Genomic DNA, 60,948 nt, shown 5'->3' on the forward strand with positions numbered 1-60,948 from the left:
TCGTGCCAGTCCCTTCTTCCTTTGATGACGCTAGCTTTGAGACTTCGTCAGCCCCCATATTCTGACTTCTTGGGATTTGTATGAACTCCACTGTATCGAATTCCTGAGCTAGCTGTCTTGCCAACTTGAGGTATTTCTGCATTCTTTCTTCTTTTGCCTCGTATTCTCCCCTGATCTGTCCAATCACTAGCTTTGAATCACTTTGGATCAACAAATTCTTGGCATCAAGTGCTTTCCCAAGCCTCAGTCCCGTCAGTATTCCTTCGTATTCAGCTTCGTTGTTGGTGGCTGGGAACCTTAGTTGGACCCCATATTTCAGCACTTCTCCGTCTGGGGTGGTTATGATGACCCCCACTCCCCCCTTCTTTTGGGCTGACGAACCATCAGTCTGTATTATTAGTTTATCTGCTTCGTCTGTAATCATGTCTTCGTCAGGGGACGTGAATTCGACGATGAAGTCCGCCAGAGCTTGTGCCTTGATCGCTGTTCTGGGATGGTACTCGATGTCAAATTGACTAAGTTCAATTGCCCACTGGACCATTCTCCCTACTGCTTCTGGCTGGTTCATTGACTTCTTGATTGGTTGGTCCGTCATTACGAGAATAGGATTTGACTGGAAATATTGCCTGAGCTTGCGCGAGGCCACTATCAGTGCAAACGCAATCTTTTCGATCCTTGGGTATCTGGATTCAGCCCCTTGGAGAGCTTGGCTGATGTAGTAAACCGGGAGTTGCTTCTTGCCCTCTTCTCTAATCAAAGTTGCACTTACTGCCGAGGCTGACACCGCCAGGTATAGGTATAGGTTTTCTCCTTCTTTGGACGGGCTTAGGAGAGGAGGACTGCTCAGGTATTGCTTCAGCTCTTGGAACGCCGCTTCGCACTCGTCGGTCCAAGCAAAAGCCTGCTTTAGTGTCTTAAAAAAGGGCAGACATTTGTCTGTGGCCCTAGAGACGAACCTGTTTAAAGCTGCTATTCTTCCTGTGAGTTTTTGAACATCCTTGACGGTTTTGGGTGAGGCCATGTCAATGATAGCTCGTACTTTCTTTGGATTCGCTTCTATTCCTCTTTGGGACACCATGAATCTCAAGAACTTCCCCGAAGCTACCCCAAAGGCACACTTGCTTGGATTCAACTTCATCTGGTGTTTTTTGAGGGTTGCAAAAGTTTCCTCTAAGTCGTCCAGATGTTTGAGCTCTTCCTTGCTCTTGACGAGCATATCGTCCACGTACACCTCCATGTTCCTGCCAATCTGCTGGCTGAACATTTTGTTTACCATTCTCTGATACGTAGCTCCAGCATTTTTCAGCCCAAAAGGCATCACCTTGTAACAGTAGAGTCCTTAACTTGTGATGAAGTCTGTCCTCTCCTAGTCTTCTTCAGCCATCTTTATCTGGTTGTACCCTGAGAAGGCGTCCATGAACGTCAGTAACTTGTGTCCAGCGGTGGAGTCCACGAGTTGGTCTATCCTTGGTAGAGGGAAGCTGTCATTTGGGCATGCTTTGTTCAGATTGGTGAAGTCTACATACATTCTCCACTTTCCGTTTGCTTTCTTTACCAGGACAACGTTGGCAAGCCATTCAGGATAATATACTTCTCGGATGAATCCAGCCGTCAAGAGTTTGGTTACTTCCTCTGCAACTTCCTGATCTCGCTCTGGGGCGAAGGTTCTTCGTCGTTGCTGAACGGGCTTCTTGCTGGGATCCACATTCAGCCTATGTTGGATAACTTCTGGAGATATGCCTGGCATGTCCTCGTGACTCCATGCAAAGACATCTAGATTCTCTTTAAGGAACTTTATGAGTCTTGTTCTCATCTCGGGGCTTAGCGTCGTCCCTATCTTGGTCGTTTTACCTGCATTTCCTTCTACCAATTCCACTGTTTCCAAGGTCTCCATCCCGTCTTCCTCTTTTTCTTCAATCGTCCACGTGTGGTTTTCCTTTCCTGCCAGTACGGCCTGATAGCATTCCCTTGCCAGGACTTGATCACCTTTAACTTCACCCACGCCGTTGTTTGTTGGGAACTTCACCTTTAAACAGTAGGTTGACGTTGCCGCCTTCCACTTGTTGAGGGTGGGTCTCCCAATGATGACATTGTAGGATGAGGGACAATCTACCACCAGGAAGTCTACTTGTTTGGTTAATTGCAATGGGTAGGTCCCTGCCGTCACTGTCAGTGTCACTATACCCCTGGGGTAGACCCTGTCTCCACTGAAACTAACGAGTGGAGAGTCAAAAGGGCGAAGCCTTTTTGGATCTAATCTCAGCTGCTGGAAGGCCGGGAAGTAGATGATATCCGCTGAGCTCCCGTTATCAACAAGGATCCTTTTGGTATTGAACCCTTCTATATTCAGCACTATGACCAGGGGATCGTTGTGGGGCTGCTTTACTCCCCTGGCGTCTCCTTCAGTGAAGGACATGTCTTGGTATGTTCGTCGGTGCTTGGACGGAGGCATGGTGTGGACGCTGTTCACCTGTCTATGGTATGCCTTTTTTAGTGATCTGAATGAACCTCCTGAGAATGGTCTTCCTGTGATCGTGTTTATCTCCCCGATCACCTTACGTGGAGGCTGTGACGGATGGTCGTCATCCCGAGTGAAGGATTCACGCTAGGTCCTGTTGTCGTCTCTGAACTTGCTATATTCCCCTTTCTTTACATAGTTCTGCAACTTCCCTTTCCGTATTAATTCCTCTATTTGCTCCTTCAGGTCTCTGCACTCTTCTGTGTTGTGGCCGTGGTCTCTATGGAACCGGCAGTACTTGCTCTTGTCACGTAAGTTGGGGGATGAGTGTAATGGCCTGGGCCATTTGAGGTAGTGCTCGTCCTTGATCTGCGTGAAAATCTTGTCAACAGGCATAACCAAGGGAGTAAATTTTACCGTCCGAGGATTTTTATCGTCATTCCTCCTATTCCCGTCATTGTTCCGACGTTCTGGTCTGTCTCGCTTTTGCCCCCTACGGTCATCTTCCCTCTTGACCTTGTCTCCTGGCCTCTCGGTATCTTTTATGGCAACCAGGGCATCTTCCACGTTCATGTACTTTTGTGCCTTCAGGAGCATCTCCGCCATCGTCTTCGGAGGGTTCTTTGCAAGAGAGGCCACGAGGTCTCTGGATCTCAACCCTGCTTTGAAGGTCGTCAGCTGTACCTTGTCATCAACTTCGTCTACTTCCAGAGTTTCCCTGGTGAATCGCTTGACATATGACCTCAGAGTCTCCTTCTCTCCCTGTCTTATGGTGAGTAAGTAATCTACTGGCCTCCTTGGGCGCTGTCCCCCTATGAAGTGGCGTAGGAAGGCACTGCTCAGCTGATCGAAATTGTCTATGGACGAGTTTGGCAACTTAGTAAACCATTCTCTTGCAGCTCCTTTGAGAGTTGTCGGGAAGGAGCGACACAATATCTCGTCAGGTGGTTGCTGAAGACCCAGAGTCGTCTTAAAGGTATTAAGATGATCCTGGGGGTCCTTGAGTCCGTCGAATGGCTCTAACTGAGGCAGGCGAAACTTCGACGGCACAGGGCATTCAAGTACCACAGCAGTGAATGGCGAATCCGTAACTCTTATCATTTTGTCTACGCTTCGGTCCGTCTTCTCTTTGATAGCGCTCCTTAGTTCATCCATCTCTTTCCTCATTTCTCGAAGAAGATCTGAGTTCTGTTCGTCCGGAGTTGCTGGTCTTCGGGGGGTTTCCCTCCGTTGACTATCCCCTTCTTCCTCCATGTTACCCTTGGACCGGTTCTCTTCCTGTTGAGCTTGTTGAACCTGCTGGAGCCGCAACTTCATTTCCTGGTTCTGTTTGGTGAGTTCTTCAATGGTGGCTGCGAGGGCCTGGACTTGCTGGGCCAAGGCTGTTGAGTCTGAGTTGGATTCCATTTGAATGCAGAGGGTTGATGGGAACTACGTTTTCAGATATGAATCTGGAAATAGCGTCCCCACAGACGGCGCCAGACTGATGATGCACAAGATCGTCAGCAAGAATGAGCAGATGGAACCCTTTGTAGTGCGAGAGAGTATGCTTAATGATGGTCACCGGTGTGGTGCCTGCCACAACGTCTCCGATGCCAAAGTTAGAAAGATAAATAGAAATTAAGAATCAGAATATGCTCTCAAGATGTCAGTATGTGTATATATCGTACCTTTTGTTGACTCTGTGAGAGCTTTATACCTGCGGCCTTGGGGGCTAGCCGTTGGGGTGGTTAATGCTTTCTCAAGTAACGCCCTTGGTCCAGTAATGAGACTTTTAAGAGGTTCCCAATGGTCTGCTGGGTTGATTTCGTAACCGCTCAGGTCATTGATTGGCTGCATTGAATGACTCCCTGCCTTCGTCAGTGATGATAGCTTTCTTCGTTGTTCCAAAGGACTTCGTCAAGGATGCTTCCTTCGTCATTAGTGTTATCTTCGTCTCTGATGTAGCATCGTCATTCCCATCAATATTCTAACTTCAAAATTCATATCATGTTCAGATTTCCCATCCAATAAGAGAAAAATAACCAATTTTTGTTTTGTTAATCTTATACATATTCATCTTTTATCAACAAGTTTATGTTGAAAATTGGTTATCCGCATATTTGGCAGTTAAAGTTTGAATATTTTAAGATATTCTATAATTAATTGTGTATAATGGCTCCAATTTGCACATTGAGCCCATCTTGGTTTTTATGGCTACCTTGAAATGGAAAGTGAAACTAATGTTATCAAAAAATTCCCGTAATCAACAATGACAAGCATACTGTATAAATCCTTTTGTTTTTGTTCATTGACACCTATAAAGTATAAACTTACTGTTAAAGCACAATCATTGTACAATCTAGATCACAAACGGCCGCACGTGGTACATGCCTAGAGAGGCTCAAGTCTCCCAAAAACCCAAATCAGAAAAAAAAAAAAAAAAAAAAAAAAAAAAAAAGTGATTAACTTTTTGTAAATTGATTAAATTTTTTTTACTTCAACTACAAAATTGGTTATAACATAATACTACAACTTTCTTTTAAAAAATTAACATTACTACATATTTTAAAAATCTAACTATTGAATTGCATGTTTTTTATACTTTTAATACAAATATCAAATTTTGTGACAATAAAATATTATTTACTATATGATTTATAAACTTACATTTTATTCATAATTTTAAATTACAAAAACTTGCAATTTAAATAATTTATTGATGATATAGCCATTGATTTTTAATTTTCTAGAAATTTTGCAAGTATGGAAGATATAAGAAGAAATTGTAAATCTAATGGTTGATTTGTCAAAATTCACCTTCAATAAAAAGATATTGAGTAAGGTTGTAGCCGTAAACTATAACCAATTTTGTAACTAAATTTTTTTCTTAAAATAATGTTTAATAAATATAAGCATATAGGTTTTCAGTGTATGCGAGATTTGAACTATGGATCTTTTATTCTACAACAAGAGAATTTAATTAAAACTTACAATAAGACCTCCATTTGGGTGTTTAATTAAAAGCTTTATTTAGTACCACCAATGCTAATGCTTTAAGAGAGCTTTTTAATGGACTATACAAACATGAGTAGAAAAGCAAGGAGAACGACGTGCTGAACAAAATCCCACCTCCAAAGTTAAATGACCAACAAATAATAGGACTGGATACCCCAATTACGCAAAAAGAGATAGTTAAGAACTTTGAAAGCACTAAACCCGATGATATTCCATCTTATTTTACCATAATTTTGAAGTGTGTAAAAGGCTCCATCATTAACATAGTGCAAGCATTTTCCACATGTTCTCCATGAATCCTCAAATCACCTCTTTATTTACCCATCCTTAAATTCCTATACCCTATCACATTTTAGACCTATCAATTTATGCAATGTTATCTATAAGTTAATTTTTTAAAAAATTAGTTAATGTACTTAAACCCGATGGATCAACTCATTTTCTAAATGCTTTTATTTAATGTAGGCTTATCACTAATAACTTAATTCTAGCCCATGAAATCTATCAAATTCTAAAAAAGAAAAAAAACACAGGAAAACGGAGTTTGGAACATTGAAACCTAATATGAATATAGTCTATGATAGGCTAAGCTAGGACTTCATTTCAGCTATAATCAAAGTTGTGAATTTCAGTCCTAAGTGGTAGGGTGGATAATGGAATGCGTATCCACAATTTCCTTTACTATCTTGGTAAATGGAAGCCACATCACAACTTAATTTCTTCCAATATCCCAATAGTGATATTTGTTAAAAATTTCTTTGCAAAAAAAAAAAAAAAAAACCCATTAATTTGAATTTTTTTTTAATAACTTTAGCCTTGATTGAATTGGTTTCTTTATAATAATACCAATTAACCATGAATTAGCTTCAATTGAATTGGTTGTCTTAATGCCAAAATCATGAAATATTGACCATGTTATTGGTAGGTTAAATGTCTTTTATGCAAAATACGGTCACATTTCTATGAAGATTTTTCACATGTAAAGTATTTTAAACATAAAATATAATTTTAAAAAAACTCATAAATTTTAACGATGTCGTTTATATTGAATACCTCAATTTAGCTTCAAATAGATTCCTTTCAAATCTTACTCAAATTCGTGATCTGCAAAAAGGGTCTAGTCTAGGGTCGACTCAATACATTTTGGGCTAAACACAAATGTAGAATATATTGTTACTTAATATTTTATAAGCGATATATGAATTAGGAAAAAGAATTCAACATCTTTATATAATTTAATACAAAACAATCGTTATCAAAATAAACAGGAAAAATTACTCTTTACTACCCTAAAACTATGCCCCAGATTACGCTTTGTACCCTAAACTATTTGAATGCAAAGTTTGCACCCTAAATTATGACTATTGTTACACTTTACACCCCGACATTAGTTTTACTATTAAGTTAGATGAAATATAAAGCATATGACTTGCATATGTGTAGTGCTTAAGTGGCACAAACTTAAAAGACCAAAGACCAAATTCAACACTTTACACCCTAATTCAACTCTTTTTTTTTTTTAATTTTTAATTATATATATATATATATATATATGAATAAAAAGGGGGGGGGGGGGCGGGGGCGACCATGTGTGACTCACCCCCTTGGGCGTGACCATAAGGGCACCCCCCGCTAGGGAATGTTGGATTAAATCATAGTTATTGTGATTGGGGTGCCACAAACCTCACCATAACACCCCAAGAGAGCTAGCAGTAAGGCGCAACGCATGAGTGCTCCCACCTCCCATCCCTAGTACTTGCTAGGGTTCGAACAAGGGATCATTGCGCATGCACGTAGGATCCTTGCCGCTAGGCCACCCCTCTTGGGGCAAAAATTCAACTCTCTTATGAGTATTAGCCCCTCTCCCCAAATCAAAATCTCTGCCACCCTAAATCCTCAAATCAAAATCATATTTGGTAGTTTTGAGTCTGTATACACTATAAGGTTGTTATAGTTGGTCATGGTCCTCAAGGTGGTAGTGTGAATGATACCAGGGAAGAGAATTGATAAGGCCAACAAAAGGGCGTAGGAAGCAGACTTGCTTTATAATACAAAAAAGGAAAAAAAATTAACACAATGAACCACACTAGTGGCAATCAATAAAAGAAATTAACATAGTTTTTGTTGGGTTAAGGAATTTGGGTGAGCCACGCTAGTAGTAGTGGCAATCAGATAAAGAAAGGAAAAAGAAGTATATAATCAATTAACATAGTGATGGAGCAATAGTGGTGCCAACTGCCAAGGGGTTGATATGTAGAGAGAGAGAGAGAGCTGGAAAAAGAAAATTTTGTTTTTAAATAATTGGAAAGAGGGGTTTTTGGTCTTATAAGTTTGTGTCATTTAAGCAATACACATGTGTAAGTCACATGTTTCATATTTTTGTCGTCTAATTTAACAGTAAAACTAACGTCAAGGTGGTCATAGTTTAGGGTGCAAACTATGTATTCGAATAATTTAAGATGCAAAATGTAATTTGGAATATTGTTTAGGATGATAAAGTGTAATTTCTTCAAATAAATATCATATATTACATGGCCACGGTCTATCTTAGCAATATTGGACTTCAGTTATTAAATAATAGATTTCAATAATAAATTTATCTCAAAAATTTTAAATTTTAATTATAATTTTTATAGAGAGATAAAGGAAGAGTAAATTTTTTGAAAGTTTAAAAATTTTACACTATTAAGCCCCCTCAAACATAATGAAACATATTAATAAAATGTTAAATATTGGAAAAAATATAATATTTTAAAAATAATTTTTATTTATTAAATATTTGGGCCTTGATTCAAGTTTTTACGATGATTGTAAAATAGATAGATAAGACATTCTATTGCCAATGAAAGATGTCTTTTTTCTTTTCTTTTTTTTCCCTTTCTTTCTAAGCGAGATGCCTTACTTTTTTATTATTATTTTGTGTAATACTATGAGACAAATAGATATAAAATGTTCTATTTTAGAGGTCTTCTTCCATTTACGGGGCCTAATATATCCACGCCTTCTCATGCTTCAAAGTTCTTAAGGCTATATGTTGCAAAATGGATGCTATTGTGAGTTCCTTTTGGTGGGAACATGAGCTAGGCACTAGAAAACTGCATTTTATAAACTGTGAGACCTTATGTAGATCAAGAAGAGAAGGGGGCTTGACTTGAAGAAATTTAGTCTTTTTAACCTTGCCATGCTTGCAAAACAGTATTGGAGAATTACCTAATAGCCTAATTCACTTTTAGCCACAACCTTCAAAGCTAAATACTTCCCCCCGCAAGATGATTCAGAAGTGCAAACCAAAACCTCACCATTCTTGGACATGGTGGAATATTATTAATAATAAATATCCTAGCCTTTTACATGGAAGATGCTTGATAGGGCAGGCTAGTAGAATTTATCTTAATCATCAATATTGGTTCACTCCGAAACAGGATAATCCCTGAGTAATAAGTTGAAGGATAAGTTAATGGATATCTTGAGAGATGGTTCAACTAGGGAATTGAAGAGTGGCTTACTTAGAAACCTAACTAAGAAGGAATATGTGGATAAGATTCTGTCTTCCCATATTCCTAAATCAAAAGTAGTAGCTGTGTGGCCTTATTCCAATACGAGTGATTACCGAGTAAAAAAAGGGTATCATCTACTTGTCAATCTCAGTGTAGAATTGAGGAAAATGTTAAAAAGTAAATCTGGAGTACCCTTGGAAAGTCTCACTACCCATTAAAATTCTGACATTCATTTGAAAGGTCTTTCAAGAGGGATTACCTCTGGGTTGGATTCTTAAAAGGAAAGGGATTAATACAAAGTAGGGGTGTCAAATGGGTGGATTTGGGGTGAACATAATTGGGTTAGGTATATAAAACTCATTTACCCATTAAAACTCATTTAACTAATTGCTTCTAACCCAAATCCAACCCAACTCAATTATTATGGATAAACCCCAACCCACCCAATTACCAAAATGCCACTAAAGTGAAAATGACCAAAGTACTCTAAAATCTTCAAAAATGACCAAAATATTAAACAAATTTCTTATACTTTCCCACCCTTTCTCACCTACCAAACAGTTGAAATCTACCAAAAATAAGAAAAATACAGAAAAGCCCTAAAAAATCACGAAAGCCATACTAAATTTCACCCCCAAACCCATAATCACAACAGCCATACAAGAAAAAGCGGAGCCACCATTGAAACCAACCTTCGCAGCAGCGCCATTACTGACGGAACGTCAATGCTTTTTCTTGGCACCATTACCCACTCCCTCTCTTCTCTAACGAAGCTAATGTGTCTTCTCTGATCGACAAAAGGAAACCCGAAGCTCGGATTCTCGGCTACTAAGAAACCGTTGTCGTCTTCATCTAGCTCTAGAGGAAGCACTTGCTCGCTACTTGCCACGTCAAAATCTCTACTGGTGACTTTTCGTGATCGGAAGCTAAAAATGACGTTGTGGATTTTGTGCTCAAAGAGAAGCACAGAGAGTGAGAGAAAGAGAGAGGCTAGGGTTTGAGTAGAAAGAAGAAGATGATGGCTAGGTTTGAAGAGAAACACTGAAATAGGCAGGTTTTTTATTTTATTTTATTTTATTTTTTATGGGAAAGGCTGGGTTGAATTTGGGTATATTGTTTTTAGGTTAAATGGGGTTCAATGAGTTTTTATTTAAAACCCAATAATCATTGGGTTTAATTGGGTTGATGCCCATTTAACCCAATTAATAATTGGGTGGGTTTGGGTTTAATTAGAGTGGGTGGGTTTAGGTGAGCAAATGGATTCGGGCTTACTTTGCCACCCTTAATACAAAGGGAAGTGCTCCTTTTGTCAAAAGGAGGAAGAGACAAATGCTCACTTATTTTTGCATTGCTTAATGGCTAGGGTTGTTTGGTTATCCATCTCTTAGAACAGATAAGTCGGGCTGTCGGGAACGTAGAGTTACATATATCATATATAGCTTAACAAGAATTTATAATTTGTTGAACTTGGAAGTATTGCAATCAAGGTTGTAAAAGTTGGGATCCTATATAGGATTATGGGAGGTCAATGGTATAGTGGATTGTAAGATCTCGCTTTTTTGGGGAAAAAAACAAAAAACACATTAGTAGTGACCTTATCATTGTTTACTATGATGTGCTAGCTAGGCTAAATTTAGATTTACCTCACTAGGTTGTACCCTCTAATTAGTTAAGCCCTATGAACTTGTGAAGGTGAGCACATATTATGAAGGATGTGTTGATTAAATCCTTTCTCCTTTCACTAAGAGTATGTTTGGTATAGTGTAATAGCTCATGTAATAGAATAGTTATTCATGTGTAATAGTAATTTAGTTATTTGGTTATTTGGTTGCATCTTTATTACATGAATTATTTATTACAAATGAATAATTATTCGTTAAATTGAAGAATGGCAATTCCTCTTTAAAATTGATGTAATCCTTTGTGCATATAATAAGTCTTAAAATTAATATATTTTTGTAATCCTTTGTGCATATAATAAGTTATAAAATTAATATATTTTCAAAAATATAAATTTTCTTTATACATAATCTTTTACGAGCTTTCTATATGTAACAACCAAATTTATGAATAGTAATAGTTATTCTATCATAATATTTTATATTCTTAGTAATAAAGATTACTATTCCTAATATAATTTTCGTTTAGTATACTAAATGTGTCCTAAGGTTTTTTTTCTTGAAAGATTCTCCTTTACAAGGTCTTAACGAGGCAGTCCAAATTCCTAAAGCACTCCAAAGTTCAAAGAATGCAATTATCAAACACTTCACAAGAACATTGTACTAAAAATTTTTCCACTAAGATTTTTCTCAGCAAAGTTTAACAAGAGATATTCTTAGTAAGTGGTCATCAAAAGGGATTGTTATGAATATAAGTGTGTGGCATTTTTCCGCGTGTAGTGCCACTTCTCAAAACCAATCCAGATTGCCACCCTCTCTTGCCAATCAAGTTTGGTACCCTCTCTTGCCCATCATATAGCTTAGTTTCACTATCAAAAACTCTTCAAACCACTATAAATATGCAAGTTCAATTGTAATATGGAGATATATAGATATCCAAGAATCTATAATGTGGTGTGGATGACCATTATATTATCTCATTTCTAGATTTTTTTTGAAATCTTATCTTGCTATTTCTTTTTCTTTTTTTCTTTTGAGTAAAATCTTGCTATTTCTTTACTTCACAACATCACCTTCTTTTTTCCCATTTCCAATTGTTATTAAATTGTTTAGTGAAAGAAATTGTAATAAGGAAAATTACAATTTCTTTTCCAATTCTATGCTGTTTGGTTTGAGAAAAGTCAATTCACACTTTCTTTTATGGGAAACAGTAATTACCGAAAGATTTGTGTCATGATGATATTAAATTCCTTGGCCAGGACTAGGAGTCAAAACTCTCAAATGACAATTATCAATTATGGGACCCATTACATCCATATAAAAGGAAGTGCTTAAAGAATAAAAACTACATTCTGTATCACTTGTCTTGATTCAAAAGTTTGGACAGTCGGCTTCAAAAAAAAAAAAGTTTGGACAGTCACTAAAGTCTATAGATAAGACATAAAGGGTAAGCGTTAGCAAATAGAGCAATGAGCATTAAGAGTATAGGATAAGCCTCCTAATAAAGCTTTAAAAAAAATATCCGAAAGGTAATAGGTTAAATCTCAAAATTCTCTTGGTGCGATAGTCACTTCATAAGTATAAGTACTTATGGGATGTGGGGTGTGGGGTGTGGGAAGCAATGGTCAGGGTTCAAGTCTCCAGGAGGGAGCTTCATACACATATACACTTAAATTAGGTTAGAGTAGAATTTTTATCTTGTATAAAAAAAAATCCCAAAATTTCCAACTTTGCTTTTGCCCTTCCATGTCATGCTAAATGCTATATCCCAGACTTTATGCTTCCACCCAACACATAGGAACATCTCATCTGATTTTAAACACCTTTTTTTTCAGTCAAAAAAAATCTCATTGATAAGATTGATCAAGAAACAGCGATAGTAAAAAATAAAATAATATATTTGAACTCAAGGTTTTAAAAAACTATAAATAATGTATATGTCATGATGTATAAGAAACGCTAATTACCTTTACCTATATTTTAAAATGATTAGTCACAATTGAAACTCTTAACTTAATACATATTTACTATAAAATTCAACACAAACTAGGGAAACATAATTTCAATTAAATAAAATCCCTAATATCACTTCCCATCAAATATAAAAATTAACAAAATCCATAATATCACAGTACGTATAAACATGATAAAATACTACCGCATATGGTATTTTAAAATCACAATATCCCATAGCAGTATAAATAAATAAATAAATAAAACCATGATCCACAGTATCTCTATTGTTATCCAAGTATTCTAACATTACTTATAAAAATAAAAATAAAAATAAAAAGTATTCTAACATTCTTTCAAATTCAGGATGCTAGATTAAAGTCTAACTTGAGTTTGGAAATCAATCAGTGAAGGTAACCCGAGAATTATGCTTTGGTGAAGATATCAACAAATTATTTAAAGGAAGCAGGATGATGTAACAAGACCCATTTTTCATTCATAAAAAATAATAAATAAAAAAAAGGTGCATTGAAGAAGATAATGGTGTAAAAACTAAAAAATGACAATCATTCGCACGACAGTTTTGTTCACTCATAAAATACATTGTTATAACTTATAAGAGATTTGAATGGTTTTGTGATTAAATCACAATAAATTGGGGTGGTAATTAGAATAAGAAATACTCATATCTTGAAGTAACTCGAATCCAAATAATTCTTATAGTGCTTTTTTTTTTTTGGCTGAATTTCTTATGGTATATTTAAGTGCAAAAAAAAATGGCATTTTTCATAATCATATGACATTTTCTTAAAAGAAAACACTTATTGATAAGGAGAAAAATAGGTCACTCGTTCACAGTGTGTCGTCCACACTTAAAGCTACTCGTTCAGGTCTTTCTGTCCGTATACTCGTCCAAATAGGACTCTACCATTTGAATCTTTGAAACATTCACCCTCTAATCACGCAAGTTAGATTAAGCTTGAGCATCACTCCTGAAGATCCTCCCACCAATCCACGAACACTAAATATGCGAATGTTCTTCGAGTATCCAACTCCATTAACTTCACATGCCTCACCCATAAGGAAGGTGGTAAAAATCATGAAAACGCAACCTACTCCAAACTCCTATATAAACACCAAACCTCCTTCTTGGAGATTTTTAATGAGATTTTGACTTCATTATCACAAAGCCTTTGGTTGGCATCACGCCAGTACACTCTAAGAGCATTTTCTTCCTTACTAGACTTTTGGAGCTCCTTGGTTTGGACAACCAGCTCACTGATTTCTTGCATTATCACTTATCATATCTTACATTAAGCCTATTACAATACTCTAATTATTATAAAATTATACTATATAAATGAAAATAAGTGAATGGGTTGTGGCATGGATGTGCTGAGCAGATGTAGATTTATTTTGCTCGATCACTAGGATTGACACCTTCTTCAGTAAAGGAAAATCTGTGCAAAGCATGTGGGACCTTCCATTACCTGAACCACTGGCCACAACTACAAGCCAAATAAACGAACTGGTCTGATCATCAATGCCCAAGTGATGAACATGCCTGAAGCCAGTAATGCACAACATCCGAATTAATTGTTGATGGTTATGAGCCATTAAAAATCATTTATCACTATGATTCCATCTTTGGCAACAAACTATCAATAAAAGGAAAAGCACTCGAGGGAAAGAGGGAAACAGTACTTGGAAAAACTTATAATTTCATTAAAAATTAAAGAGAGAGAAATTTGGCACTGGAGCACTGGGGGCACAACATCACACTACTGGTCAAGGCTACAACCAATCACCTATATCATTAGTTGGTGCCGTGTGTGTATAATATGAATATAATATGATTCTAATTCACTCCTGATGCCACTACTGCACAAGGCACCCACAACATTCAAAACAAGAATCCACACGTTGTGATGATTGGGCAACAAGCAACAAGTGAGAGAATTGACTTATAATAATATTATATACTACAAATAGTGTAACAAAATTAAGACCTTATTAGGCAAAAGGCTCCTTCTACTACAAATGACCCCTCCTCCTACCTAAGTCCTAACAACCCGGGACCTAACAATCAAAGAGAAGCTTAATAATTCCCCATTAACGAGACAAGAAGATGAAAAGTTGAGAGCCAAATGGATAACATTAATTAAACAAAGTCAAAACTCAAAAAAGAGAGTCCCACATGAAACTGTACGGAGGAGGAATCCAAATCCTCCACATTCTAGATATGGGAAAGCATCGACATCGACATCGACATCGACGGTGGTTGAATATTTAGTACAAAAGTCATGGGATGTCCATTGCCTCAAGATGCCCCCCAACTACAAGTCTTCCCACGAGACCAAGGATTCGTTACGCCAACTGAAGGGTTACCATACAGGATTTCTTTTTCTTTTTTTTAGCACAAAATACTCCATTCAAATACTGTCTATTTTTCTTCTCAAAAAATATAATGCCTATTTTCATGTTGTAAAATACTCTTTTCAATTGTCGTTACTCCTAACAGGTTTTTGGTACTCTATAAACCTTTTTTTTTTTCTTTTTTTTCTTTTTTTTTTTTAAATCTTGAAAACAAGATATAGTTTTTAATTCTTTATCTCAAAAAGAGTTTAAAAACAGTTTTTTAAGAAATCCATTCCAATCAGGCATCTACTACACAATAACTTTACTCTCTCTCTCTCTCTCTCCAATTGATATATATAAATATATATATATATATATATATATATAGGGTAAACTACGTTTTTGGTCCCTAACCTTTCAATTGTGTCAATTTGGTCCTTAACCTTTCAATACCATGTCAATTTAGTCCCTACCATTATCTTTTGGATGAAAATTGATGATGTGTATAATAGTCAAAATAAAAAATTAGCTTCCGTTGATATGAGAATAAACTAAAATTTTATTTTGGCCATTTATCATGTCAGCAATTTTCATCCAAGATATAACGACATGGACTAAATTGACACAATATTAAAAGATTAGGGACCAAATTGACACAATTGAAAGATTAGGGACTAAATTAAAATATGGTATAAAGGATAAGGACCAAATATGTAGTTTACCCATATATATATATATATATATATATAAGGATAAAAGTGTGCCCAAGGCCTTCTTTCTATAACAAACCACTTGGCAAAGGCAAGACCGAGCATATTATCTCTAGCTGCTTCTTCTTCTTCTTCTTCTTCTTCCCTATTTAAATTATCATTTTCAGAATTGCATAATCAAGTGCCAAGTACAATATAACATTGTCACACCAAATATGAAAAATTTATCACTTTTTTATTAAAATAAAAGGAATATGTAACAAGAGAACATTGATACAATAAGGTACAAAGAACAATCAAAACCGATCAAAAGAAAAAGGACTTATTAGTGATTCTTCTAGTTCTCGAAAACCTCGGTAAACAGCCTCAGTCTGACTCTGCGGAAGGGCCAACCTCCTGACCTCAGTCATATACCTGCCATTCCAAATCCAGTGAGACCAAAACTAAATGTTGAAATGAAACCATAACTATGATTTCCATCTGTATCACATTGCACAATCAAAGTGTACCCAACCTGGTCCACATTCAGAACTCCTAATATCCCTCCCAAGAACAATTAAGAAAAAATATGACTAAATATGACAAATTAGAAAACTTAACATAAATCATCCTCTAAAGTTTTCTACTTTAAAGCCCATACATCTACCTTCATTGCCATAAATTTTCATTCTAAATTGTATAACTATTCTGCTCAGCACAAATAATACAGCTTAGCCAGTCATAATATCAAAAAACTCGTTCACCAACGTGAAAAAATTTGGGGCTGACATGACAGCAAAATTTAGCTGTAATCATTCTATTAGTTTCATAAATAAACCTACTAAACATATCAAAAAGGGATGCTGCACACCAACACAATTCTGTTGAAAATATACGGCCTTGGCAAAAGAATTAGAATGATAAGCATATTTCTTGGAATTACTTTAACAAGTATTTAAAGGATATGAGTCTAATGAACATAAGTAACTGGGAACAGAAAAATGGCATCCACATGCAAAGTCAATGCTTTTCCAGTCATACTATGACTGGAATTTAATAGCTCACCCACACCAATTAATCATTCTGGATAAATATATTTTATAGTTTACCCACAGTAATTAAATAGCTCCATCATATAAGGAATAGAATATCAACACAGTACGAATAAAAGAAATGCCATCAGCAATGGGAAGAATTTTACAATTATCTAATAGGTAATCAGACAAAAAGTGCAAGCTGAACTTAGTTTGAAAATTTTGAGAACGTAGAGCAACTTTTTCAATTTCAAATTGTGGCATGAAAATTTAAGGTCAATTGAGGCCTCAACTAGGAATGCAGGCAAGCCAGCTAAATGATTCCCTAGATAATAATAAGAACTCAGTCACAACTTGAAAAGAAAAATCAATATATTCATGAAGAGGAAAAGGAAAAATAACAAGAAGTTTACCTGTTAGCTGCACTTGTGATCTTATCTCTAACTCCTTGGTTAATGATAGCTGTTTGTTCCAGTGAGAATGTTCCACCTAATATTAAAGAAGCTCCAGTGGCACTTGTACCAATTCTCTGTGCAAATACAGACATTGCCCACTCACGAAGCACCACTAGCACTGATCGGAGAAGGCGTAACTTGAGCTTTGGAGATGGCAAAATAGCCCCATTTGATAACAGTTGGTCGTAAGTGTTCAACACAGGTTCTGTTGCACCCTTGCAAGCAGCAAGAAGAGCTCTTGGAACATCTTCGTCTCCAACAGATTCAACCCCTGATTCTGATCTCTCCTGCCAAAGGATATAAAGTTGATCAAGAGAAGTTAGGATGAGACATAAAGGCAAAAGTTAAATATTTCCACAGCATGCTACCAAAATAAAGAACATATATATATATATATACTATTGTTTGCAGTAAGCATTAATTAGATGAAGCTGCCAAAAGATATGTAAAAAAATATACCAGTGCAGCCTTCTCAAGGTGAAGACAGAGAGTGTCCAAAGATAAAACAGCTCCATCTCCAGGATAAATGTGTGAACCAACTCTTTTTAGTACAGAACACGCTTCAGCAATTCCACCCGTTGAAAGAGCTTGATCAATTAGTCTAGCCCAGGTTTCTCTTACAATGCTACTATCAGCATCACCTGAGTAGTTTGCAAAGTATAGCATTTCCAGACATATCTGAAAGCAGAAAAGGAAAGCAAGAAAAAAATTGTAATGAAACAGAGAATTGTAAAACATAATCAAGATATAGTAACAATTAATTTTGTTATTATACAACAGTGTGCATTTACAATACAATGCCCAGGTTTTTAAATGTAGGGAGCCTTTCTAAAGAAGAGCCCTTTGGACTCGCCTCTAAACAGTTAAACCTATGGGCAACTGACCCCAACAATCAAAACCAATTGCCAGGTTATCCATGGGTCAGATCATGGGTTGTCCCGTCCCCGACCTGTCTCCTCTTCAGGGCAGGAAAACCCACGTGGGATAGTAGCAGGGCAGGTTGGTGATCTTTTACTAATCCTAATGAGATGGCTCTGATATTGATATGATAAAGATGAAACATAAAGGAAAAGAGCGATCATGAGAGTACTAGGAGAGAAATAGATGCAAGTACTTTGAAGATAGTAGTAAATTATATATTATAACTATGAACCATATGGAAAAAATTGCATTATATGTATAAATAAGTATGAAACGCCTAGCAGAATATCAGAAGAGAGTGCAACTGAGACTGTAAATATAAAAAGGTGAGGGAATTTAAATATGTTATTAGTTAAAAAAATAAATAAAACACACACACACAAACAAAAAGAAGGTTGGCTCATTATTATCTACTTATACAGTACAATACAGCACAGATATGTTTTTAATAGTTATTTTGCAAGACTTAGAACCTGAGAAAACAATATTCCATTATGCTAATTATTGAGGAATATAAAGAATTTATAGGTTTGGCATAGATAATGTCAATTGATAATTCAATAGCTGATTTAAGCCAAAAAAGAGAGTACCTCCCAGAGCTCAAACGGAACAGCATATTCATTATACAGTTGAGTTATGCTCTTTAATTCTAAAGATAGCTCTTTAGCCTTTTCACGCACAGCATTAGCAATACTGGCATCAGCAGTCAAATCGTTTTCAGGGGGATCATTTTGCATAGACTCAGATGCACCTGGCGAAGCTTCTAACCTAGAAGCTATAGCCTCCAATTCCTCTTTGATCTTTATCTGAAACCGAAGAACAGCAAGCTTCCCTTCAAGCAGATCTAGCATTCCACTGTCAAGAGAAGCTTGAGTAGAACCTACCAGACCGTTACTATTACTTGCATTCTTTGCCTGTAGAACTGCATTGCTAAGGTACCGACACCTGAGGTTGACAAAATGTAAGAACTTGTCAGATAGCCACTCATGAACTTTTTTGTTTATCTGCATATATTGGGCTGAGTACAAGTGGACAAAAGCCAACTAAGCTTTAAATAATGTCTGTTGAAGCGGCCCAACCCCAATTAATATAATAAGCAACCGGCAATTATCAACATTGCAGAGTATAATTGATCTATTAAAAAAACTATTATACTATCCAAGTGTTGTTGCTACACAAGGATTCATTATATGGTATGACAAGTGGGGGACCAAGGGATGAGTTTTGTAGAAAGGATTTACTGTGAGAGTTGGGACAGTTTTGTTTAACTTAGCTATTCTGTCCTAGGAAATGGAAGTTTTGAAAGGATATTTGGCATTGACCAAAGCTTTTATAATTTGTGTTTCTAGATTATTGAACAAACCAAGGAAGCTACAACAGCTAGTTACATGGGATTGTGATGCACAACATGTTTGAAAAATAGGAAATAAAAAGAAGACCAGAAAGAACAGATCCATTTTAGCTAGACCTATCGGCACCTGAATATGCTTTCTTTAGAATGGTTAAATAGATGCATTCTGTCTCTGGTAAACTAAAGCCAAAGGTCCGTTAAATTATGGGTTGATCCCAAAATGATTTAACCCAAATAATTTGCAAAATTAAACGAAGCAACATTTTTCTATCAAACACAAGGTCAAAAGCTTGGTAATAGAAAAGAATGAAGTGAAGTTGCCAACCTCTGTTCTAGAGTAAGAACATCCCCTGAATCGGTTGAGCGCCTCTCAGCCAATCTTCCCAATATATGAGCTGCAAGCACATGCTGCCGCTTCAAGACATAATATCGTGCCAAAAGATCAAAATACTTGGCTCGGTTAGATGGGATAGGTGCTCCTGATTGACCCATAAAAGAAGTCGCTGACGTCACAGCAGAAACAGCTCGAACCTACCAGACAGATGATAGAAACATGAAAATAGCTCCCCAAAAGATGCTGTTGTACATACTGAAAACTTCAGAGAAAAACTAACCTGATTGCAAAATGCATATGCAATCAAAATTATAAAACATATATAAGATAATCAGCAACAACCAGTACTTTTAGATCAGATCCAAAACAAACAAAACATGCACGCAAAAAAATAAAAAATAAAAAATTAAGACCTCTTGTATAGGTTCACGACCAGCGCTTTGCAGAAAAGGGACCAAATCAGGACCTCCATACTCCAACAACTCATTTTCAAGGCCCAAATCAATCATAGCTCGATACAAGTACTCGTGAAAGATTCTGTCAGGTGATTGAACACCAAGTTGAACAATCTGGCAAATATATTTCTTCCGAGAGGACTGATCAAGGAATGATGTAGCAGTAGCAGGCCTAACAGGAGATCCAAATTCCCTTTGTGAAGTATCACCTTTCAGAGAACGCAAAGCACTGATAATTATCTCATAGCACTGTTCACGCTGAGCAAGAGCATGTTCTCGAGTAGCTGCATCAATTTGCTCATTGTAAGCATCACCTGCAGGGTCAAGAGCCTGTGCCTTCTGCAAAGGTAAGCGGACTACAGCTTCATAAAATCTGCAAAGCCCCCTCTAAATATTAGGTTGTTTACATAATCTAATTAGAACTTAAGCAATCAAAGAACTCTGGCTTAGCTCTCAGCTTGAATAATCAACTGACCTTAAATCCTCAAACCGTTTGCAGACAGTTCGTAGATCAGCAGACTCTGGAACTTTACTTAAGTAATTGAAGGCCTCTCTGGCAAGATTCTCTTTTTCCTCAGCATCTGGAGTTATAGCTGCTCTCTCAAGACATTCCACAGCTAAGAAAAACTTATAATCAGGCTCCTTGTAATAGCTTGGACAACCTTCCCTTAATTTTGCACTAATATCATCTACTGTCCCCCTGCCATCAGGACCAGTATAATACTGGAGCAATGAATGGTGACAAATTAAGAAGGATGATTCAAATTTGAAGATAGAAATGTCATATAAAAACCAAAATTAGACACTAAACATATCTAAAAAGATGATGTCAATTAACATTAGAACTTGTTTAAGTGGACCTTCCTCACAGGTTTGATATGAACTTGCGTTACCTCCATTAGAGCAGATATAAGCCTCGTGGCAAGGCGGTCACCCTCCTCAGAGCAAACAAATTGATGGAATGTCAATTGAACTAATGCCTGACGTAGATTTGCATCAAATCCCTGAACTAAGCGTGTCACATGATGCTGAGAGAGAAGTTGGAGTAAGAACAGGGCTTCACCAGATCTAAGAAGCAACTGCCTAATACATTCCATTGCCCTCACCTGTAGCAAAACAAACCAAAGAGTCAGAAAATGAGATGACAAGTTTAGACATCCATGCCTGCATTAGCAATTTTAACCTACCTCCATGGCAGCCAATTCTGCAGGATTATACGGTAATCTTTGTCTTTTATTAGTAGTCCCACCTCCACTAGAATCAACATTTCGTGAATAAGAACCAAACAAGTTTCTCACCATACTCCGGTCATCAGCACCTAATTCGGAACCAGTTCCATAAAGAATAGAGCCAGTCAAGTCTCCTAAACCAGCTACACAGCCATAAAGCCCCCTCCTCTGGTTCCTTCTAGACCTTAGAAACTTCTCTAAAGAGCGAATCTTGCTCTCTACGACTTGCATAGCCCCGACAGAAAGTCTGCATACGACTACCCCATTTTCAGAAAAAGCATCAGTCGAACCTAAACCACCTTTTACAACCATGACAGGAAGTTCCCAGAGAGGAAAAAGCAGCCTTGATGAGCACAAGCAGAGCCCTTCATGTGCACCTGAAAACACAGGCTCAGCCTCCTGAACAACCTGACCCATGCTAAACCCCCCAGCAGCCGTTCTAGTGTTTGACAATGCACTACTACCTTCAAGTTGTGGCATTCCAACAACTCTTGGATCCTCAAAAGCTTCAGCTGCCTTCTCAGAAACAACATTGCTGATAAGGTTTTCAGAATGGACTATCCTTGCAGCAAGCATTAAACACATTGCAGCTGCCTCGCCAGCTCCAAAACGATTGAAGAAATCTTCTAGAATTGACCTTGGTGAGTTGGACTCTAACAACCTCCTTAAAATGTCCACAGGCCTATTGAAAACTAATTCCATCATGCCCATGGTACTGAAAATGATAATTCTCCTCCTTGGCAATATATGTTGAGTTGAAAGGTCACCTCTGGCCCAAAGTTTTCCAGATGCTTTTTCACAAGACTCCTCTGAGTTCCCAAAACCTCCAAATTCAAGTTCTGAATATATAGACTGCACAGTAGCGGCAGTATCTGGCAAGGGTAAGACATCTGCCACAAAAAGCATGCGGCCTTCAACTGGTAGAGAAGATACAGATTCCCGTAATGCACGAGAACTCCTTGTACTTGTCCCTAGACTACCTGATAGAGATGATTGTGTGCTTGAATCTCTGCTCACAATGAGAAGAGAAGACGTGGTAGCTGGTGACGAATCAGAAAGGAGAAAAGTTCCAGCAGAATAATATGATGTCTCAACCTTCAGTGAGAGATCCTCGTTCTGAGACCTACCTGCAAGAGATCCAAAAGCAAGTCCACTGCTGACCCCCAAAGGTGGAGAAGGCCTGGTTGTCACAACTTTCAAACAGCTAGGTTTATGATGGTTTGAATTAAATCCACCCAAGTTTCCACTAGATGAAGAAGTGGAAAGGTACATCCTTCTTCCATCAGACAAAACAGCAACAAGGTGTAGCCACTTTGATTCCAGCACAGATAGAGGTGAAATGCAGACAATTGATGGTTTTGTCACCCGATTTGCAGCCCTCGGTCCAGTTGATTGTCTACCTCCATAATGTGCATCCCTCTGATTGATCAGATTCTTTTCTTCTGTAACTTTCTTGAGTGGACCATCACCATTTGGCCCCACAACAAAAACCTGAAGTTTCATCTCTTCAGTACGTGCATATAAAATTTCTCTTTCATTATCAAAAACCATTTCGACAATGGGGTCAACAGCTCCAAACTTAAATACATTTGGCACAACCCATCTGAAAACCAAGGTGTGTTTATGTTAATATAGAGCATTTGCAAAGAAAATTTCAAATTTCAACACTGGATCGAGTCAATAAATTGTATGTTTCTAGACACTTAGAATCATCAGGAACAATGACAAGGGACCATGACCATCTACAATTATAAAGCATTAAATACAGAACATACCTTGAAATGACACTTCCTAAACCAGCAGTAAGGCAGACTTTACGGCAACGCTTTTGCCAGCCTGAACCAGTTGTGTAATGCAACTCATAAATGTGGCCATCACGCCCAGCCAGGAAAATACGACCCTTATCAGTACATGTAATACAAGTCATGGTGACTCCATCAGATGGTATTGTGTACTCTGGCAAAGGCTGTAATGAAACCTCTGCGAATGGATCTGTACCATCACCCCCTCTAGAGCAACATACTCCTACAAGAATTAACTAATAACAAGTAGAGACTGTTAAGAAAAAGAAAGTAGTCAACCTAGAAAAGAAGTATTAGGACAATTTTTTCTCTTTTTATGATTGGTAAGTTACACACACATCCCATGGGCAATGAACCCGAAACCACACCATCAATCTCATTCTTCCAAGGAGAAGTGCAAGTTGAGCTAAAGCTCATTGGAAGAATATATTACATTGAGGTTGTAAAGGAACAAGGTAGGCTTGCAATAGGTCAATTCAAATCTTGGAAAAGAAAATAATCCTCAAAAGATGAAAGGAAGCATGGTAAATATTTTGTGAGATAAAATAATAGTTAGGCATCAAGAAATTTTAACTTCTAGACATTAACATAAATAAAAAATATATATATATAAATATATATATATATATATATATATATATATATATATAAAAGATATGGAGTAGTTCTTCTAAGAATAGAGTTCGAAGTTAAAAAAAAAATTCATATGGATCTTTCTTTAATCAATCTCTTTTTTTCTTTGGTCAGTTGTTCAGCAAACATACACTCAAAAAAGAAAGAAATCTTTGCAGGAAAAGAAAATAGGAAATGGTATGATATGAAATCAACTCCCAGGAGCTATTATTGTGACTGGCACAACAAAAGCATCTCAATATCATAGAAAGCTAGTCAATTACAAGCAAGCACATAACTACAAGCGTAACTCAAGAAGGCTTTCCACGTTTGGAATTTAAATTATTGGGAGGATGGATACAAAAAGAGATGAGAAACTGTAACTACCTCAACAGGTGTTGCTAAAATTAAAAGATATTGGATAGCTTCAACAAAAACACCAGGTTTAGATTTGGCAAGACCGACAGCACATATAGCTTGTTCCTCCCCACAGTATTCAGGACATTGACCATCCCTAAACAAGAGAGAACGTTAGAAAATAGTAGAAAACAGTTGAATTATATTTCAAAAATTGATTACAACAGAACTCTGATTTAAAATGTTTAATGATTCTCAATAATAGTATACAATGTATCATTCTCTCATAACCATCACAGGCATGTTTGATGTATCCTTAGCAGTTTAACAGGCTCAAGGCTAAATCAATTATAAAAAAATAAAAATAAAAAAAGGAAAGGGAGTGAGGAGGGAACTGAAAGGATCAACAAGTTTTACGAGAGTATAAGAAGGCGACTGAAGAACTTAAAAAAAGACAATAAAAATGGAGGGCCAAGTATATAGACAAATGAAACTAACAAGATGGTACCAATCTTTTCCAGGGTATGACCCACTTAAATAATATTTTTTTGATAGGTAGGTGTCCCATTTAAAAAATACATACACACATAATAGTAGATATGTTCACAAAAATATTTCATTAATGTCCAATTTCAAATATGTAAAAAAGGCTTGGACAACTCAAATCCAAGCAAAAAGAATAATATCAGAACCTTTGTCCAAGCCAAACTCAAGAGGTCAAACCTAGGCTCAGACAGGACAAAATCAATGTTCTAAATTAACATGTCACTGATAATTGAAAATCTTAATTCCCAACAGTGAATATCAATTCGACATCAAAATTCCAGTTTCTTTTCATCTATGTAACAAGTGCCACCTATTATACATTAAAATTTGGACAGATCACCTTCAGGTGATGTTCCCAAGACTGGATGGCCATGTCTTCATCTCACCTCCCTTCAAAGACCATTGACCAGAGCTCATCCTATGCTCAACATATACGATTTGTGATACAGCAAGATGTTACTCTCATGGAATGAAGAACTGTCATAATTAAGTTCTCACATTTGTAATGAACTTAGCAATTATAGGTTTTGACAGGTTACCAGCCTGATTAACGTCTTTTTTAGTAGTCTAGGCAGCCAGCCACTGTAAATGTCATACAAGAGTTCTTAGAGTACCAAAGTCAGTACTAATAATTCAAACATAGCAATATAGCATTAAAACATATTCTTTCACAAACATATACATACATTGAAAAATACATCTAGATTTTTTAAGATGTTAAATTGTCATGTTTAAGTCCCACATTGCTTGAAAATGAGAAACTTGAGAAATCCATTATCTATCCATAAATGCCTAGGCATCACCCTATTCACACATGCTACCGTTCACGAGCTGGGGCTGTGAGCTCACAAGTTGTGCAATATGATATTCCAGTTTGGCTCATTTGACCAATCAAGCATATGGATAAGGCTTAGGCTTGGCTCGTTTGGCTCAACAACAAGCCAGGCCTTTGACTAAGGCACTTGCAAGTAGCTCATTAGTTTTACAGCACTATTTAGAATAGTAAATACCATCAGAGAAGATGTCATCTACCATGTTATGTGCTCTTAAAATAACTTTCATATCCAGCCTGCCAATTAGTTTGGTAGGTTTGGTATTCCACAAATTACTCGTTGCAGATAATCATCATATCCATGGAATGGGAGCTCAAAAAATATATTAAATTATGAATTTTTCATCAAAAAACAAGAAACACTCACCACTTGTCAAACCGCCAAAGAAACAAAGAATTATCTACTGAGGCCCATGCCCTTCGTATCTCGGGAAATATTCCACATAAAGCAGTTCCTTCCCCACCAGCTGCATTATATCTTTCAATAAGTACGGGAGGCAATTCCCAAGTATCCACCACCTCAACCAAAGGAGGCCACTGCAATGAATTTATCCAACATTAGAATGAAATGGAGATGAGAGTAAGAAATTAATTTCCAACAATCCGAGATACCTACGGAGGTGTACTTTACCCTCTAAATGTCAAATTGTGAATATAAAGAGCAAGCAAACAAGCATGAGGAATAAATGAATACAATTGCATGCTGACAATAATGCCAACACTCAAAAATTATTCTACTCCAATCAATGAGATCACAAACCATATCCTCATATTTTGAGGTTAAAATTATTGGCATATAAATGGGCAGCTAAAGTTTTTCTTGGCACATCTTGCCAAAAAGAGGAAAGTCATTTAATACTCCTCAACCTTACACAGTAATTGATTGGAATACATTAAGATTTCAAACAAATACTGAGACCTTCAAAAAAAAAAAAAGTATGTATGTGTGAGTTTGTCTGCATATTAAAAAGGGGGAAAACATTTAACTTCTTGCCAGAAAATGTGTTAATATGACCTTAGACGAGGTCAGTGCTGAGAAGCATTATTCTTATCCATCCTGCCCCACACAGACTAGTCTCAACACAACACCCTTTCCCATAAGTTACCTATTGTATTACTTCCACATACCCAGAGTATCAAATAATATTAGGCAAAATAATGATGACAATTTAATTTCTGATGGCAGGAACAACATTGCAAGAATAATTATTTTTGAGAACCCTACAAGAGTAGAAAATGTTCAAACATCCAAGCAGGTTTTGGAATCATATCAAGCATGAACATCGTAACATTAATATTTCACTTAGTATTTCTACTATAGTTTTTTTTTAAAAAAAAACAAGTCAAAAGACACTGTCTATGTCAACTAAGTAAAATTACTTAAAATCACAGCTTACCTACATATAAATTGGCTATACATTCAAATTCTGGGCAGAGGAGGAATGTGCTCCAATACAGCTGCCCCAACTGCCAACATGCCTTTTCTGTAATGGCACATCATGCCTCCAATCGAGCATATTAGCCTTATTAGCATCATAGTTTTTTAATTTTTTAAGAAAGAATATAATATATCCTTTAAGAGAAAAAAATATAAAATAAAGGATAAAATATAAAATCTAAGTTTCAATTTTAAAACTAAAATTTTAAAAAATAATAATAATAATAATAATTTTTTAATGAAAAGAAAAACATCAACTAAAAATTATTTAAAATTATTTGTATTCTTTTGTATAAAAGCAGTGGCCCCCATTGCCAATACATATGACCTCAATCCACATACACATAATGATGGATCTATAGAGAGAGAAAGAGAGTGAGTGACAATCTAGTAAAACACTGTCAACTGTCATATGGTACTTCTACCCAATCAAAATTGGCTATGTTTTTTTTATGAAACCACCAGTTTTTCCAATCCCACTTATGCTCCACATCAACCCCATCCTCCACTAGCCCAAGCAGTTTTTCAACTTTCTATAATATAAGTATAGCCATATTCTTGTATAATTGCACTGTGCAATTTCACACTTAGAACTTGGGCTAAAATAATAAAGATACCTAGAGACATAGAGAGAAATATAAGAAAGATTCTCTACGTCTTTGCCATAAAGGCGGCTGCAGAGAGGCAGAGTTAACGGAGAGTCAAGTGGAGTCCCTTCTCAAGCATCGGCAGAGATTTCTTGCATCAGTTAAGTCGGAGGCTCCATTCTCAGTGGCAACAAGCCAACGACCTCCCTGATGGTGGTTGTGTTTGGGCCACTTCCAGCATGCTTCATGGATTATGTTGAAAGCTTTGGGAAATGAGGAGATATGTAGAACATATTACAGATACAATTTCATTTTGATTCACACAAAGATAGTTTTCTAGTTTTTAAAAATATAGTATATTTTAATGGTTAACAACAATTTTGGACAAAAGGATTAATAGTGGCAACAAATGTGTACTTCAAAAACTAAAGGTGTGTTTGGATATCGCTTATTTTGCTGAAACTGAAAACTTATTACTGAAAGTACTGTAGATAAAGATAAAAGTTAGTTGAAATAGTACAATGGGGCCTATGAATAGTATCAAAAAGTACAGTAGGGCCATAAACAGTACCAAAAAATGCATGAATAGTACCGTGAGACCCACCATTTTTTCAGGAAAACACAAAAAATTTTCATCCCCAACACAATCCAAACGCACACTAAAATGAAAAAAAAATGAAACTTAAACAATGAACATGACAATTGACAAAAAGAGTTTACTTTGTATTTTTGCTGAAAATAAATGATACTTAAAACTACCAATACACCACATACATGCCTGTTCTTTATGGCCCATCCACTAACAGCAAGTACAAAGTAGATGGCTAAAATCTTTTTTTTTCCTTTCTTTTTTTTTAAATAAAGGTAAAAACTCAGATAAAATTATTGATTTGTGCAGATATTTAAGGCTGCATTTGAACTTTTGAGGATTTAAAATCATGGGATGTGGATAACAATTGCTAAAATAAATTTCTTAATATAAAATTTAACAATACAATATAATTGAGCTTTGAGAACATATACCTAATCATTTCAAGTTCTCATATTAAGAAAGCTTAAATCCATCCATGAATTCTATCAATAGAAACAACAACAACAACAAGCCTTAATCCCAAAATTTTGGGGTCGGCTATGGATTATCAACATATTAGTTAGGGTCAACCACATGTATTCTTTTCTTCCATTCTATTCTATCTAAAGTCATATTCTCTTTACTTCCTTAAGTGATAAGTCATTTTAAAATACTTCTACTAATGTTATTTTGGTCTTCCTCTACCTTTTTATAATTCCCTCAACTTGGATCAACTCACTCTTTATGACCAATGCATTAATCTATCTCCTCAATTCTATCATTAGAAAAAGAAAAAAAAAAGGGAGGGGGGGGGGGGGGGAGCCTTCTTTACAGTCTATTGAGGTTTTTTTTTTAGAGAATTTCAACCTATGGCGTCTGCTCCTGATAATAGCTCTTTATCATCAAACCAAAACATCAATCAATTTTTGGTATAGGAGAGGATTGAACCCCAGATCTCTTATACAGTCATTAGAGATTTTACCAGTTAAACTAACTGGAACCCACCTATTGAGGTTATTTATTCAAAAAACTGAAATCCAATTTTTTTTCCCCTCAAATTGTTCCATGCAGACAAACCATAAGGGAATTCAAGGCAAGTTTTGTGTTGATGCTTTTTGTCTCAGTCTTAATTAGTTCTTTAAATTTTCTAGAACATTTCGTCTTTTAACCTTTAAGGCTACTCTTTGTAGGTATTTTAAAATGAAGCAAGAGCAAGTTTGATTTAATCATCATGAATCGCTAAAAAAATGAGTAGCACACAAACATATTTATCTTTTTTTTTTTGGTTAACTGTAAACATATTTCTTGTCAACCCTAAATAATCAAAATGGACAATAAGAATAAATACACATGAACTAACAACCAAACAAATTAGCTCCAAAACTACATTAATCACAAACAACCATATGAGAAAAGCATTATAAGAGAAATGACAGCTCACAATTCTGTCAAAGATAATCAACCCAATTTAGGAAGTCTTTAAATAAAGTTTAACACAAGCATTTTCTCTCCCAAAATGACCTCCAAAAACATCAAACTACTACATTGCATTGATCCTATAGTATAATCTCCTTTTTGTTGCAAATTAAAAAACTTCAACAACATAATTCTTTCTATTGATAACACCCCCCCCCCCCCCCTGCAGGGCACCTCCACTGAATGAAACCCATTCCACCAAAACATGTAAAAGCTACTTTCACCAACTGAATTGGTGAGGGACACATAAAAACGAAGAACTAGTCCTAATTTTTGGGGCCGGGTATGGATCCTAAATAAATACTTCACTAATAAAATACCACCAACAACCCAACCTTAAGTGTCTAATTTTTGGGCCCGGGTAAGGATCCTCAATAGATTAGTCATGGTCGGCCAAAATTATTCTTTTCCACCATTTTTATTATATCCGAAGCCATACTCTATATTACTTCCCTAATTGAAGTGTCCTGTTTTTACTATACCAACCCAAAAAGCTTCTAGTCCAGCTAATATTCCAATAACACAATACAAAAATTCATTCATAGAATTCAAACTTCTAAACAAGTAAAAAAAAAAAAATTATAATTGAAATTAAATAACCTCTCTGGGATGAGTTGTATAAGGGTGGCTGGCGTATCTGGAAGCTTCTAGGGCTTCTTCAAGGTCGAGCTGCGACGCAACTTCTCGGCCAATGCGGTCGCTGACGACGAGACCGGCATTGGTGACATCGCGCATGACAATCTCTTCTTCACGCGCCATCTCGTCGTCCGAAACCCTAGAATCGAAGCAGAAGTAGGAGTCGAAGAAATCGTTCTCGGAGTACTGAAAATTTTTCTAGGGTTTTGAAATTGAGAGCATGAATGGAGTTTCAGAAGAGGGAAAATATTGAATTGAAGAGCGAAATTCAAATTGAGAGAGAAAAAGGGAGCGAGTAGTGCTGTGAGGGATCGAAAATAATAGGGTTTTGGGGAGGGTTTATTATTCACTGGCGAGTGGCGGGCAAATAAAGCTACTTTTTAAAACAACCGGATTGGACGGTCCGGCTCAACTCAACCCGACTCGTATTTTTTAACGAGAAAGTTGAGACCCTTGAGGGACATTACGAAATGAAATGTCACATATTTTTTTTTTTTTTTGGTAAATAAGATAGCTGAGGGGAATGGAGGCAACTCCTTATGCGCCCTGAGCAACACTGAGGGAGATACGCACCAATCTACTCACTAGTAGAGATTGTAGGAACTCGAACCCAAAATAAAATTTCCTCTACAATTTTTTTTAGTTGAATTGGATTATTTTCACGACACCCTTATTTTGAATTAAGTTGGATCCCAAAATATTTTATTTTATTTTATTTTGACCTATCAACCTTTCAAACTTTGTCGGTATCTTTTTATTAAATGTGAATTTTGAAAATCTGTTTGTTACATTACATATTATTATTATATCCTTCATACTTGCAAAATTATAAAAAGATAAAAGATTAATAATTATGTCATCAATCAAATGTTTAAATTTCAAGTTTTTGTGATATAAAATTATGTATAAAAAAATAAGTTTATTAATCAATTAGTAAATAACATCCAATTTCAAAAAATTTTGACATGCATGTTAAGAACATAAATTATATATAATTCAACGGATAGATTTTCAAATTTTATATTGATAAAAAGATATAGAAGGAGATTGATGGCTTTATCTCTGTTGATGTCCACTTTGGCAAGGAGACCCAACAATATAGGAGGGAAAGAGTTAGTAAATTGAGAAGAAAAACTATTAAACTTGAATAGTAGGAATAATGGATCATAGGCCTAAGAAATAACAAAAGGATCTCAAAGAAAGCAAGTGAGCCCAAAGGAACCTAGAGAAAGAAGTAATAAACCCATGGGCATTATAAAAATAGAAAGCAAACAAGGATGGGCCAAAGAGGTTCAAAGTAATGAATTAAGTGAGTAAGGGGTTTGTGGAAAAGCCCATAAACCCCAAAAGTAAAGGATATGGTAATTTGGGCCGGGAAATGCCAAAAGAATTAGCAAAAGCCTATGGGAAGGAAGAATTGGAATAGGTCGAGGATACCCAAGGAAATGAAATGGGTTGAGGATGCCCAAGGAAACTTGGAAGCGATGAGACGGGCCAAGGAAGGCCAGAATAGCATGAATACTAACCTAATGATAATATCGGGCCACTAGAATTAAGCAAAGGGAAAACATATAGCAAGTCCAAAAGAGACCCAGCAAACACGAGTCAAATAATAGCATGGTAGGAGTAACAGAATGGTATGGTAGAAGTGCTAACCTACTCGCAAAAGGAGTAAAAAATGGATTAGAAAAGGAAAAGCCTACAATCAAGCAAGGCCAAGCCTAGGAGGGATTAGATGAATGCAACATGTCCACTCTGGAAGTATAACATTCAAAAGAGGCAAACTTCAACATCTTATTTGGTAGTCTCACTTATAAATTAACCAAAGATAACGTTATCTCCTCTCATGGCATATAGTTTTTTACCTTATTCTTTGGTGAACAATTCAATTACTCCTCCAAACGATAACAATCAATTTTTTTACCTTATTCTTTGGTTTCTAAACTAAATGGTTTGTGGGGCCAGTGTAAAAGATCTGGAAAAATTACTCCTCCAAACGATAAAAATCAAATTTTGGTGTTATCAAATGATTAATTTCTAGTACTGGTTTGTTCATCATCATCATCATTTTAAATAAATATTCACATCACAAATTCTAGCCCCTAAATTCTATTGAAAACATAATCATAACTGTTCCATTTTTATGGGACAACCAAATCTATCAGAAAATGTTTAGATACTCATTAACAATTATATTTGTCATCGGTTTTATGTGCATATTAAAAGAGGAGGTGAAAGACGTGAATTAGATCCTTGACAAGTTGACAGTGTGCTAGATTACAAAGATAATGTTACACATCAAAGGACATGCACGTTTCCAACATCTGCCCTCAGTAAGCCAAGATCCTTGCCATTTGGGTAGTAATGATATCAATGTTATTCTTTCAAATCTTCTATTGATTGTATGATAGCTGACGTACCATATCAGTATGTAGTGCATGGCCACCCTGCATCAAATGCAAAAAGTCATAACCCACTTAAGTGTCTTGTAATCATTGTCTCATAAGCACAACGAAAATTTGAGAGTAAAATAAACTTGCATAAAATTAATCAACACTTTTTTTTCCATGAGCTTTCAGACAATATACAATCATCTAAACTTGAAACAGGAAGAATTGGATTTCAACAGATGGTGCCAAAGCTTGTGCAGAATGAAAACGTTGGGGAAATCAAATGGCCATTTATGCAAGCAAATGTGCTTTATTGAACTGTTAAAGCTACTTCTATTTTCTAGTGCGTTCTTTTTCTGTTAGTTGAGAAAATGAGGGGTTGAGTTAGTAAAGATAACACTTCTATCCACAGTGCCATCAGCATAGATGCTTGCTGGATTCGATGCCTGGTTTGTGGCCGTAACAAGTATATATTTCAGAGATCAATCAAATACTACATAGTTCTTATATTCATAATGACTAAGAAATACATTTCCAGATGAGAACTATAAATCAAATCTTGTTAGTGATCAACCACAATTAAATCATAGAGATCCAGTCACTCATTCTACCTTTTATTTTCTTTTTCCTTTTTTGTTTTGTCGCATAAAATCTTTTTTCTCTTTTCTGTTCTTTTTTTTTCCCCTCAAAACTAATTCATCCAGAAATAATTAGATAGATCATAGATATGTTATGGCTCCATACTAAAACCAAATGCTGCAATTGGTTACAGAGATAAGCACCACCAAAGTAGGTACTGGGTGAAGGAAAATCTTACTGATCAACCTCATGATCTCTAGATTCTACTTGTTAAAGAAAAAGATCGAAGACCCCCAATGCAAACCAATCATTAAACTAATCCTCTCCATGGATGAGATCATTGCCCTCTAGTGTCCCCATGATGCGCATTTTTTTTTCATAAGTTTGTGACAGTATGTAAAACATAAATTAGTAAATGGAGGAGCAACTCAAGGGTAATGAAATCTGATGGCTATTAGTAATGTTCTAGGTATTTTTAATTTTCATAAACAAGGTTGGGCAGGTCAAACTGAGGACTTTTATTCAAAGCATTGAACTGAAAGAAGGTTATTCTCAAGTGATGTGATTGCATATCAAATTGTATGACAAGGGAACTGTGCCTTTTTTGCTGGTTGGAACTCCACAACATTATTTTAAATAGCCAAAGGAAAGGTATCCACAAATAAAGAAAAATATAAAGTGAGTCATGATAATAATAATTAGATAAATAAGAGATAAGAGATAAGAAGTATATATAGAAGTAAGGAGCCTATGAAGTAGCAAAATTGAGTACGACATAAGAAAATTGGCAAAGATGATACCACTGGCTGCATCCATAAGAAGAAATGGTTTAGTTTGAGGCACAACAAGACAAGGAGGCATAAAAGTTTTATCAGTCAAGACTTTGAAGAAGACATGATGGCCAGTACTGTAACTATGGCCCAATACATAGCCTAGTGGTCAAAAAGACAAAGAGGGACTCATGAAAGCCAAATACAGGCAACTGGGATCAGAATTTGTTAGGCTGCCAATCAAAGGCAGCTGGATGATTCATTATTAAGCCAAAAGGTACTTGGTATCTAAAACAAAAAGGCAATTTTGCAAAAGGGTAAACTAAAAGCTATTTACAAAAAGCAGAATGGGTGATACTTTGCAAAGTGTTTTTTTGTTCAAAATTTTGCTCTTCCTGCATCATATCACTTTTTCAAAAAGCTGTCCTAAAGGACAAGAACAATTCCTTTCCTGTCCCCACAATTTCAATATAATACAAATCCTGATTTTCATGTTAAAGGGCAAAGCATATGACCACAGTTGAACTTTCTTGATAATTAATCAATAATCAACAACCAAAGGGGGGGGGGGGGGGGGGGGGAGGATTGGGTAAAATACACATGTCTTGTATGCCACTATATGTGCCACTGGAAGCCCTTGACTGCCAAACTGTGCAAAAAGGGAAAGGTCACCAATAAGATCTAAGACCTTATGGCGACACGGTTTGTTAGGGAAACGCAGTGGGGGGTTCAACCAAACTTTGCTGGCACTGCAGAAGAAGATTAGGATAAAGTATGCAATGAAACTTGGAAAACACAAAAGACAATCTAATTTTTTAGGTTTGCATAGCTATGTAAAATTTCTTATCTCCTAGTTTGAACCTGAAATATTTCCTACATACTTCTTTTTGGGGGGGGGGGGGGGGGGGTACACTCAGGGCTTGCACTACCCACTTAACTCACACAAAACTGAATCCAAGAGGAAAAACATTTGGAATATTATATTAATGATTTGTTCTATATTAGTCTGGTTCAATTTAATACCAGCACATGTTGTCACCATCTATGGAGTTTTGGCGAAGAAAACATTGGAAGTATTTTCCAAACTTGTAAGAACCCCTAAATTTAGCAATTTTGCATTCTCACCCTAAAAATAGGAACTAATCTATAATTGCTTTTCTATGGACAGGGTGGGCCATCTCTCTAGGTTGCACACTCCCTCTAGATCATTCTATTCTTGCTGAAAAAAAAGCTTTAAAGTGAGCTAGTTCAAAGAAAGCTTTTTGACATGGACTTTTTAGAAAGCAAAATTAGAACATACAGTGTTTCTCCCAATTCTTTCAAATTGTAACTATTAGGGCTTTATTATATGACTGCTTGTCCTTTAATACCGAGTTTTGTTCACAAACAAATCATTTTGAGCAGTGCCCACTGCCAGTCCAGTTGAGAAAACCGTTATAACACATACAAAAATGAAGTATGTACCTACAAACAATGGCATTGTCCAGTGAGCCCCCTTTTATGAGCCCAGAATTATGCATTTGCTCCACCTGCAAGGCTTTTCCAATATAAAATTGAGTATTAGAAGCATAAATTCAACAATATAATAAAAAATTTGAAGTTACCACAATTTGTTCCCCCCTTGTCCTATGTCACTTGCTTGTCTAGATGTAAATTCTGGATTTTTTTTCATAACAGTAAACTTCTCTTTATAATGCTTCCAACCACCTTGAACATAGCTCAGTGTCAAACAAAACCACCATGCCTTCAATAATAATTTTAATGGAAAGAAAGAAAGAGAAGCCTTAATATCACAGTTTTTAAGTTGATTATAAAAGTCAATCATATCAAAAGAAATTATCAAAGTATGACAGCAACGAGGAAGTGAGAACAAGACTATTATTGGTGATTTTAAACAAACCTGCTTATAAACACAAAAGGTTCTTGATGAAGCTATCTGCTTGGAGTAAAAAATAATTATCCAGGGGTGCTGAAGAAAACCACTGACAGCCAATAGCATGCACCTGCGATATATATATATATATATATTTTTTTTAAATAAGTATGAAACGCTGGTTCCCAGGCCAAAATCAAGCAAGGCCCGAAATGCTGGTTCCCTGGCCACGGGATCTTTTTCCATGTTTACTGGATTTTTTCATTTCCCTTTACCTTTGTAGGTCTTGCGTAAGAACTATACAATACAAATATTCTCAAGTAATTGTTAGTTCTATAGGTTAGGATATACATTCTAAAACACACACACACACACACACATATATATATATATATATATATATATATATGAATGAACTTCATGAAAATGGGTCAACGACGAAGATCCTGGCCCAAATTCTCACAGACTTAGTGCCTTGACACAAAACTTGTGGGATTTGAAACTCAAGTCCAAGTAGCTTTATTTGAACATTTCCTTCCAAGATAGTCAGGTGAGGAGGATTTTGCGGGAGAGAGTGATATTTGATATGTGCATGTTTTTGTACATGTTTCTTTGAAGTCTAAGTGATATTTTGAAGGGTTTCAAGGATATGGGACGAAATCCTCTTCCTTGGCTCTCTTATTTTATTCTTTCTTTCTTCCCTCTCCCTTGCTGAATTCTTAGAATTCTCAAAATTATTAGTTTGAATCTCTGGAACTCTCTCCCTTTTCCCTAAACTGACCCCTTTGTTATGCTTTGGTGTTCCTTTTATAGTGGATATGGTCTGATACCCCAACTGAGGATCTCCTCGATCTGCTGGGTAAAACCATGTCCTTTGATAGAATCTGAAGAAGTTCCTTGGGCAGAGTTTTAGTTTAGTTTGACAATTATAACTCAAAAGAAGTATTTGGCTTTAGCTACAAATGGAAGATGCCTTCTTGGAAAGTCAAAGGAGTAGGTGGGATATCAATGCAATGAGTGACAACTTTGATTGAAAATGACAATTGAGAGAAAATTGTGGGGAGATGTCATGCACATGGAGGAACTGAGTTTTCCATTGATTCATGCATTCCAAGCAAATACACTAACCAAGGAAAATTTTCAAGATCCTCCTTTCACCAAAAATCACTCCCCTACCAACCAAACCACTTCTCCCTTAACTACCAACTCGGGATCCTATGGGTTTGGACCATGGGTTACAAAGATGATATCTTGTTTGCTGGATATTTAATGACTTTTGCTGAGAATCTGAACATACACCTTAGCTTTTCCATGTGTCAGCCAAGGTTTTCTTCTCAAGGCTTTAAAAGGACACGTCGAGGTTCTAGGCCCTTGATGTTAACTCTTCTTAGTTTGGCCTTTTTCCCCAAAAATGGCATAGATTCCTCCTTGCAATGGGTGAACTTGGAAAGCCTCTGATCATCCTCCCCTTTGTTGCATGTCTTCTGTGTTAACCGAGATCCCTCGATTCCTATGTCAAGTACTAAACCTGAGGATACCACTCGTCCTTTTCACTTCTCTCTGCTTCTTGATTTCAACAGGACATCTAACGAATCTTTCCTTTTTTCAAGGATACCTGTGAGTGCCTTGTTCTATCTTCTGTGTCGCCCACGTCCTTTTCAGGATCTTCTAAGCTGTCCATGTCCTTCTCAAGATCTCCTAGGCTTTCCCTCAAAGGATCCGCTTCTTGGGTGGTGGAGATCCCACTCATGGCCTAAGTCTGGGTCCTCTTCTTTTTTACTTTTTTTTCCTTTCTTTTTCCTTCTTTTTGGACCTTTCGGCCTCCATGGTCCTTCTTAACTTCACGAGTTGGACCTTCTTTTGTCAAGGCCCGTGATCTTTCTTTACTTTTCATGGAATAGGCTTTCTTGTCAAATTTTGGTCCTCAACAAAGTGAAATTCTATTTTCATAATTTTAACAAGTTAAAATACTAGTTTGATTAAAGTTGTATTGCCATTTTTTATTGTAAATTTTAAAGACTTTAATTGTTTTTTAATTTTTTCTATATCATAAATTCCAAATTTCACAATAAATTTTATTATTTTATTTTTATTACTGTTTCATATACAAAATTTACTCTTTACACCAATTTGTGTAGGCACGTGAGATACTTTCTTGTGCTTATGAGTACAACTATAATGATAGGTAGTAATAGATTGGAAATAAGGAATTTTGAGTTGATTGTTTTTAATAATTTATTTGGGTATGATTTGTTTGTAAAAGGGTTGATTGCAAGAATTTAATGTGACAATAAGTAGGGCAGATTTTTGTTGGAAATAACAAAAAATGTCAATTGAATTACAAAATTGTTGGCAACACTTGACCACTTTTAGTACTTTTTTGGAATTGGATTTTAAGCCAGCTTATTGCCTATTTTGCTATTATTTGCAGGTCCCACATGAGTTACTTACTTTTTTTAATTTAATTTTTGCTTATTTTTCCTACTAATTTTGCAGGTCTCACGTGAGTCATCTACTTACTTTATTTAACTTTTACCTTTTATTTACAATACTTTTAACAAAACGTTTTCAGTAAAAAATTAGATAATTTGTTTCCAAACAGACATATTGTATTGACAAATTTAAGTATAAATTTAAGAAAATCAAATAATTTATTGTTATTCTCAATTATATTAGTAGTTTTCACTTAAGACTTCCCGATTATAAAATAGTTTTTATGAGGATAATACAAATTATTATAACAAAGATGTCAACTTATCATAGGTGGGACAAAGTTTCTTTCCAAATTAGTTTGGAGATTGTGGTGGGCCTTTTTTGCAATTGCAGGTTGGATTTCCTCCTGCCATGCTATGACCCAATGGTTTTGGGTAGAAGAGTCAGGCCTGGCTTGACTGTAACACACCTCAAGCTGGCTTGTGCACAAACTAAAGCCCCTTTGCTAAAACTTTGGTCACATGCCCATGGCAGAGGAAACTATTACAAAGGAGTTATGACAGCAGGTATAATATAACAACAACAAAAGGAAAATGCTTACTGTCAGCCAAAAAACAGGAAATACCAAATCGTGAATTTAGTAAAGAAGGAGATAATACAGCAATATAAATGCACTATAAATAAGATGGTAATAATAAAGAAATGGAAATAACACCAATGCTTAATCAATAAAATGAAAGGAAGAATGGTCAGTCTGTCATACTTGACTTCCTTACGAAGTTAGGTCCAAGAAGGGAACCACTCTTCAATGTGGGCAATCTCACAGGAAGATCCTGCCACAGAAATTACCCACTTTGAAAGAATGAGCCTAAATGGCTTATCCTCAAATTTCTTAATCCCTTCTAGAGGGTAGGCTTTTAGAGGTAGAGAAGGGATTAGCCTATTGGTACATGCCTACTATTACACTCTTGCCTACTCTTTGTTTTTCTTTCTAAATTTTCTGCTCTATTTTTACTTTCCTGTTCTGTTGTTTTTCGTGGTGTTGTTATGTTATCCCCTACTGTGTACGGCTGGGCCCCTTTTGTCTTGGTGTGGGTGTCCTTCCTAGACCACCTACTGGTCTGTCAGCTGCCCAACCACCACCACTTACCTGTGCTAACAATGCCACATCCCATTTCCAAACAAAAAGTCTTATTTTGTTTGCTTGTTCATTGTGGCATTCCCATCTGGATAAGAATGGGCATTCTCTTTCACTATCCCTCATGGCATGCACTTGATGATTCCAACTCATTTTTTCCTTTTTTGGGTGGTATGTCATCCCTGCAAGACATTTCCCTCAAAAGAATTTGAGTAGGAACCCTAGAATAGGCTCTTCCGTTCTCTCCACCGCCAGACTATACCTTCTCTTATCTCTAACCCATGGCCCACCACTTCTGTATTGGCTGGGTACAAGTTGGTGGTGCCTGAGCCTCGTGCGTGCTCCACTTTCATGTGTGTCCATAGCTTGTCTGCTATTCATGCGTTTGCCATAACCTGAAGGCTGTCTGCACATTCTGCTGCTCGTTTTTGACCTCTTGTGGAGTGAATAAGTCTCTGAGCTTTCGTTCTTTGTGTCTTACTTCCCTCCTGGGCTGAGCCTTTCTTGATTGTGGGCTTTTCCTTCTCTAATCCATTCTTTACCCCTTTTGCAAGTAGGTTAGCACTTCTACCATGCCATTCTATTACTCTTGCCATGCTATTATTTGACTCGTGCTTGCTAGGCCTCTTTTGGGTCTGTTGTATGTTTTCCTTTTGCTTAATTTCAGTGGTCCGGTATTATCATTGGGCTAGTATTCATACTGTTCTAGGCTTCTTTGGCCCATTTCATTTCCTTGGGCATCCTCGGTCCATTCCAATTCTTCATTCCCATGGGTTTTTGCTAAATCTTTTGGACTTCCCCGGCCCAAATTACCATATCATTTACTTTTGGGGTTTATGGGCTTTTCCACCAATCCCTTACTCACTTAATTCATTACTTTAGGCCTCTTTGGCCCATCCTTACTTGCTTTCTATTTCTCATAATGCTCATGGGTTTACTACTTTTTTCTCTGGGCTCTTTTGGGCCCGCTTGTTTTCTTTGAGACCCTTTTGCTATTTTTTTGGCCTATGATCCATTATTCCTGCCATTCAGGCTTAATGGTTTTTCGAGAGAAATAGAGGCGTTGTATGAGCAATTTGTAGGAGCTGGTTCTTCTTCTTTAGCCAGCAGTGAAGAAATTGGATGACCAAAATAACTGGGTGTGGGTGTTGGGTTAAATAGTGATATTTCAAAAAACCCAAAAAAAATTAATATTAATTTTTTTTTTGTTAAATTGTTTTTAATATTGAGAAATTAAAAAAGCTGTCAAAAAGTTTGGCAACTTTTTAAATTTTTTCATAAAATTTTTTATAAAATTAATAATTAATGTATACCTTGAAAGGATACATTATCTGGATTCCAAACCCTTAAAATTATTTAAAAAAATATGTGTTTTTATTATTATTAATGTTAAGGCTATTTTTAAAAGTGTGTCACTTGTTTCATGTAATAGGCTAGCAGTAACTCTAGTAGCAACATTTGTTGATGTCTCATCTAAACTACACCTCCTCCTCTCCTATTATCCTCTATAAAACCGAAAATGTGTGACTTTTAGTTTATTTCATAATATTTTTATTTTTTTGGATAATAATAAACTTGTTTTATTATTATCTAAAATAATGGTAGCATGAATATTTGGACATTATCATATAGTTCTTGAGATGCATAGTATGTGATTTAGTCACAGAATATATAAATCACAAGTTCTTTGTAAACTCAAAATCTTAGTTCGTAGTCGGTGATGAAATTGGGCATTTCATCTGTTAAGACTATAACATGTCAATTAAGACGATTTGTCTTGATCAAGGAGGTGAAGACTTCTAGTTGATATATTAATATGTTTTAAGTGTACAAAACATATTGAACTGGATCGCTGTGAGATTTATTATTCTATCAACAACTGTCAAATGAATAATAAATCTCATGACTTCTCATTTACATAGACTCTCAATCTTGAGGGAATAGTGAACCCAATCATGAAATGTAGGTCGCTTTGATATATCAGGAGTGAGATCTAGACAAACAGTCAAAACCTTAGTATGTTGGGCAACTACACATAATGTTGAAGGAATACATATTCTCAAGATGGAATTCATAGTCTCTTCATAAAGATATAAAATATTCTCTTAAGATAAGTATAAATGAGATTGGTTATTCAGAGTGTTAAGCCTAACCACTTTAGTAAAAAGTTACTAAAATTTATATTTTATAAAATTAGATTTCATAAAATATAAATGAATAACTTAAATGATTTAACTGAGTACTCAAGGATTAAGATGTAGTAATTTTCAAAGTGACAGTTACACATTATGACTTTGTATTACTACGAATATTTTCATGAAGAGGTTAAATGTTTAATAAAGTTTTGGGATATTATTTATTAATAAGACCTAGAGTGCAACTATATTTATATAGTTCTATTAAATATAGTTAATGGTAACTTTGGGCTTGTCAAGAGTTGAAAGATAAGTCCAAAGCCCGTTGGACCTAGAGCTTTATTTGTCCCTTTTGGTCTCACTCCAAGCACACACTAAAGCCCAATTGGGCTAGCCTAAAAGGTTAATCCAATTAAATAATCAGTTATTTATTTAATAAAAGTTATTAAATAAAATGATTGCCTATTTGTAGAAATATATGTATGATTGAAAATGAGAAAATATTCAGAGTTCTTCTTAAGGGAGACGCTTGGTTATTCTCTTAAAAAGATTACATATAGAACTGATTGAGAAACCACACATCTTGAGCACATTGTGGAATTGGAGTGAAGATTAAAAGGCATCTCAAGTCCAATCTTCATTTGTTTTGAATTTCACTGCATCAATATAGGCTTTCTTGTTCTTTGTTTCTAAAACTCAGATGTTGCATGCTATCTCACATGAATGAAGTAGACCCGTTTATATTCCATTGCATGTTTTTGTATGAGATACAAAACTGTATTTTTGTGTTTTTCCAACACTAACCACTCATCATCAAAAGACAAATTCTCCAAACCAATTTCCTTTTTTGCACTTGATGGTTTAGCTCTTTTCTCTTTTTATCTTCAAGTTGTACATAACAAAAACCAAGTCATTCATATTTTTTTGGTTAAGCAATTTCTCATTTTTGAGTGTACCTATAGTTGTAACAATTTTAATAGAGACTTCTCAAACCGAGGGGTTGGGGGGGGGGGGGGGGGGGGGTGGAAGGAAAAAACTTCTAACTAAGAAAGAAAATGGAAAATCATCTTGCCATAATACATCGTCATTTGGTTTAGTGTTGTTAAAAGCATGCTTAAGTGCAAAGAGCAGAGCGCATAAGCCTTGGGCTCTTTACCCTTAAAGCAAGGCACCCTCTCGAAAACTCGCCTTAGGCACGCTTTTTTTAGCTTTTTGTAATTTTTTTTTAAATAATCCTAATTTGACTTTTAATTATAGATCTGAATATGTTTGATATAAGCCATTGATTTGATATATAAAAACTAATATTATGGTGTGCTACCATACACCTAACTCTACCTCTTTAGATATTTTAAACATTTTGGACCACAACCACACAAACAAACACTCAAGTTAAACAACCCTAACCCCACTGCTCTCTCAGTATCAATAGGAAAATGAGAAAGCTCAAAGGTATGTCTCTCGCATCTCTCTCTCTCTCTCTCTCTCTCTCTCTCATATTCTTCATTTTTAAACCTTTCTTTATACTCTTTTTGAAACCTAGTCCTCAATCTTCTTCTTTTTCTTCTTCTTCTTCTTCTCTCTCTCTCTCTCCTCATTCTGAAACCCACAACACAACTCTTCTGGTTTTTTTTTTTTTTTCTTAAACCTGTCCTAAAAGCACAAATTCTTCTCTTTGGTTTACTCTTCCCCCCCCCCCCCCCCCAAAATTTTTTATTTGGGCTCTTCCCAGAAACCCATTTTTAGGCTCTTCCCAAAAACCCATTTTTGGGCTTCTCTCCAATTTTTCTTTTACTTGTTCCATTTTTTCCCTCATTATGAAACCCAAAACTCCTCTCTTTCTTAGTTAGGTCATTCGTGAAAAAATAAACATGTATGAATGTATGAAATTATTAATATATGGTAATTGTCTAGTAACTTTAGTTACTTTAATAGATGTCAACATATCACTTAGGCTCATATTGAATTTTCCTTAGATTTATTAAGTTATTAAATCATTAAGTAATGTTAGTAATTAGTTATAGGGCATTAATGCATTATGGCTACTGGAGATTCAAATTCAAGAAAAGATATTGCATGGAAGTATGCGTGTCTAGCTGATCAAAACAATCAAAATGATTTAACTTGCAATTTTTGGGAAAGTTGCAAAAGGAGGGGCTAATAGACTTAAGCAATACTTGATTGGAGGTTATAGAGCTATAGTTGGTTGTCAAAAATGCCCTAAACATATGAAGGAAGAAGTTAAACAATATATGTTGAGAAAAAAAAAAAATAGAAAAGAGCAGATAAATTTGATGGCTGATTTTGATGATATGGCTTTTGAAGAAGAAGAGGATAAGGTTGCTGAAATTGATACTCGTGGCAAACGAGTGCAAAATGTAGGTGGCAATGGCATTAGTAAAGAGGAATCAAGGCAAGTAGGTCCTATGGATGCATTTGTCACTCCTCTTCCTAAAACAACACAAATGGGAAAGAGTGGAAAGGGGGTCCAAACAACAATTAATGATTCTTACAATAAAGAGTTAAGAGAAAAGGCTTGTGTTAATATAGCAAGGTGGATGTATGAAGCAGCAATTCCATTCAATGTTGTTAATTATGATAGTTTCAAAGCTGCAATTCAATCCATTGGACGATATGGAATTGGTATGAAGCTCCTAAGTTACCATGAAGAGAGAGTTTCTTTATTGAAAAAGGAGGTGGCCCACACTGATGATATAATGAAGAGCCATAAAGAAGAATGGGCAAGAACTGGATGTTCCATTGTGTCTGATGGATGGCAAGACAAAAGTCATAGATCTTTGGTAATTTTTTTGGTGAATTGCTCTAAGGCAAGCATGTTTATTGAGTCTATTGGTGCGTTTTCATATATGGAGACTGGAAAAGGATGTTTCAACTATTTCATAGCATGGTGGAGAAAATTGGAGTAGAAAAAAATTGTACAAGTTATAATTGATAATGACTCAAGTTATGTGATGGTAGGTAAGAAGCTATTTATAGAACTATATATCTTAATCTCATGAAATTGGAAAATAGTATTCATATTATATTTTCCTTTTTATCTTAATTATTACTAATTGTCATACTTATATTTTTACATTATTAGGAAGATTATTGGAGGCAAAACGACCTCATTGTTTGGATTTGATGTTGAAAGACATTGCAAAGCTTTCTACAATCATGAGACGCTTATTGGAGATATATATATATATATATATATATATATAAATATATATTTGTACAAGTCTCATAAACATGATGAGACACTTTATGGGGCAAAGGAACTTAGGCTTGCCAAAACTCAATTTGCTACTTTGTTTCTTACATTATCAAGTATACATAAGCAAAATGAAAACTAGAGAAAGATGTTTACTTTTGAGGATTGGACCCATAGGAACGGGAAAAAGGGTGGATCAAATAGTTCTAATGCCTATATTTTGGAACACTATTGTCTATAGCCTTAAAGTGTCAAGTCCTCTTGTACGTGTGCTTCGATTCGTTGATGGGGAGAAAAAACCTGTCATGGAGTACATTTATGAGGTTATGGATCGAGCTAAAGAAGCAATTGAAAAATCTTTTAATGAAAGGGAAGAAAAATACAAAGAAATCTTTGAAATAATAGATCAAAGGTGGGAATGTCAACTCTATCAGCCTTTGCATGCAATTGGCTATTTCTTGAATCCAAAATATTTTTATGATAACCGCTCTAAAATTAAGCAAGAAGAAGAGTTGATGACTGGGCTATACAAATGCATACAAAGGTTGATTCCAAAAATTAATCAACAAGATACGATTATTGAAGAGTTGACATCATATAAAAGAGAAGAGGGCCTCTTTGGGTTGCCTATGGATGTTAGGTAGAGAAAGAAAAAAGCACCAGGTATTTCACTTTGTTAGCTATTAATGTTAGTTGTTACTTATTAGTTTGTCTATTTTATTAAACTAGCCGCAAACCCACACGATGTGGGAAACCGAGAATATTATCAAAATGATCATTTTATGGTTTAGATTTTAAAAGAAATTATTCCATTGCAATGACCATCATAAACCTTTTCAACAAACTTTAACACCTATTTCTTTGTTTAAAAGTCAAAAAATTAAAAGTAATGATTAATTTCCATTAGTCAAATGACTAAACTACAACATTCAAGCATTAACTACAACTTTTAATAGTGAACAAAGATAAACCATCTAAACCTAGGAAACAAAGCAAAAAACATTAAAAAAATTAAAACAAAAATAAATAAATAAAAACAGTAAAACACATAGAATTGCCACTAAACCTTAATGAGAAAAAAAAAAAGAACCTTCTTAAACTATTTACCCAAAAATCTTTGCTACTTTTATAACTTAATATATTATGTTACTAATTCAGGAAAAACATAAAAAAATTACACACACACGCACACACACATAGCTTGAAAGTATAATCAACCTTATGCAATTCATTAAAAAGTAATGAGGTTAAAAAAAATGAGTGATTGCCCTAAATATTAGATTTGTATAATCATAGTCTTAAGGCTTAGAAAGAATTTCACATAAATTTAGCTGGAAAAGTGAACTAAAATGCTACGTTAATGTGGCTCAACAAAATTATAGTAACAATAAATATTATGCTTAAGATTTTAGATATTATGAGTTTGAGATCCATATTTTTTGTAATAAATTTGGATTTAGAATAGGTACTCTTAGGCCCATCACTCTATTTAAGAATCTGATAGGTATGTCATAGACCTGAACCCAAAAAGGAATCCTATCAAAGCATAAATCCCTAGCATGCATATTCCTCTCATAGTATTGAATCAAAACAAAGTGCTTATCAAAACTCCGAGGTTGACTTACCAGACTCTTTTTGTGAAAAACATTTGCAACCAAAATGAACTCTTCAGAGCCCATCTCACCATATTTGAAAACCATCACCCTTTGGACTAGAAAGGGATAAACGACTCTAGCCTTCAGTGAGATCATCCATGAGAAAAGAAAAAAGTGTTTCCCAATCCCCACAAAGAAATCCCCACAAGCCCATAGAAAAACAAAGTTTAACTAATGAGACAAACAAGCCTTCAAGAAGAAGGGATAGAAAATTCTACTGCCTAGGAGAAGTTAATAGTACTAACTTTCACAGGCGACAGAGGTGAATATAGCATTAGATAGTTTAGAGAGATTAGTGGGCAAAATTTGCCAGATAGCATGATTTTAGAAAAATTTTAGGAAACCAACACACCGATGAAACTATTTTGTTAGTTAGACTGTTTTTGGAACTCGAATTTGCTAAACTCGAGTTCCAAAAACTGTCTAACTTACAAAATAGTTTCAAACGCATGCTATGTACCAAATTTTGTTCTAAAAAGCTACTATTTAGCAAATTTTGCCGAGATTTGTGATACAGAATCTTCTTTTATCCCAATTGGAGCATTGCTTTTCTTAGATATTGTAGATATAATGGAAACAAAATATACCTCAATTGCAATAGAAGTGATAAATAAATAAAATGTCAAACAAGATTCCACCTTTTATTTTTAATAAAAAGTTTCCAGTGAATCTTTACAAACATAGTGTGACTGTTTTTTTTTTCTTCTCTAAAAGATAAAATTTTCATGTATACTAATTGGGGTTGATGCATTTTTAGTCACCAAAATTCCTAAGGAAATGACGAGAAGTAGCATGAAAGCTCTATTTAATTTACAAACACATAAATCTCATCACACTATTATGTATTTTTGTGATTAAAAAATGTAACAATCTCGGAAAAAAAAAATAGAGGAGGACTGCGAGCATGCAAGTGCAAAAATACTAGAATAAGGGAAGCAGTAGATGTGAGAATGGTATGATAACTACGTATGATCTAGTGGTACTTTGTTGAAGTCAGACTAAAGAAAATTTAATAAATGTAGTTTTTATTTATTATTATTTTTTACATTAATTAAATTAAAAGAGTAAGCATTCACATCCGCTTTCTTGAAACTATTCTGTTTTACCATCTTAAAAGCTACTTTATAAATTATACCATACAATTTTATAACACACTCAATATCCCAACTTTTATTTATCTCATCTATTCATTAAAATATTAATTTCATCAACTCTTTCTCTCTCTTCCTTTTCATAAAAAATAATTAAAAATACCCACCCACCACCATAAAATACAATATAAACCTTTTAGAGCACTCACAGCAGTGGTACTATATTGCTATATTTTAGCTCCTCAAACCCCAAAATCAGCACCTAGCAGTGAAGCTAAATCTATTTTTTTTAGCTCCATTGCTATAGTGCATGTCTATAGATAGATGTGCATTGTTCATGAGAGCTAAAAAAAAAATATCTATTATTTTATTAAATTTCTCTCTTGTCTTCCATTAAAAAAATATTTTCTCTTTCTTTCCTTTTCTCTCTCTCTCTCTCTCTCCGGCTTCTCTTCTTTCTTCCTCTTTCCTTCTCATTTTTTTTTCTCTCCCTCATCTACTCTCTGCTTCGCTGATCTATTCTGGATCTTCATCATCACCAATCTTCATTGTCATTGCCCACATTGCCGTCCCACGCCGCCGACCCATCTCGCCCAGTCCTTCATCTCATTGCTCACCCAACGTTGACAAGCCTAGTCCTTTATCTCACCCCTGATCCAAGCTCCATTGCCGACCTAAGCTTCATCGTCGATTCAAGCTCCACTGGCACCGCCTTCATCGAACTCAAGAGTGCCACGGATTTCGTGGTTGGATTTTGTGGGTTTCTCTAGGTTTCGTGATGGCAGTTTGGCTGGGTTTCATGGTGGCTGAGTTTCGTGGGTTAGTGGTAGTGTGGCTGTGTTGGTGGTGATTTGTGTGGTAGTTTTTGGCTAATTTGGATTTTTGGCAGTGGTTGTGGGTGGTTGTTCTTGGCTTGCTAGTTGTTGTTGGGTGGCTATCGCGGTTGTTTTTGGTTGGCAGTGGTTGTTGTTGGGTGGTTGTGTGCGGTTGTTCTTGGTTGGCCATGTTGGTGGATCGATTCGTGGTGTTTTTATTGGAGTGAGATAGATTATTTTATTGTAGTAGATATATTATTTTATTGTATTGAAAGTTAAAATAGATCCACTGCTGCAGCATATGTGTAGGTAAAATAGATAAAGTAATTTTTGGTGGAGTTAAATTGCTAAATTTTTAGCTCCACTGCTGTGGATGCTCTTACAAGTTACTATGCACGATAGCATAATTGCAATTTTTTTTGCAATTGCAAGACCAGGTAATGGGGGGTTTTGGGGCTCTAATACTAAATATTACTAACATATAGCATTTACAAGACCCAATGTGAATGCTCTAACCGGTGAACTAGAGCTCTTATCTTAACATTCAAAAAAAAAAAAAAAAAAAAACCCTCTTTATCTTAAGTCATAAAGCCTAGGCAGTTGTTTCCAAATCAAAGATCTTCTACTCCTACCACCACTACTACTCAGATATTTTCTCTCTATAGCGTTGGCATTAGGATGAGGAGTCTAATTTCAAGCGCGAGACTGGTGGTGGGCAGGGCGACATGGTGTCAACAGCTGAAGCAGCCAATGATACGCAGCTACAGCCTGATCCCTATGGTGATAGAGCACTCGTCGCGAGGCGAACGCGCCTACGACATTTTCTCCCGTCTCCTCAAGGAACGAATTGTCTGCATCAACGGACCCATCTCCGACGACACATCCCACGTCGTCGTCGCCCAGCTCCTATACCTCGAGTCTGAAAACCCCTCCAAACCCATCCACATGTACCTCAACTCCCCCGGCGGCGCCGTCACCGCAGGTTCATTCTATTCCACTTTTTCAAATTCCACATTGCTTAAAATTTGTTGATGGAAAAAAAAATGGTTTCTTTTCTTGTTGAATTATATTTTCCTGGATTGGGTTGAATTATACAGGTCTTGCAATTTATGATACAATGCAATACATCCGGTCTCCAATCAATACAATTTGTTTGGGGCAAGCTGCTTCGATGGCTTCTCTCCTTTTAGCTGCAGGAGTCAAGGGCGAGAGGCGGGCACTTCCCAATGCCACAGTTATGATTCATCAGCCTTCCGGTGAATACAGTGGGCAGGCGAAGGATCTGACAATTCACACGAAGCAGATTGTTCAGGTTTGGGATTCTCTTAATGCACTGTATGCGAAGCACACAGGGCAGTCATTGGAGGTAATTCAGACGAACATGGACAGGGATCATTTCATGACACCGGGTGAGGCCAAGGAGTTTGGGATTATCGATGAGGTTATTGATCAAAGACCGATGGCTCTGGTGACTGATGCTGTTGCTGGTAATGAAGGGAAGGACAAAGGGTAAGATTCTAATTAACCCTGCTAGAATCTTTTGATAGTTGTTATCATTTCTGGATTCAACATGATTCTCGCCTTGTTTATGAAGAGTTTTAGGTTTGTCTGCCTAAATTATGATTATTATTTATTTGGTTTCAGTTTTAGTTTAATGAATAATTTCTTTTCAACTGAACTGTGCTTCTAGACACTCAAAATTGAAGATGTTAATTATCTTGTCAATTCCTTTTACATTTGACAACCATATTAATGCAGTTGTGACTTGTGTCGTAACATATGTTTGTATAAACATGAAAGTTAGAATCAAGCAGTGATTGAACATGGTAGTCTCCACAATTTTCAGGCACAATGTGATTCTTTAGAAATTTCTCATTTAAAAGCCCATGAGTGAGTTATTTGTTTGGTAGATGGTTTTAGTGCTTCTACAATGAAACGAAGGGCAGCTTGTGAGCTATATTTTGGTGTTATTCTTTTATTTTTACTATGACTCTGCACAGTTCAACTCATTCTTTTCTTGAGTACGTATGATCATAAACACACAAGACATGGCGTCTTTCAATGTTTTCCTCTTCCCCCCCCCCCCCCCCCCCTTCTCCTTCCCTTTATTCTTTTTTCTTGGTTCATACTTTTTGGTTATTTGTTCTCCTTGTTTAATATGAAACAACACCCCATTGCCCCTTTTTCTATTTTTTGCTTCTCTAGGTAAAGTTTCAGCATCTCACTAGTATAACAGAAGTTGGTTAGGGAATGATAGTTATTGTGCTTGTAAATTGACCGAAATGCAAACCTTATTTTAGGAATTCAAAATATGTTTCCATTGATCGTACACGTAGGTTTTCACATAGGTGTAGAGGTTGTTAATATTTGTCAAGTTTTCATGCCTCTTATGCCTTGGGCAACACACATGCTACAATGGCCAGGACAAAGGTTGCACAAGTCCTAGCTACTGGTACACATTGTGCCTATAATTTTATGCTCATATGTAGAATATATATTTCCTTAGCCTAATGACTGATAATGTTCTGATATGTGTCTCAACTTGTGAATTGTCATTAATCTTTGAATTTTACAAGCATTGCTTTCATAGGAATATGAAAGTCTGCATCCGTGTCTTATTAACTTAGGTTTGGAAATTGAGTAGATTAAGAAGTTTGTGAAACATTGCTTGATTCTGAGGCTTGTATTAGGTGTTGATCTGCCATGGTAGGAAGTATTACACTGGGGTGTTTAGTATTTACAAACCTCAATAATGATCTTAGAGTGGCATCATAAATATAATCTTTCTCTAGGTGCAAGTCGAGGATCTCCACATACCGTCTTGTTGTGTTCTTCCTTTTTGTTTCCCCTCATTTAGTGCATTTCTGTTTTTCTTTGTGTTGCTGCTTATTTTGGGTTTTTTTCTTTCTTTCTTTCTGGTCCTCCATCATTCGCAGGTCATCAAGGTTGTTGGTTGTGTAGAATAGTTTTTGGAGGAGAAATATGAGGTGTATACAATATTTATACTATTATATTTCCTTATGGTGTTGATGATGGGATATGGAAGAGCCATGAGCCAAGAAGTTCCATGGATGTGCCTGTGGAATAAGGAATGAAGGTACATTTGGTTTTCACCTCCTCCTCATAGCCTGCTTACTAAGTCTGTTGATTGGTTTTACCCCTCTTTTGAGAGGGTGGATGGTTTATGGTGGGAGATATATATATATATATATATATATATAAAGAAGGGAAAATATATATATATATATATATATATATATATATATATAAAGAAGGGAAAATGCTGGGAGATACTAGATGCATGTTTGGTGCTTAGAGTTATATTTAGCAAATGCAGTTGATGAATTGTATGATGTGGTAGAGAAAGATTTGGGGTGTTTGCTTTTAGGATATATATATAGCTTCCAAAAATTTCTAGCCCAACATGTCTTTTCTCTTTAATTAAAAAGGAAGGTTTATGTGGGATGTGTCTCTAGATGAGGGTTCCGAGTATGTTTGATTCTTTTTTTGGAGTTGATAGTTTTTTGGTACAGTGGTACTCATTAATCCGTCTGGAGACCATGAAGGCAGTCATCAACCTGTTTACAGAGTGACAAAGAAAGGGAGCAATTTTAGTGTTTTATTTAGGTTGGGGAAGGGAGGCGAGCCATAATGGGAAAGTTAATTTCTCAATTAGAATGTGAATGTATAAGGTGAGCTGGAATTACATTGATTTTTTTTTTTTTTTTTGGTTAAAATACATTTTAGACCCTTTAACTTTAGTGTTGTTGTCATTATGATCCTTTAAAGTTTCAAAACTTGCAATTAACCACAAACTTTTGCATTGTTGTCAATTTGACCATCCCATCATGTTTTGTTAACTATATCTAAATGAAGTCATTTGTTTTGAAACATTAAATATATAAAAAAAGTTTAAACTTGACAGACGAAAATGATAGTATTTTGAAAGTTCATAGGGTTAATTGCAAATTTGGAAACTTGAGGCACCAAAATGGCAACAGTTCAAATGTTCAAAGGATTAATTGCCATTTTTGAAACTTGAAGGAATAAAATGACAACACCACCAGAGTTAGAGGGACTAAAATGTATTTCAGCCTTTACATTTTCTCATGTCAAAAGATCTTGACTTTTCTTTCTTTTTGAATGTTTTAACTTATAGTTGTTGCTTGCTTTGGAGAACTTTTTAGACATAATTAGGTATTTTAGAATTGTAACAACAATGTTGGATGCATTAGTTATTGGTGATTCCAAGATAGTACTAGGAACCTCTATTTGTTTTTGAAATGGAGAGGGACCATTCAATGCCAAAGATTTAGCTTTTCAAAAATTTGAAGGTATACACGATATCGTGTCATTTAGCATCAATTATAAATTTTTATTTGGTGGAATGAGATTTTAAATGACATAGTGCCATTAACCTGTTTAGATTTATGAAAAAAATGAAATTCTTACCATGAAATGAACCCGCTCTATTTCAAAGCAAATGTAGAGGGGATCATGATCTTGTAAATTATTAAAAATCATATTTTTTTTTTATTTTTTTATTTTTTATTTTTTTTTATAAATTTTAATTAATTATTTCATTTCTTTGGTGTGGCAATTTTAGAGTTTCTACCTTGCTGGTAAAAGGTTGCTTTAGGTAAAATAGTTATAATCATATGATAATCTCACTACTAATGTATTTTAGTGCTTTTGTTTTTGACGTTATTTGCTTATAACTACAATTGTTATTTCGTATATTAGCAGCTAATGACCTCTGGGTGAAGTTGTAGGTATAAGATCCATTGGATGCATATAACTTACCCAAAAAAAAAAAACACAAAGAAAATTGGTATTTGATATGGCTTTGTTTAAAGAAGACTCAGACCAGTTGGCAAGATACTTGTCCTTGTTGTCTGTGCCTTGAACAAAAACAAATGGTAAGAAATCATACGCATTGGTGATGTCTACATTTTCACATTATAATTCAAAATACCTTTTTATTTATTTATTATTATTGTTTATAGATAATTCAAAAGTTGTGAGAGGGGGTATTTGAACACCAGGAAGTGTGATTACTAGGGCTTTTGGCTTCGTCTATTAATGGTTGGGACAGTATGAACACTGCTAGTTAGTGAGACATAAATAGGGAATAGATGAGTTTGAATTCCTAAGTTTCAGTTGAAGTCAACTGAAAAAGACTAGATGTGCACCACCTGTCAAGCAAGGTATACAATTCGGGTGCATCCTCGTCCACCTTGGGTTGGGATGTCATCATATATATATATATAAAAGATGGGTTCAAGTTACACATTTTTTAGACTTTAGATTTCTAAAAATTCTAATGGTTAGAAAACCACTATAATCCATGTCATCTTTAAAATTAATTGCCATAATAGCTTAACCTAATTAATTTGAGTGAATATTATATTATTTTCTTTTCTACTTTCTTTTTCTTTCCTAATTAATTCATCCCTAACCTTGCACAAGTGCCTATTCTTAATTCTTGAGTTGCAGATTTTCTTCATCATAGCCTTATTCTACTCTGGTATTTACATATTGATTGTTTGATATGTGAGGTCGTTTGGCAAATGATTATTTGGGTCTAGATTTAGATTTCTTTATTTTGGATTCACAAATCTTGTGGTGGAATGTGAAAATCAACGGCAAGTGGATGCTCTTAATAAGGGAAATATTTATCTTAGTGTGGAAAAGTTACTATTAAAAGTTACTGCCCGATTCGGCTAGGAATGATGCCAATATGATTTTTTTTTTTTTTTTTTAATTTTTAATTTTTTAAGTATGCTAGGGTTTATGATGTGATGAGATGCTATGATAGATATATGTTAGGGTTATGGAACATTTGATGCCATGATAATTATTAGATGCGTGTTAGTGTGTGTGTGTGAGTATAAAATACAATGTTGAACATTCCTTTAATGAGATTAAGATGTAAGACACAATGAGTGGAAGCCGACCCACAGGTTAGGTGGTTTTGGGTGCCTAACACCTTCTCAAAATCGTACCTAAACTCCGAACCTATACTCTAGTAGTAAGATCAGTCATTCCATGTAAGGGCGCTATATTTATGGTTTCTAGACCATAAAACTAGGTGGCGACTCCTTTTCTCCGCTGAGGTCCACTCGGCCGAGGTGTACACCCCAAAGAGGCACTAACCGCGCGTTGCCCCCACATACCCTAGGGTTTCCATGGCCTTTCTTTTCCGAAAATAGTTTTATACTCTTAAAAATAAGTTATTTTTTCCATAAACACTTTCCTCAAGTAAATTTTCATCTGATTGGGTCCTAAACTAACCTCGGGCCTTAAAGTTCTAACATTATTGGGGAACGAAGGCTTGAGTCGTAAGGGATATAAAATGCGGTGTCTATAGTATTGCTTCAGCCAGATCCCATTGGACGACTTCTTGATCGGAAAATGTGTAATCTTCTCCTCCATCGTACCAATCGTGGGCACTATTAGTCTAGTGCTCCATATTGTCATTTTCCTTGTCTTCCTCACCCTTGTCATCATCAACCAAGATGAAGCATCATCCTTCATTGGTGGGTGAATTAGGGTCCTGTTCAATCCAGATATGAGTTGGGGAGTATTTAACTAGGCCTTCTATATTGGTCCAATCATGGTCTTCCCAAGACCCAGCACCCCTAACCTCGGAGAAGTCGTTAACTCTTGTGAAGGTCCATGGCCTTAGAACATCCCTCAATACAAGAAATCATGGCTAGTCTCCTCTTGGGTCGAGTAGCTAGACATTGTGGCATGTGGAAAAACCGTAAATGACACCCTTATGATAAGCACGTTTCCTAAATTAAAAGCCAGCTTTTATTTAGATGTCCTTAAGATAATATTTAAGTCCATTTTAATGAAGGCTCAATTACAAAATCATTTCATTTCCTCTCATGTGTCTTATCCCTAGTTTCATAGGGCTTGGTCCATTTACAAAGTGCTCTCATTTTACACTCATGAGCTTTCATTAGAATGTGCTTATAGATTTCCATTCCTTTGTCTCAAACTTGGGCCAACAATGTATTCATAACTTTTGGGCTCTTCATCTTTCATTCATTTTTTTGAAGTAGCCTCCTAGCTAGAATACATTATGACCTTTCTCTCAAGGTCCACGAGTCTCACATCATCTTGGCCTTTACATGCAACAAGAAGGCCCAAAACTAAAGAGATTCATTTGACTTTGTAGGATTTAGGATGCTAGGCCCATAGCACATTTGTTACCTTAGGTCCAAGACTATCTTTTTTAAAAAGGCCTTGATTTGGGCTTATGATAGCAAATGGGCTATGGCCCCATGAACCTTTCAAGTTAAGACATACCTTTGAGCTTTTGGGATTAGCATCTTATGTAATATCCCAGCTTAATTGCATGATTAATTTTATGGATTTATATACTAATTATTAGCTTAATTACCTTAAGTACATAAGACTTTGATATTTTGATGATATAAAAGATATAGGCCTTTTTTTTAAAGTTATGGAAAGAAGTTTTATAAAGGTAAGTATATATGTGCATAGTTATTTATTTTTGGGCCTTTCTAGAATGTAAGGTATTGGAGGGGTGGTAAGTAAATTTTGAGAAGTTAATGGGTGAGTCATCAACCCATTTCTTCCCCTAGCAAACACGTGCCCCACCCAAAATCTTCTCCCTTATCTTCTTTGCTGCACTAGAATGTATATCCCTTGTTTTTATTTCTTTGTTCTTCTTTCTTTTTCCTCTTTCTTTGTTCTTGAATCGGCAGCACCTCCTCTCACCAACAGCCTATGAAGCACGGGTGCGTTTCGGGACTCGGGTGCGGGTGCGGGACTCGGCAATTTTTGAAAAAGTAGGGTGCGGGTGCGGCGGGACTCGGCGATTAAAAAATTATTAAAAATATTTTTATTTATATTTTCTATATATTTTTACTATTAAAATATTCTTAAAAAACACATTAATATACTTGATTCACAAAACAAAGAAAGAATAAGGCAAGAAACGCATCTGAGGCTAGAATTTCGGCCTCTCCGGCGATTTTCACGGCCGATTTCGGCATGTTTCGACCGATTCCGGCCTGTTTCGGCCGTATCGGTCGCCGGCCGATATGGCCGATACGGCCGATACGGACTGATTCGGCCCGATTTGGGCCGCGTCGGCGCCGATTTTGCCCGCGTCGGCCCGCATCGGCCCGAGTCGGATCCACCACGTGGCGCGACGCGGCACGACGCGGGACGGACGCGCGGTCTGCGGCGTCCCTCCCGCGTCGCCGCGTCCCGCCGCGTCGGACGCGGGTGCGCCGGCCTGGGAGCCGCGTCCGTGCATCCTTGCCAACAGCCCTCCTTTTCTCTCACTGAAATCATAGATATCTCTCTCTCTAAGAAGAAATCAAACTCTTACTAAAGTTTCAGCTTCAGTTGTGGGTAAGTAAATAAGATTATTTTCTGTTATGGGTAATTTTAATGGTTTAATGATTTGCTTTAGTTTCCATTCTATATTCTCTAATTTGATTGTTAGAAGCTGGAATTTGTGATTTTGTGTTAGCAAGTTGAAAAATTGAAGATATTATGGTTAATTGGCTACCTTTTAATATATCTTAACATGTATAATATAGGTATAAAAACACCCACACGAAATGAAGGTCAATTGCAATTAGTTGATTATTTTGTGAGAAAATATGTTGAAGCTGTCACTATGACAGATTTGGTGTTTACAACATGAAAAAGCTGGATTAAATCATATTTTGTGAATTTGGATGCTAAGAGTAGTTCTTATGAATTCTGAGACACGCATGGTTGTAATGAAAGTGGCTTCACAGCAATTGGATCAATATAAAAATAATGATTTAATTTCTAAGTGGAATGAAATTATGTTAGAACAGATTTGTGTATGTTGTTTTGTATGATTTTTAGTAAATCATGGTTTTATGTTTTGGCCCTGAAAATGATATGAAATATACTAGACATCCAGAGATGTGGCTTTGTAAAATTGCATGAAGATTGGATGTGAATGGATAGCCCATTTGTATTTTATAAATGAGGTATATGTTGCCGAAATAAGCAGTGAACAGTAAATGATATACCTAACTTTGAGGTTTAATTCTAAAGTTAGGGTAAATGATTTGAGCTATAAATTAGTATGCTCATCTTTTGGTATGTTTGGATTATAGATAAATATTTGTATGCCTTAGTTTCTTTATGATTTGGTACATCATGTGTTTGATAAATGTATCTTGTATTTGGGGAACCTTTGTGTGATGGGAATTAAGATTTTCTTGAGTTTGAAAGTTAAGTTGTGATTAATGTATAAGTTTATATGCTTAGAAAGATTTGTTAGTAATAAGTTTTGGTCATTCATTTAGGTGACAAGAAAGAGAACGTGGACACTTAAGCTCCTCTTATTCAAATTTCTCGCGTCTTCTACTTTCAGGTAAGGGATATGTGACATGTGCGTTTGATAAGTATAAGAATTGTTTAAAAAATTTATTATGCATCAAAACCTTTTAATTAGACCTATTACATATAAGCATGATTTAAATAAAGATATATGTTCGTGAATTGTTGAATCCCATATATATGATAATTCTAGCATATTGATGCTATTACTTATATTACGAACATAATATTTAAGAATGAAATGAATACGCTACTGTTATGAAATATTTATGTAAAAACACAATTATCAGAAAAACATAGTTTTCGGGTTATTCCATTGTTATGATCTGAACTCAGTCAGTAGGGGTTATAGTACTGGCATTTCCATGGAAATTTTGACTGGCCAATATAAGTGGTGAAGACTTTGCTATACCTGTCCTTGTGGAGGATGCCAACCAACCCCCATGGTTGATGATTTGATCTGATTACACCGAAAGGGGTGTGATACTTTCTGATATGATCCTGAGATTTCCTAGCATTGTGGGGAATGTTAGTTGCCTGACACAACGTGCTAGAAGCCTCCCAAAGTTATGACAGACTTACAATTGGACTAATTAATGTATTATTAATGAGCTATTAAGTTATTTTGAATTTATAAGAAAAGTATGATGATCATTATAAGTCTAATGGAAAGTTTATGATAAGATGTTTATAGTCTACTTAAAGATAAGGTTATTCAATTATGTTTAAGTTCCTTATTATGTCTTTTTATTATCATATGAAAGGAAAATGATGTATTTTCATCTAAAAGTTTATAAGTTATTTTAAGAATAGTATGAATATTATTGAAGACTATTTACCAAAGGTGGAATATCCATAAAATATTTGATTTACATGCATTCTTATTAAATGTTTATGGAACTTAAAACCTTATTGGGTTTTGTAGCTTACCCTATTATATTTCAGTGCACAATTTCTTTCCCTGAAGCAGCAAGAGTATTAAAGGTGGCAAGGAATCTATGATTCTCGTTTGTTAGAATGTATAGTTTTTTGTTGTATATTAGTTTAGCTCTTTTGTTGTAGTGGAGGAATTAAGATGTACTCGATCCTTTTAAGTACAGATGTATTTCAGAACCTTAGTTTGTTTTGAACCCCAGTTGTATGTCTTTGGGGTTAGGTTTGTAAATAAGAGTTTTGCTAAACTTTTAGTTATGTAATATTTACATGAATACCTTAAGTTCTAGCCAGGTTGTAATCTTGCAAAGTTCGAGATGAAATGAAGTTTTCAAGTTTTTAAGAATTTTGTATATTATGGCTTTTATGCAAGGAAATAAAAAGGTATATAAGAAATGATTTTTGATAAACACTTTTATCTTTAGTTGATTCGTGTTAGTATTAAGTTAAACTTGATATTAACATACCGGTCATATTTTAAATTCTAAAGTATAGGTTTGGGTCGTGACATCTTATATGTGAGATACTTCTTTTCTTTTAATCCCAAATCTTAGGATATGCCATAACTTTTGGGTCATCCTTCCAATTTTAATATTTGTTTGCTTTTTAGAATTAGGTGATAACAAGATATATGGTTGAACAAATAAGAGATAAACCTAAAGAGATAGATTAATAGGCCACTCATAACTAGGTGGATCATTATTCCAACCTTAGGCCTAAATGGGCCCCATATAAATTGGTGGATAAACCTTTAATGTACTTAAAGCCCATCATAAGCAATGCCACAAATTGTGAGTTAGTGGGATGAACCTCGGAAAGTCTTTGCCCTAAATAGAGCCTTCACTTTCCCACTAATCACCTATTATAGCAAAAGGGACAAAAGAACCAAGTGAAAGTGTGTGCAAAACCATATTGAAAAAGCCTTTGTTAGGGTTAGGAAATGGAACACATTGGAGTTAAACCTTTCTATCCCTAGTGGAGTCTCCACTATGGGTGTAAGCGTCCCTACCCCACTGCAAACGCAGTAAGGAGTGGTTTCATTAGCGGAAGAACACCTCAGCCTAGGGTGAACCGAGCAGAGGGTGTAAACGGAACCGTCACCTAGATTAGGTCTAGGAACCATATATATAGTGTCCTTGTGGAAGGACTGATCTTTACTAGAGTACATGTTCAGAGTTTAGGTATGGAGATGGGAAGGTGTTAGACACTCAACCCCATCCAACCTATATGTTAGCCTTCACTCATTATGTTCCAAATTCTAGTCCCATCAAAGGGTTTTTTAATAGGCTATTCTAAACTAACTCTCTCTCTCTCTCTCTCTCTCTCTCACACACACACACACACACACACATTATTATGCCTCTAGCATACAACATGACATATCATCCAAGATACATCATGGCATTAGAACTTATCATTCATCAAAAAAATCATGCTTTATATTCAAGGGAAGCAAGCAATACATATAGTAATGCTCACAAGACAAAGGCATCAAGAGTCAATACATGCACATTCAATCATCAAAGAAACATGGCATTTATCTAGCACGCTTGCCAACCATATTATCTTCATCATTTAAATCAAATGCATGTTCATGTAATTATGCATAACTTACCTTATTGCATCTCAACACCTATACATCAATGCATATTCATGTTCATATGCAAGTTCATAGCGTTCATTAAGCACAAAAACCCAAATCATGGAATCTAAGCAAAGGAAGATTAAAACATGTTATACCACTAACCTAGGACCTAAACATGTGAGAAACAAACTAAACAGAAGCTAAAATATGCATTTAAACAAAATAAAAAGCAAGAATTTATGGGCTAAGCTTGCATACATAGGGTTATGAAGCTACATACATGCACGAGCTTGCATACATAACCTTGCTCAGAAACACAGCATACAACACCAATCAAAACCTATTCTAAACAACCTAACATTCTTTCTAAATAATCAAACAACAAAACTAAACTACATAGGAATATAGTAAAACGGAAAAGCATAGATAAAAATAAACAGCTAAAAATATCAAAGCAAAAACACGTACCTTACACAAGAAGTTTTTAGAGCTTGATTTTGACTGTTCCCCTCAATCAATTTACAAAACAAAATATCCAAAGCGTTAGTAAGTTTAAATAGAAGGCTTTGGACTAAAATAAGTCTCAGCCAAGAAATTTAATTTAGGATGCTTCTCAAACTAAAAAACTTCTCTTGAATCACTTTTTGGAGTAGAGTATGTGTGTCTTTAGGAAAAGGGCTATGGGGCATTTTTATAGTGTTCAAAGAGAAGGGGCAGAGGCAATTCCAAGTGATGTGGGATTGCTTCTGCCGCATTTTGAGTAA

The 60,948-nt window shown here is 35.7% G+C and overlaps 4 protein-coding genes and 1 pseudogene across 9 annotated transcripts in view; 1 reads left to right on the forward strand and 4 right to left on the reverse strand.

The window, feature by feature from the left end:
• LOC126719481 (uncharacterized) overlaps positions 1–2,416 on the reverse strand; it is a 2,880-nt gene extending 464 nt beyond the window's left edge. The window contains exons 1-2 of the mRNA XM_050422030.1: positions 1,401–2,416; positions 1–1,256 (exon numbers count right to left, since the gene is read on the reverse strand). The exon at positions 1–1,256 is cut by the window's left edge and continues 464 nt beyond it. Of these exons, the coding sequence (XP_050277987.1) occupies positions 1–1,256; positions 1,401–2,416 (2,272 nt within the window). The remainder of the gene's footprint in view (positions 1,257–1,400) is intronic.
• Positions 2,417–2,605: 189 nt separating this feature from the next.
• On the reverse strand, positions 2,606–3,865 carry LOC126719482 (uncharacterized). Its single transcript, XM_050422031.1, has one exon. The coding sequence runs from the start codon at positions 3,863–3,865 to the stop codon at positions 2,606–2,608; it is 1,260 nt and encodes a 419-aa protein (XP_050277988.1).
• An 11,943-nt stretch (positions 3,866–15,808) lies between these two features.
• Positions 15,809–30,685, reverse strand: LOC126717712 (nuclear pore complex protein NUP155). 2 transcript variants are annotated; one of them, XM_050419563.1, is made up of 13 exons: positions 30,172–30,685; positions 25,867–26,036; positions 24,152–24,278; positions 23,126–23,388; positions 21,309–22,953; positions 21,015–21,227; positions 20,597–20,844; positions 20,080–20,494; positions 19,658–19,863; positions 18,572–18,926; positions 17,520–17,738; positions 17,019–17,347; positions 15,809–16,006 (listed from the first exon to the last, which is right to left on the reverse strand). In XM_050419563.1, exons 1-13 carry the CDS (start codon positions 30,328–30,330, stop codon positions 15,889–15,891), a joined length of 4,467 nt encoding a protein of 1,488 aa, XP_050275520.1. In that variant the 5' UTR covers positions 30,331–30,685; the 3' UTR covers positions 15,809–15,888. The 2 variants fall into 2 exon arrangements, with proteins under 2 accessions (XP_050275520.1, XP_050275521.1); XM_050419564.1 differs by lacking the exons at positions 25,867–26,036; positions 30,172–30,685 and adding an exon at positions 25,008–25,091.
• Positions 30,686–32,392: 1,707 nt separating this feature from the next.
• Positions 32,393–37,569, reverse strand: LOC126719483 (probable UDP-3-O-acyl-N-acetylglucosamine deacetylase 1, mitochondrial; annotated as a pseudogene).
• An 11,319-nt stretch (positions 37,570–48,888) lies between these two features.
• On the forward strand, positions 48,889–58,945 carry LOC126717713 (ATP-dependent Clp protease proteolytic subunit 2, mitochondrial-like). Of its 5 annotated transcripts, none has more exons than XR_007652724.1 (5): positions 48,889–49,282; positions 49,398–49,809; positions 51,237–51,397; positions 57,633–57,700; positions 58,592–58,945. XR_007652724.1 is itself a non-coding variant. In XM_050419565.1 (3 exons), the coding sequence occupies exons 1-3, from the start codon at positions 48,979–48,981 to the stop codon at positions 57,634–57,636; spliced, it is 720 nt and encodes a 239-aa protein (XP_050275522.1). In that variant the 5' UTR covers positions 48,893–48,978; the 3' UTR covers positions 57,637–58,945. The 5 variants fall into 5 exon arrangements, 1 of the variants encoding a protein (XP_050275522.1); XR_007652723.1 differs by having other exon boundaries at positions 58,612–58,945; XR_007652726.1 differs by lacking the exon at positions 51,237–51,397 and having other exon boundaries at positions 48,892–49,282.
• The last annotated feature ends 2,003 nt before the right edge of the window (positions 58,946–60,948 follow it).

This window comes from Quercus robur, chromosome 3 (genome assembly GCF_932294415.1).
Source record: "Quercus robur chromosome 3, dhQueRobu3.1, whole genome shotgun sequence".
Classification (NCBI taxonomy): Eukaryota; Viridiplantae; Streptophyta; class Magnoliopsida; order Fagales; family Fagaceae; genus Quercus; species Quercus robur.

Excerpts from the sequence above, each read along its gene's own strand:
- LOC126717713 (XM_050419565.1), top strand. The coding sequence starts at position 48,979 with ATGAGGAGTCTAATTTCAAGCGCGAGACTGGTGGTGGGCAGGGCGACA. Across the intron at positions 49,283-49,397 it reads CGGCGGCGCCGTCACCGCAG|GTCTTGCAATTTATGATACA; the intron begins GTTCATTCTATT and ends TGAATTATACAG.
- LOC126719482 (XM_050422031.1), bottom strand. The coding sequence starts at position 3,865 with ATGGAATCCAACTCAGACTCAACAGCCTTGGCCCAGCAAGTCCAGGCC.
- LOC126717712 (XM_050419563.1), bottom strand. The coding sequence starts at position 30,330 with ATGGCGCGTGAAGAAGAGATTGTCATGCGCGATGTCACCAATGCCGGT. Across the intron at positions 21,228-21,308 it reads CAGAATTGGCTGCCATGGAG|GTGAGGGCAATGGAATGTAT; the intron begins GTAGGTTAAAAT and ends GTTTTGCTACAG. Across the intron at positions 20,495-20,596 it reads AAACGGTTTGAGGATTTAAG|ATTTTATGAAGCTGTAGTCC; the intron begins GTCAGTTGATTA and ends GGGGCTTTGCAG.